Below are 72,089 nucleotides of genomic sequence, written 5' to 3' on the forward strand. Positions count from 1 at the left end.
AGATTCTAGGCATTCGCCTAGAGTCCATCTGGATGTCACCCGCGGGGAGTCCCAAAGATAATAGGGTAGAGCCATTGATGCACGAGACAGTTATTGAGGGGACTACAATGCAAGATCGCATTGTGTCAAACAGCTTCCCTTAGGACCAACCACCGGCTACTGCCGGTGGATGGATTGGTCGGAACGCCCGTGGAAGGGAAGGTCGGCCGATATCGGCCTGAACTACCTCCATATCTTATGGATACTCTAGGAGCGAAGTATGACTTCTGCATCTTAGAGTTTTACCGAGCATGATTAGGGGGGAGTAGGGAGGACTGTTGCCCCCCCCGTGTTGATAACAAAGATCATGCTTAAGTTGAGAGCAGCAGCTCAGCGATCGATCGGACATACATCACTCTCCACCGTAACCCTCGTGATCTATAAGGAGTGTGTCCAACGGGTTTGGAGATTGGCTGAGGATAGAGAAGAAGAAGAAGAGGATGGAGGAGCCGAGAATGCCGAGGAGGTCGGGGACATCGGGATGCCTCCCGGGATGAGGAGGACTTGACCTGTTTTGACGCGGATGCCTTGGAAGGTCTGCCGGATGATCGTAACGCATGGCATGTGATCCATCGAGGCATGCGCATTCGCTTAACACTATCTGTGAAGACCTCCGGACTCGACAGCAACGATGCATCATCACAACTTCGAGCTCCGTACCTAGAGAGAGGGGCGAGAGGTGGGAACAGATGAGCCGAGCTAGAAGCTCGGCGCCGATTCGGACGACGAGTTGTCGACCACGATTCCCACCTCACGGGGACTCTCCTTCGAGGACACACCATCCAGCACGGCGTCGTCGCCCGAAGGGCGATCTAATGGTGCGGCTCTTCAGAGCTTTCGGGAGCGATCTCGGAGCATGTTCCCTCCGCCACCGCCCGAAGTAGCTAGGGATAGTATAGTTTTATGTTTTATGTTTTATTTGTAATTTCTTTATTGTTATTTATTTTAATGCAAGTTTATTTCCGTAATTTGAATTTTTGTAGTGTAATGTACTCGAATGAAAATTTTAATATAAGGGGTTATTTTCAGTATCGTGGTTGTTTCATATTGATTCCACCTTCCCAACTTGTTTGGGGTGGTTTTATCAATTCAAGCATTATTTTTATATAACCCTCAGATTAGAATTTATTATGGAGTCAAGGTGAAAAAAATATGGCCGTTTAGGCATATCTATGATTAAGTATCATTGTAGGATGAAATCTAGATTAAATAGGTACATTCTATCATAAAATCAACCTAAAAGATCTTGGGTTTGAATTAGAATCAAGGATATGAGTTGTTTTCCGTTTTGGGTTTGGAAATTTTAGGATTTTCGAACCGTCGTAATTAGTTTTGGCAACTTCCGATCCATTTTAGCAACTTTAAACCTATATAAAATTGATACAATCTATCCTCACAACTCACACTACACCTAAACTCCATCACTCACCTTTCACTCCCCGCGATTCCCTCGTTTCGCTCATTTTCCGAAGTTTCGCAACTCCGATCCTTTTCGTGCCCTCAGAGAGGGACTTTTCTCGGCCTCAGTATATTTTTTCTGAGTTTTTTTCGGCGCCGGGCCAAGCCAAGCCGAAGCGACGACCGCCAAACACCGGAAATTTCACTTTCTTCAGATATTTCGGCGCTAACTTCCGTAGACCAGAAAATTTCCAGTGTTTTGCGCGTAGTATCCGGATCATTCGCAGCTATTCCAAACCGTAATTTTGAGATGACATCTCCAACATTGATACCATAACAGTCTTTCGAAGATTTGTTCCAAAGCACTACTTATGGTGCTTGGTTTCGCGAGGCGATCACATTCGTTAGCTGGGAGCCGCTTATGGTAAGACCGGATGCACTTTATTCTCCAACACTAGCATCTTATTTTTATGATAACTGCATTTTTCTTTGAAAGACCAGATGGAGAACAAGTGTTCTCCATCAACATTGATAATGAACCAATGGAAATTACCAGGTTCTTGTTAGCATTTGTTCTTGGATGGCTATGCCATTTGAAATACAAGACCCATGGTGCTATTGGGTCGATAATATGTATGTCTACACTTATGAGTTTTTGCATGAGTCGTATATGGGGCATTTTCGTATTGAGGACCAAAGGGGAATATAACGTCGCGCTTTGGTAGCTTTGTCCATGAACATAGGAACTGTTATGTTTTGGATGCATGCTAAACATTTTAGGGGAATGGCGTTTTTCTTACGTGAATGATGCCACTTGCGCGTCTTCCTTGCTTTAGCCGGGGACGTATGTGTCACGACCTTCCCCAAACCTTGATGTCTAGTTTAGCTCGATCCCATAGCATGAGGCATAAGTACCTTCTTATGCCCGTTCTAGTTTCCGTATTATGTTATGTTTCTTTCCTCGTTTTTTTGTACACGCTTCACGGATTGGATTACGATCATTAATCGCACGCGACCCACAAATAGTATTATTCGATCTTTCCCGTAATGACTTAGCAAGGGTGGAGGATACAACCTCATCTGGTTGCACCCTACACCCGTCCGCCAATCAAGTGGCTCTTAATAGGTTAGCAATCATAGATGATAAATGGCGAGAAGCCTGGCAAATTATCATGGCATGGCAGGATGCGAAGGAACCTCACTTCTTTATGGAAGAAGAGGATGAGTAAGATGATGAGTAATGCGGGGGGATAAGGTAAGTTTTCATTCTAGTTAGTGTCTGCTTATGTCCCAAGCAATTTCATTTTTGTTAACCCCATAATGGGTAGAACTCATATAGAGTTGTAATGGGCTTTTATTTCCTATATTAGTACGTTCTAACCTTGTTTTACAGATGTTTCGAATTTCCACGCAGCTTCAATGGTATTTTTCCTACCCTCTTTATTTAAATGCTTTGAGGACAAAGCATGCTTTTGTTCAGGGGGCATAGAAACACGTGTAATTAAGGCATCTGTTAGGATTAGATAGATATAATATGCATTTGTTTTCTAGTTAAAATTTTAAAACAAAATTCAAAAATATAAATAAATAAGTTCATGTTATACACTTAGGAATAGTGGTATTGTTTTCTTTCTCCATGCTCTTAACAATCTAGAAGTCTCAACGTAATTTGTTGCATCGAGAATAATTGTTAGAAACTTAGGTTAATATATAGATAATAATCTTTGCATCTATCTATAAATATATTACATGAGTATCTATGATTGTTAGCAAGATAAGTTTTGAAATCTAGGCAAAAGAGTACTTATTCTACAAATCCTGTAAGAATATAGCCTAAAGCCTTTATATGAAATAAACATTTGAGAAATGACACAAGGGAGAAGTAAAATCCGGATAGAGATATCACACGTCCACTTGCTTGATCACTATGCCATATCCTAAGCGAGAATTTAGGCCCTCTTTGGATCGATATAGCCAGAAATTCAAACCTATGAATTATTTTCCACTAGTCGCCCCTTTGAGCCTTTCTTTAGCCTTCCATAAACCACAAATCCTTTACCCTGTTACAAAAACAAAACAAAATAAAAAAAAATAAAAAATTTCAACCCACCCAATTTAGAATAAGTCTGAGAATAGAATAAGGAAGAAAGAAGAAGAGAAAAACCTGTGTAAACAAAAGTTAGTTAATTTCTTCAGAAAATAAAGAAAAGAAGTTTCCATCCAAGGAAAATAAAAATAAAAATAGAAATAAAATAAAAACTCCAAAAAATAGAATAAAAGGGAGTCAAAAGCCAAAGAAAAAAAAAAAAAAAAAGAAAAAGAAAAAATATGGCTAAGGATGGAAACAAAGTGTAGAAGCAAAAAAAGTAAATAACAAGGTTTTTCTCTAGTTACATAATATGAAGACTCTATTATCTCGGACTTGTCATTTTGAATATCCATTTCCTTCCTTCTTAAACCATCTCCTAATCCCCGTAACACCTAATAAAGACCTCTAGCTCAATTAGGAATAGGTTAGTGTGATAGTAAGTGGCAGATGTGTTTGATCGACTCGGCTTCCTTGTTGTCATTGAGATTGTAAGGTAAAGTGTGCCCATAGCGCAAGACTGCTAGAGTAAATAAACTTGAGTGGAAAAATCAGAGTGTCAGATCTTGACTATTATTGTGAGAACCTACTTAAGGACGCTTATTCGAAGTTTCAGAAATGAAACTGCTAGGCATTTCATAGTATTACTCATTGTATATATGTTTATTGTAGATGATTGATTATTATGCATATATTAGCTTAGGTTTTGACTTGGTTATTCTTGTTCATAGCTAGTGAGATGTATAGATAGTTTGGAGCATGAATAAGGAAACAATAGTTTTATTTCTTAGTCGTTGTAGTATAGATGAAGTTTGTGAGTACCTTCATTGGAAAACTCTCACGAGGCTATAACTTCGTCCACTTGGGAATTCCTAGTGGTTTAAGGCCTTGTTACATATGGTCAATACAATCAATCGACTCTCGGTGAAACGAGAAGTAGATAGAACTCCATTTTGGTCACTTATGTTAATTTCTCATCTTTGCTTGAGGACAAGCAAAATGCTGTTTGGGGTGGTTTGATAAGAGCCCAAAACTGTAGTTTTAACCCTTTAACAGTCATACTTTTAGACCAATTATGTGAGTAATAATTAAGAGTTAACACTGATTACGTGTTTTTATGCAATTCAGGCTTCAAAGTCCATTATATGCAGAAATGTGCCACTTTAGCGAGATAAAGGAGCAAAGGTTGGTTACTAAGGAGTTCCGTGATTAAAGGCCAAGTTTCGAGAAGACAAAGCCTTTCTAAAAGCCCGGTCAAAAGCTGAAAAGTCGACTTGAAAGCCGAAACAAAGACACAAAGTCGTGAGAACTTCGAAGGACATATCTTTGGACTCAGACCTCGGAATGGGGCCTACCTTATGTCAAAATGACCGGCTCGGAAAGAGCTTTCCAATGGTCTAAGCCTTGACCCAATCAGAGGAGCAGAAGTGGACAGAAAAGTCTGTTGAAGCCAACTGCAGCTGAAGAGGCCTTTTTGGACTGAAAGAATTAGGTTTTGGGCCTGATTCTCTGGCCCAAAATATGGCTCCAAGCCCATGCACGATTTTTGAATCTGAATGTATAAAAACAAAAACTTAGCTCTTTGTTAGAGAGGTTGTTAATGGTAGATAGTTAGACCTAGAAATAAATTAGATTAGTAGCCTCCATTAATGAATTCTAGATCTAGTTTTTCATGTAGATTCATTAAGTTTAGTTCCATTTCAATTATTGTATTAGATTAAACCTTTTGAATCTTGTTCTTCATTTTGATTAGATCAATAAAGTAGTATTTTTATCAATTTCGATTTTTGTCATTTCCATTTCTAGATCCAATTTCAATTCCTGTCCTTATTGCATTTTAGTCATTAAATTAGATTTCATTATTGTTTAATTAAGTAAATTTCAATTCTTTATATCATGTTTAGTTTAAATTTAATCGGAAATGATTGCGTAATGATTCTCGACTAAACCTCCATTAGAGGGGGTTGAGAAGCCTTGATGAAAGCTTGATTCCGATTAACGTAGATTCGTCGTAATTTCCTTTCCACTCTAGAAATGTTTAGTTCACCATGAGAATGGGTTTAATCGTTCACATGCTAGTTATTAATTGGTAGAAATGCCATGTGTAATTAGGGATTAGGAAGAACCAATTGTTCTGCAAAGCAGTTCAATTCGGATTACGACGATTTGTAGTTAATAGGATTAAGTCGAGTTAAGGTGGAATCAATTCCCCCTCTAACTCCTTATCATCGAATCAACGTAGCATTCCCTTAGTTATTCCCATCGATCGACTAGTTGCATTTTCGTGGGTAGTTGCATCGTAGTCTAGTTGCCTTTTTAAGTAAATCTCTCATTAGACTTTAAGTTTAGAGTACTTACACTTGAGAACATAGCATGCGGAAGGACTAAGAGTGGAACGAATCACTCTACTCCACTATATCTCATAGACTTGAGAGTAGAATCTTTGATAAACATAGACCCATAAGATTAGTTTAGTTTACTTACGTTTTGAGTTCATCGTTCATTTCGTAGGTAGACTAATTATTTTACTTTTATCATCAAGCATACTGAAGGGTGGTTTGGCCATTTGCAAAAAAATTGAATAATATATTATTATAAAATGGTTTGACCACGGTTAATTGAGATGACTTAAGGTCAATTGAGGGAAGTATGACTAAAACCTAATAATCGATAATTTTAGGACTAAAACCTAAATACCCCATAATTAGTAGGACCAAACCCTAAATAACCCCAAATTCAAATTACTCATTAAAAAGTAATATTATTTAGGTTTTCCCACAATGTTCCAACCTAAAGCTTCAAACTTTATCATCCCTAATAACAACCTACATCTCTGTAGTTATTATTACTAGCATATATGATAATTACAACTAAACATCTCTGTTTTAATCATAATAATCCATGGTTCAATTTAATAAACAATTTATCTCTAAACATAAAAAAAAACTAAACCTATTAAAACATACACAATGAAAGAATAATTATATTTTAACAATATATTCCTCATTAGGTTTTATAATAATCACTCCCTCTAATGGGAGGATTAGCTTAATGTCATTGGAATAATCCCAAAAACATGATTAAAATAAGACATTATGCTATATGGAAAAAGAAATATGGAAGCTTTGTTGATGGTGGAATAATAATTGTGGCTATAAAACCCTAATTTTCTAATCCTAAACACTAAACTAAAGTTGGATAATACAATAAATACTTAGAGATGAAGTTAACCACTACTTTTATATGGAACAAGTAGGGTTTTACATGGCTTGGTTAAAATTCCATCATAGCTTGAGGTCATGGGCTAAAATATTTCACTAGGGTCCAATAATCAAGGTCTAAATCTGCAGCATTTTATTGTTGTGCCCTTTTCGCTGACTTTTACTGTTCCAAATGGGTCGAGGCCTAGACAGTTAGATAGCTATTTTTGAGGTGGCTATTTTGATATAAAACGGGCCTCAATCATAGCTATGACTCCAAAGATATGCCTGTTTGAAGTTATGTTGACTTTACACCAGTTTTCCATCCGGGTTGACTTTCACTTGACTCCTTTGACTTAGTGATAAGAGCCTAAAACTGTAGTTTTAACCCCTTAACAATAATACTTTTAGACCAATTATGCGAGTAATAAATAAGAGTTAATGCCGACACGTGCTTTTATGTATTTCAGACATTGGAATCAATTATGTGCAGAAATGTGTCACTTTTGCAGAGATAAATGAGCAAAAGTTGGTTGCTAAGAAATTCTGTGATTAAAGACCAAGATTCAAGGAGAAAAAGCCTTTTTAATGCCCGGTCAAAGCTGAAAAGTCAAAGTCAACGCGCGTAAATAGCGACAAAAGTCGTGAGAACTTAGAAGATCATATCTTTGGACTCAGACCTCGGAATTGGGCCTACCTTATGTCAAAACCATGGACCAAAATATCGCCGATATATCCGATATATCGTCGATATATATCGGTATTTTGGTACACCGATATCGATATTTTCGACATATATCCACCGAATATAGAACTCTTTTTTTTTCCGATATATATCGGAAATATAAAACTTTATATCGCTGATATAATCGATATATCCGATATTTACGATATATATCGGTTGACTTTTTGACCATTTTTTAATATAAATCCGATATTTTCGATATATTTATGATATTTCCAATATTATATGTTCGATATTTCTGATATTTTAAATAGTTTGGAATAGTCACCAAAAAAATGGATATATCCGATATATATCGGTTTTTGGGTACACCGATATATTGATCGATATCGATATTTTGGGCCTTGGTCAAAACAACCATCTTGAAAAGAGCTTTCCAATGGTCCAAACCTTGACCCAATCAAAGGAGCAAAAGTGGACGAAAAGACCTCTGTAGACTGAAGAAATTGGGTTTTAGGCTCAATTTTCCGACCCAAAATATGACTCAAGGCCCATGCACGAAATTGGGGATCTCCTTCTCTTCTTGAAAGGAGGAAAGGAGGAGACTCATTAGCTAGACCTAGATCAGAAATAAATTAGCTTAGACTCCATTTTTTAATTAGGGATTTACTTGTTTTTATTTTAGTTTATTGAATCATTGATAATTTTTCATTAGATTAATAAAAGTAGTTAGTTATTCATAAATTTAGTTTTGGTTTATTAAATTACTTAGATATAAATTCAGTTATTAGTTGTTAATCATTTCTTAATTGTTAATTCAGTTGTGAATCCTTGATTAGATCAAATTAGTAAATTTATAATCTTTATATCATGTCTTGCTTAAATTCATATAGAAATGATAGTTTAATGATTCAAGACTAAAACCTCCATTAGAGGGGTTTGAGGAATCCTTGATGAAAACTTGATTGTGTTAGCTTAGAAATCGTTGTGATAATCTATTCAATTCTAGAAAGTAATTAGTTCACCATGAGAATGGGTTTGATTGCTTCACATGCTAGTTATTATTTGGTAGAGATTGCTATGAATAATTAGGGATTAGAAATACTAATTTGTTATGCGAAAGCATTGCAATTGGGATTATGATGAATCTTCGCTAGTTAATTAAGTCGAGTTAAGGTTGAATAAAATCCCCCTAATTCCTCCTCATATAGTCAAATTAGCAATTTCGTAGTTTGAATTAACGTATCCTGATTAGTAGTTTCCCAATGTAGTATAATCTTATCGTTACTCTCATTAACTTTGATAGACTGATAATCGTAGTTAACTTAAAATTCTAAAGAACTAGGAGTGGAACAAATTTTCTATTCCAACTATATTGCAATAGCATTGAGAGTAGAAAAGTTTGATAATATATATAATAGGTTTAAGCTTTAGTTTTACTTACTTACTTACCTTGTCGTAATTGTATTAGTAAGTAAAACTATCATTTTTACTGTTTATCACTTAGGCTTTTTCTTCATAAATCTTGACCTTTATCTATGCTTTTCACCTAGTCAATCAATTTAGCTTCTTTTCACACACAATTGACATCATTTCCATACTTATTCAACTCCAAAGATTGAAATACACAAAAACAAGTAAATAGTGATAAACTTACATTATAAATAACATATTGGCCTAAATGAAATGCTAGTAAAGGGTTTAAACTACAGTTTTGAGTGATTATCATCGTGCCTTAATCGTTTTGAGGGCATGATTTTAATACATCCCTTAATTGTTGAGTATTGTTTGCAGTGTGATGCTTTTCGAAGCCATTATGATGGCGTTCATCATATGTCACCAAGAGTTAGGTCATCAGTCTACTTGGATTTGGAGTTTGATCGGTTGAATACATAGATTAAAATCAAGCCCTCAGTGATAAAAAAAATTGTTGGATTGATCTGCAATGTGTCAAGTTATGCCATAAAAAACATTAGTAGCAGTTAGTGAAGGTATAGAAATTTGTGAGTAAAATGTAAACAAAAAAAATATAAATGTTTTAGCTTGGATGTCAACGATGTATCCGTATTCACTATGTCTTAATTTTGTGAGGGCTTGATAAAAATCTACACCTCAGTCATCAAATATCATAGGTGGTGGAATGTTATTTGAGGTCGTTGTGAGGGCGCTTAGCATATATACCAAGAGTTAGGTCGTTGACCTACTTGGATTTTGTAGTCATGTGTTGATGAGGCCGTTGTAAGGGTGCTCGACATGTGTACCAAGAGTTTGGAATACTTAGATTTTGAAATTGATCTTTGGAGGATATAGATTAAAGTCAAGCCCTCAGTTATCGAAACGTCAAGACATTGTGTTATGCTATAATGAGTTCATATTACGGTTCTATAGGGTGACTTAGAAGTATTTAACGTGCTATTTTATTTCAGGTATTGTCAAAGAACGGATAGCATAATAAAGTGCTAAAAATGTAAGCTTTCGACAGGTTGTTGGTATTTGAAGTTGATGTTTAGAGTTGATAATCAGTTGCCTTAATAAATAATGAGCGGGAGAGGGCATACAAATTGTTGTTAGGAAAATATGAGTTGTAGAAGACTCAATAAAAATACAAGCTGGAGAGGACTTGATAGAATACGAGCTGGAGGCGGGCTTATGAATTGCGTTTGTACAGTTTACAAATTGCTTTTAATATGACATGAGGGCTTATAAATGTAGAGGCGACATGTGGTCAATTAAGGATGACACTTGTAGGTGGTTCACCTATGATAGTCATTTTCTACATAATAAAGAGATGGATCTAGATGCCATACTCTTTGTTTGGTGCGAGAGATCAAAATTTTGTGCTTTGGACCCGAGAGAAACCGAGGTGTCGATTTGAGATTTTGCTGAATATGAAAAGAGATAAGACGACTTGAAAAATCATGTGATATGGAGTGGAAGCAAAGTCGATTTGAGTAATGACAACTTGAGAGAAATCAATTTGAGCAATGATGACTTGAGCGAAGTTGAATGCTGCCTTGAACAATCAACTGATTTGAGAGAGAAAAATTCCTTGCGTTAGAACCTAGATAAATCCGGCTAAGCGTCGAGTTGAGAATCCGCATAAGCAGGTGTGAAGAGATTGAGTAATGCCTTGAGCAATCAAGTTCTCGTTATCGTGAAGAAATATAAGGCATCAACCAGTGGAGGAGTCGTGACCAAGTAAGCTTCCAGTAGGTACTTACATAACACCTTAAGGAGGCAGTTGATGAACGTTCTGAATAGTCAAGTGGAGACTGAGTAAGGATTTGAGCAGTCAAATATATGATTCCTTGGGGAAGCAGTTGGTGGACTTCATGATGTATAATTGATTGATTTATGCTCTTGGGAATAGGAGTGACAAACATCTTGTTCATATATCGAAGTGATTATCAAAGTTTTGCTATTGTGAATTTGAAAAGTTGGAATGTAGCTCCCAATGAATGAACTAATTAAAGAAGATTCAAGCAGTCGATTGTCTTGCCGATTGGCTCAGAGGTGCTTTGAATCGACTTGGTATAGTGATCAAGATGGATGTGTGAACTTTTGGCGAAAGGCAGATTGGTCAATGTTATTCATGTTTCTGTTGTGTCAACTCTTCCTTTTGTTTAACAATTGATAATGGAACCACTTCCAGTAGACATATTGTTATCTGTGGAATGCAAGTGAGAGAATTAGCTTGATGATTGAACCATTTCCACTAGACATATTGTTTGCTGTGGAATACAAGTGATGTTGTTGAATCGTTGTTTATTGTTGCTCTGAAATTGAAGCATGAAATTGCTCATTAATTTGTTGGGAGAAGTGTAGACGTAGCTTTCTACTTTGGTGACCGGAGGAATTGAAAAATGATTGTTGGGTAAGGATTTTTGAGAAATCGACCACGGGTGACGACAAATGTAAATGCACGAATTTAGCCTAAATGCATTTGGGCATTACACCATATATGATCTTAGCTTGGCAGAGATTTATTAGGAGAAGTATTTGATTAGTAGAGATTACACATAATAAAGATAAATAGACACAATAATTTAGGTAGTTCGGCATAGTCGTTGCCTACGTCCACAAGGATTGGGTAGTTTATTGATGGAGGTTGCATGTAGTGGTGGTGATTGCAATGATTTGAGTGTGTATGGAATGCGTTTATAAGTACATGTGAAGGCATTGGAAACTATTAAAGAGTGAAGGAAGAGATGGAGGGAGAGCCCCCTTGAGAGTGTGGAGAGGTGTCCTTTATGTAGTTATGATTGAGGGAGTAGGTGACAACATGTGGTGGCACTTTTAGTAGCATATCCAACACTTGTAACAGTAGATAGAGTATAGTATTTTGAGTGCACTAGTGGTTGACAGTGATAAGTCTTGAATTAATACTGGGAGATTAGTCCAATGTGGTACGCCATGTGTCGCTAATAATAGACTGAGCATGTGGTGTTGTCATGTAGTATGAGGATACATGAAGTCGTAGGTCGTATGTCTAGTGTCATTATGAGTTAGTGGAGTCGATATGATCGACCTAGAGTGGTGGAGTCAATATGATCGACTTGGAATAGGATGCTCCTTACATAATTCAAATGCCCCCTCCTTTGAATCCACTAGGCACATAACAATTAATCAGCCCTCTCATCGCATTTCATATGGTTTTTGTTACAATGCCACTGTAAAGGACTATCAAGTTTTCAAAGTTTTGAGTTATTTCACCGTTGGTTGTTGTCGGGGCAAAACGTCAACCCGACACTCCCGATGTAAAGGTGCTTCCGAAAACTCAAGAGAGATGGGATTAGGTATTTTGAAGGGGAGAGACTGCACCAACGTTCTAGTTGCCTACGTACCCAGTAAGGAATCCGGGATCAAGTCTCTTAAGAACGTAGTTCTTGAAGCTGAAGAAGCCCCCGTATATATAGCAATCTCCTGCCTTGGCGGCCCAGAAAGTGATTCTTGGAGATTGCCTTCCTTGATAAATCCTACTATGATCCTACTTCTCAGATAGGATCATTCCCCAAAATTTCATTCTATCCTTGTGCAAGATTTTATCGGATTGCATTAGGATCTCTTGCTTCCGCAGATCGTATTACTAGATCCGAATGATCAGGACAAATTGAGTCCATGAACTTGGGCAGTCCAGATGGGCCCTGGATCTGTTGTAAACTTTGTCGGATTAAAGAACCGGATGATCTACAACGTTTTTAATAATTATCAGGCTGGTTCGCTGTTGGGCCCATACCTGGTCCATAGCCCGAATAGACTTTGGACTAGAAATATAATGTAGGGTACACACATTGCCCCCTCTTCAACAGAGGAGCAAACGAAGATGAAGCTGGTATGTTGAAGAAGAAAAATGATGGAAAAAACCAAATGGGCATAATAAGGAAAGTGGAACGTGTAATGGAGACGGGCGGAAAATAGTCGAAAAACACAAAAGTGAAAAAATTGAAGGGTATAAACGGAAATGATTTTCGTAGGTAAATAGTGAAAAAATGTTACCATGAGAAGTAAACTAAAAATAGAAAGGTGGGTGTAAAGCAATAAATGATGAGAATCATAAGAGGGGCTAAAATTAAAAGGTGGGAAAAGTAAAAGGGGTTGGCAGGGTAAAAAAAAAATGTTCGTAATAAATGAATAGGTAGATAATTTAAAAGAATGAGATAACAACTGTGTGGGTGAGGAGTAAAAGAAAGAGATAAGAAGATAAAGAAGAATAAGGAGATAAATGAAGAACTAAGCCTTACCATGTAAGCATGCTTCAATTTTCCACTTAATTCCTTTGTGTAGTTGTCACTAAATGTTAAATAGGTAAAACTTTGCATGTCTAGCTTATGAGCTTTAAAGAATCATATAAAACCCATAGCTTGAATACTTTAGTGAATAAATTGAGTGACCAAATTAGTGATATGGGTATGGGAGATGCTAAATTGGCCTAAAAATGAACAAAATGAGTTGAAATAGAGCTGACCCGGCAAAAAAACATACTAACCTGGCCTGAAAACTAGTGACCCGGTAAGGAAACAGTCTGACCCAGTATGAAAATAGATAAAATTCGCCAGATCCATATATAAGTAGGCCTAAACCGGCCTGTATACCGACGAATCCAGTAGGAAAGCGCTTGAACCAGGTGGGAAAAGCCAAAGGCGGCAAGAAAAACGCCTGAACCAGTGGTAAAAATGATAAAACCGGTTGGAAAATTGTTGAACCGGTGGGAATAACGCCTTAACCGGCTAGAATATGCCTGAACCGGATGGGGAACTGCTGAACCGGTGGTGAAATGCCTGAATCGGCCGGTGCCGGATGCCGATCGCCGGTGGTATTGGATCAGCCCAAAAAGTTTGTGGATTTTGGGTTTCTGGAAACTTGGGTTTTGGGCTTGTGGATTATGGGTTGTTGAATAATGGGTGTTTTGGATATTGTGGATTTTGAGCTTTTTGCAATTGAGCTTGGGGAAATAATTTATATGGGGCTTTGAAATGAAATCCGACCTGACTAAGGAGACTAAGGGGTTGGGTCAAGACCACCTAGCCCATACTTTGAGGTCAGGACTCCTGTTATACCTCGACCACACTAGCCCATACCTCGACCAAACTAAGAAAACGAGGGCGACTTCAAAAGTGCGCCTATCACTTGGTTCACTTCTCTGAGGTACTTCAAGAGTACGACTTCGGTCTAATAGCCTGGTAGAGACTTCTCCATCCAAACTAAAGATAACTAAGGACGAGTCAGAAGTTCCAACTACTATACTTAACATTCATAGCATGTCCATATTCATTATAGCTTGTCTACTTAACTGGCCGTGTGAATGCAGGACGACACATGCGCCACCAATTCAACAATGGGTGCCAGGAGATAACTTGATAATGGATCGTACAGTGACGAAATTAACAGCTGAAGACGTCCGAACGAGATTCAACATACCGGATTACATGGATTCGAAAACTGCAGATGAGGGGAACATCGTTAACGGATGCAATAAGACCGGGTGAAGTTATTGTGAGCTACTATCAACTTCTTTTTGGTCTACGGTTTCCATTAAACGAGCTATTGGTCTACTTGCTATCCATGTGGGAGGCTTTGCCAGGTCAAATGTACGTAACATTTTACATGATCATCTCCTGGTTGGAAGCGATTTGCCAAGCGTACAACTTGCATCTGAACTGGGAATCCATCTACTACCTCTTAGTTCTGGAACCTGTTCTTTCCATAGCCGATTTGCCGCCGGGTGACATCACAGTGGGGGGTTCGAGTTTTTGGATTTATTCGTAGCCATAAAGGATGGGACACACCGTGTTACATACTCAGTAACTAGAGGCAGCCAGAATACAAAGAATTTATCCCGTGTACATTTAAAGGTAAATTGACCCTCTAAATGAGTTCAAATTAATCATTCATGTTTGACAACGTACTAACCGAATTTATCATTCTGGATCAGGTGTAGATGAGATTCATGCGCCCGAAGGGGAATTGACTGAGGAAATGTGGAGTAATCTGAACGTACTATGTAAGAGTACCCTTAGATATAGTGCCTATCAGTAGCATGATACCGACCTTTGCAGCAGATAGGTCGCGTGGATCTGATGGGCGTTCGGCGTCACATAGAGAGCGAACCCCTAATGTATCTGATACAGGAACAAAAGTACTTAATTCCGCGTCATCTAGATCTCGTGGCCGCCGACCTACCTATAGGCAATGTCCAAATCCTAATCATGCTCCCCGAGAGTCGTCGCCGGTGCTGCCATCGGAAGATATTATGGAAGCGATTGACGCGTTACAATGGGATTTAGACAAGGTCAACAACAACACTTGAACTTGTAACTTTATTAGTAAAGAAGCAAATTAACACGTTAATATTTATATGGACTGCAGATACAGGTGTTAGCCACACGACGCTATGAGAGCCATCAGGAGGAGAATGCTCGCTTAGCCAGAGAAATTGCCGCGCGAGACGCGAAGCTTGATGCGCTAAAGGAGGAGTTATCCCGATATCATAACAGTGCTTGAACTGTTCCTATCATAGTTTAGATTTGGTGTACATGTATGTTTGCATGAAGTAGCTTGTTTTAACTCGACAGAGATAAAAACTCAGGCAATAAGTTGGATATGTTGAATGTGTAACCATCCTTATAAAAGATTAGACGGTGGTCTACCATTGTCGCGACTATATCAATGCAACTAAGGCACTTGATGAACAAGCGTAGTTACATTGCAAAGATTCTCTAGTAGATGATCTTTGTGGAGACCAAAGGACAACCAGAAGTGCCTTATTAGTTTGATTAATCTGAGTGTAGCTTAGATTGCGCCACCAAGGGTAGACGCTTGATGTAACCTAAGCAATTGCACCCAGACCAAAAACGATACATTATTATTCTTGGGTTTGCGTTGTCGAACGATGATACTAGGTGTAGGCCCCCTGCACCACGCAAGCCGAAGCTAAAGTGCAAGATGGCCTTCGCCACCCGGGTTTAGTAAGTGTAAGAATATAAATTGTTGCACGTTGGAGGAAATTGTCACCGGCGAGTAGAGACATCAAGGAATCTGTCAGCAAATATAAACTATATTTCATCAAAATATGCCCCCAAGTAGGCTTTGACACGTTAGAAAACTTATGGACTAAACACTTCGAACCGTATGGTGTGGCAGGCATGAAGAAGAAAAATAAGTGAGTGGCATGAATGTCGATGATCAAATAAGACTTATTATGTAATGGGTATGTGAAAGTGTTGGCGTAATAATATAGTCTAAGACTTATGTTGTAGTAAATTGTGAGAAAATCCTTAACAAATAAAAGTATGATACTTATCTGAATGTCTAGAGGTAAGATTTGATTAGAGTTGGTTGTAGCTTTCCCATGACACAATATTATAGAAGTTTGACATTTTGAACCAACTCCATAAGTTGTGAGTTGAGCATTAGATCTTCCTTAGATGACAACAGAAACGTTCCCCATCAGTCTTATAAAACTTCTGACGCTGCTGTTTTTGTTTTAATTTCATAAGCATTGTCGCGCATCTCACTCTCGTGATTGTAATTGAACTTGGTACTGGATTTCTTTGGTATGATTCTGAACATCCAATCGGCCATACTGGAAGTTGGAACCAAATTGGCCTGGTATGATACTTTGGTATGTTCCCTACAAAGTAACGTAACGTAAATGGAAATGAAATTTATTGATAAAAAATGGAAGGAAAGTCCAATGTATGTGAACTTTATTGGTGAAACTAATGATAACTAATATAAGTGACATATCTGTCTTGTACATAAGACTGATAAGTGCTCAAAAAGTGCTATTTAACCCTCGATTATGCCTCTTGTTTAGCCATCTTAGTGGACTAATAGTGTTTATAAGTTGTGTTTTAAGATTCTACAGGTGAAAAAGAGAGTTTTGTAGAATATTAGAGAAAATGGGGTAAAACGAAGCAATTTGGAGCATTAATGATCACATGAGAGGTCCGTGGACAATCATAGAGAAGGCCAAGGAATTGGAGCTATTAAATATGCGACTTGGACCTATTTTAAAGTCTATTTGGAAGCCCAAGGCCAAAGGATTCGTTGCTTGGACCAAAGCCCGCAAAAGAGGATAGAAGGATAGAGCGTAAGAGAAAAATCGGGCTTATGCGTGCGGGGGACGATGGATCGGCGCCCGAGACGCATTGATTAAGTCGGGGACGATGGATCGAAAGCGCCCCGGACGCATTGATTAAGTCTGGGACGATGGATAATGCGTATGAATCGACATTAATTGTAGCCAATTCCTTCTCGGTTTTGAAAGACTAAGTCGGACTCGAAAAGAAACCTATTTGTATTAGGAAACAAATGACGGTTTGGAATGCTTATAGAACTCATTGTAACCCCTATAAATAGAGGACCTAAGTGCCTCATGTAATTTGCCAATTCACTTATATTTTGTCTCCTTAACTTGAGGCGAGAGAGATTAATAATAAAAGATCGGTTTTAACTAGCTGAGTCTTAATAAATTAGTCTTTCTAGTCTTATATTCTTCAACTCTTCTTCTTCTCGTTCTTCGTGTTCTTCCTTCTATATGGAAGGCTAATCTTCTCCTTCAAGGGAGGAGATGAAGCCAGTGCTTAAGGTTTAATGATTCTTCCGGTTCATGGTGTTCTTCAATCAGGTTAGTTCTTTATGTTTGTAGTTATTAGTTCCATTGTCCACACCAGGGGATGGAAGTATAGAATAGGGTTTATGTTTTGTAATATTAATATCATGCTAGTGTTCTTTACTTTTCTTCTAGTAGTATAGTTATTTAGAGTTAGGGAAGTATTCTTTGTGTTGCCTTAGAAGGGGTAGCTCAGGGAGAGCCGCCTAGGGGAAGTATTCTTTGTGTTTGCCTTAAGTGGTGATTCATTGAATGGCTGCCCTATTAGGAAGTACTCCTTGATGTTGCTCTTGGTAATACATTGAATGGCTGCCCGAGCTTACATAAAAGGAAAGAAGATATTAATAGCATAAACATAAGAACAACCTTAAGTAGAGTTAATTGTTAACGATGTTTCATCCAAAAGGGCATCGGACTCATTTCGATTGCCTAATTGTAGTCTACTTGTAAGAACAACCATGAAAGCGGAAGGTCATAGATTAAAAGTATTGGTGGATTCTAATCTCTTGAATTCTCTCTCTTATAAATTCTCAATAGTTTAGTTAGTTTAGCTTAGTTTAGCATTAGAATCTACAATCTCTACAACATTAGTTTTAATCCTCAAACCCCTTTCGGTCTCGTTCTTCACATAACATACACTTAAAAGCGGAACGATACCCTACTCATCCTTTACTTAGTGAGGGATAATTAGGTTTTGATACGCTTCTCTTTTGTTCAACAATCATCATCTATCTACATCATCCATACACCATCTAAACACACAAAAAGAGGTTGGTCAAAGACCCAATCGCTTGGCTTGCAATCTTGCACGCAACTTCTTGTCCTAACTGCACTCCATAGAGTCCTGGTAAGTGATGAGATTCTGCAGGGCTTCATCATTGAGCTCCTCCACCATGGCTTCGTCACGAGCCAAGATGTCGATATTCATCTCTGTAGAGGTATCTGGTTATACCTAGAGGAAGCTTCCATGAACGACAGACGCTCAAATCCCGAGGTTACACTGACTAGATCTGAGATGCGAGATAATGGGTATGGATGCACTGGGCAAACTTTGTTTAGGTTGTGGAAGTCAATGCCACCCCTGAGCTTCTCAGCAGGACCATCCCCGATGTGTATTCTGGTAGCTCTTGCGCTCCGCACAGCGTTGTGGCGAGGGACATGGGAATTAGATCCCCGAGTCCCTAGTGGTTCCAGAGTGTGTGGAACAGCTTCAGACCATCCGTTTCCTCCGCTTTAAGAAAAGGATCTACGACGACTCGATTGCCCCACCTCTGTAGTGGTGACTAGAACATTCTCCATGTTTTGTCGAGTCGCTACATGCCGATTGGCAACTTTTGCATCATTCATCGCAGGTTGTTCATCCATGGTAACAAGGACGATCAAAAAATAAGATCGAGGATATCACGCTCCGACGGAAGACCAAGTGTTTGTGGGTTCGATATTCCCCACAGACAGCGCCAAAGAATGTTGGGGCAAAACGTCAACCCGACACTCCCGATGTAAATGTGCTTCCGAAAACTCGAGAGAGATGGGATTAGGTATTTTGAAGGGGAGAGACTGCACCAACGTTCTGGTTTCCTACGTACCCAGTAAGGAATCCGGGATCAAGTCTCTTAAAAATATAGTTCTGGAGGCTGAAGAAGCCCCCGTATATATAGCAATTTCCTGCCTTGGCGGCCCAGAAAGTGATTCTCGGAGATTGCCTTCCTTGATGAATCCTAGTATGATCCTACTTCTCAGATAGGATCATTTCCCAAGATTTCATTCTATCCTTATGCAAGATTTTATCGGATTGCATTAGGATCTCTTGCTTCCGCGGATCGTATTACTGGATCCGAATGATCAGGACAGATTGAGTCCATGAACTTGGGCAGTCCAGATGGGCCCTGGATCTATTGTAAACTTTGACGGATTAAAGAATCGGATGATCCACAACGTTTTTAATAACTATCAGGCTGGTCCGATGCTGGGCCCATACCTAGTCCATGGTCCGAATATACTTTGGACTGGAAATATAATGTAGGGTACACACAGTTGTTACTCCAAAGTCAAGGTTTTCTCTTTCGAAGATATTTTCTGGACAGGGATCCAAGAAGTCCCTTATAGACTTAGCATTATGAATGGGAAATTCATTAATAACGTTCTTTATTGGGTAGGGATGCATTCCACAAAGTATCCATCTAGTCTATACATAGTCATTGCTTACGACATGCAGCGTCGGAGTTTTAGACAAGTCCTTATACCTGATTATGAGAATGAAGAAATTGTTATTTATCTTGAAATGCTGCTCGGCTACCTTTGTGTCGATTTTTGGAACAAAAGCTTTGTGGAGATGTAGGTAGTGAAAAACTATGGCATTAAGGACTCATGGACAAAGCTCTGCAGGATTAACTGTGCTGATGAAACACTTCCCCAAACTATATAGCTAGATCTAGCTGGATTCCATTATGCTTCATCAATAAAGGTGTAGAAATACTTCCAGTTAATGCAGGTTGTTTTTATTTGTGTGACACAAGTAATAATTCTCTAAGGGCGATCTTGATCCAAAATACTCCCACACTAGACTTTGATGACATATCCACCTATATGGAGAGCAATATTCCACTCTGTTGATTGGGGAGCCTTAGGTTGTTGGAAACAACTCGTATATGGAAGATAAAAAAAGTAGAGGATTGTTGCTATTTGTGTAAGGTTTGAGTTCGGTTTGCACTTTCATTTTGGATATGTGTTTAGTATTATCGTGGTAAAAAGTGTTGTTATTATTTCACGGAGTGATTTGATATATTTTAGCAAGATGCATTTTGGATATGTTTTTAGTATTATCGTGGTAAAAAGTGTTGCTATTATTTCACGGAGTGATTTTATATATTTCAGCAGGATGCATTTTGGATATGTTTTTAGTATTATAGTGGTAAAAAGTGTTGTTATTATTTCATGGAGTGATTTGATATATTTCAACAAGATGCATTTAGGTATCTTTTGTTTTTTTTTTATCAACATTTCGATTGTCTTTAATTTTAATCCGCTTGGTGTGAGATCAAAATTTTAGTTTCTGGTCAGGCTTTGATCTGCCTCGTGTGGAAATATATATGATTTTGATTTTGATCCGCCTTGTTTCTTTAATTTTGTCGGAAGTGTTTCCTCAGTGTTTCATTGATTTTAGGTTTCAGTTTGGATGAGATCAAAATGTTGTTGTATCATTATTTTCAGCGCAAAGTAATTTGTTGTTCGATCCATTCACATGGACTATTTGTTTTTGCCTCTTATAAAACAAACCTCTAGTGGGATAGCCTTTTATAAGAGGTAGACTTGAAGATGATACAATAAAAGGGAATTATTTGTTAACAGTTTAGTTATTTGTTTTAATAACTAAACATGTGTGTATGATGTGTCTTAGAGTCTGTTTAACAAGTCAACAGAAGTTCCCACGTAGTGGAGTTGTGTTTATCTATAGGGAGTTAGTTAGTCTCGGCTAATAGGCTTTACATATAGCGATTATGCTGGTGATCCAGATGATAGACAAAGCACTTTGGGTCATGTATTTATGTTGGGATCAGGAGCTATCTCATGGTCATCGAAGAAGAAACAACTGGTTACATAGTCAACTACCGAAGTTGAATACATCGCTGTTGCGTCTTATGTTTGTCAAGCCATCCGGTTAAGAAGGCTACTTGAGCAACTCGAGTGTCCTCAACAAGGTGCTACTACAGTTTTCTGCAACAACAATTCATCAATCAAGTTGTCCAGAAATCATGTTTTACATGGGAAAGGTAAAGACATAGATGTGCGCTGCCATTTTGTACATGATCCAGGGGTGGGCGAATTTATGAGTTGGTTGTCAGGCCTATAGCCCCCAACTTTGCCCCCAAAAATAATATATAGTGATCACTTTTCATAAATTATACCCCCCAAAAAGTCAAAAACTAAATAGTGGTGGCAATTAAGGCTAGTATCCCCCCCTTGTGGAGAATCTTGCATCCGCCCTTGACGTGATCTCACAAAGGATGGAACTATCGATCTAGTCTACTGCAGAAGCGAGGATCAAGTTGCGGATATTTTCATTATGCCCCTAAAATTCCCCGTGTTTGTGAACCTGCGGAATCTACTAGGTCAGTGTTCGTTCAGTGAAGAATCCAACTTGAGGGAGGGTGTTGCAAGATTTCTCATTAAGTATGAGTTGAGATGGTTATATGTCGTTGTAGGTGCAATAAACTTTCTAAACTGACTTTCTGAAGAACACTTAGTTTAAGGGAGAGTGTTAACAATTTAGTTTTAATAACTAAACATGTGTGTATGATGTGTCCTAGAGTTTGTTTCACAAGTCTGCAGAAACCTCCACATCGTGGATGTGTGTTTATCTATAAGGAGTCAGTTATTTAGTTACTAAGTTAGTTTCTTCTCTGTGTGCTTGTATTTTCTAGGGTACGTTTGGGAATGGGAATTAGAATTCTAGTGAGAATTGAATTCTAAATGATAATGTGAGAAATAGGGTGGTTTGGTTGTCCATGAGAATTCTCTTAGTCCATTAAAAAAAGGTTTTTTAGACATTGGTCCTAGTCTTACTATGGTAATTAGACTTTGGTCTAGAAATGCTGAAATATTAAGTTTTAGTCCTACTTCTGCTACTTGGCCGTTAGTCAACTTAGTTGACTACGGTCATGCTGCTTGGTTTTTTGATATGTCCATAATACCCCTACGCGTGACTCTCACACGTTTACTAGATAATACAGGGTGTTCATTTGGACCCGAAACCGACCCAAAACCCAACTTGAAAAACAGACCAAAAATTGACTTGTACCCCCCAAAATCCGACCCAAACATATTTTTCAAGCATATTTTTTCACACTATACCAAATGTTTGGTTTCAGGTATTGTTGTGTCAATTGTGGTCTCTGGGTTTACAATTTACAAGTGTGACCATTCCTCAAACACTTGAAGGCCACAATTAAGAATGCCCAATCATCCTCATCCTTGTTTCCCACCACCACCACCTTCGACACCCCACCAACATTAGACCATGCTCCTCGAATGCATAGCGTCAAAACCTCAAAATCAATATATCAAACCCAAAAAATCATACCCCATTAACTGAAAACTCAAGAAATACAACCACATCGACACGAACACGAACCCAGAAGGAGGTATCAGTAACAACAACTACGATATGGGAGTTCATTTTTTTTTATATGGGAGAGTTGAAATTCTTTTCGTTTTGAGAATGGGTTTGGTGGTTTCTTGTTTGTTTTTAGTTGGAGAATTGGAAGAGTGTACTTTGGTCTTTTTCGGTGTTTGATTGCCTTGATTTACAATTGTAATTGTGATGAAACGGGTTGAAGAGAAGACATAAAGTAAAATGGGTTTGTTTAAGTTATTCGGCTTTTTATCTGTTATTGGGCCGAAATTGAGTTGTTGTTAGATCACATTGATCTAATTACAGACCAACACGTGGCAAATCAACATTTCACATGAATACATTGGTCCTACGCATACAATGGTAATTAGACTAGTAAGCGCGTGAGGCGCATGCTCAGGGGCATTCTTGCCATTTCAAAAGAACAAGTAGCTTGACCACAGTTAATTGAGTTGACTGACGGTCAAGTAGCAGAAGTAGGACTAAAACCTAATATTTGAGCATTTTGGACTAACGTCTAATTACCATAGTAAGACTATGACCAATGTCTAAAAAAACCCATTAAAAAACATGTACAGGTGTCATTTTATTAAATAAGGGTTCTTTAAAACTCTTCCATATTTTAGGACCACTATATCACAAACCCCTTTTTTCTAAAGGTGCACTTCTTTGTTAACTGTTTAAGAAATTAACTACCCTTAACTACCATGAGAATTACACAAGAACTTCTAGCTCAATTGGTTGCAGGAGTGGAACCAGGATCTTGTATAAGGAGGGACTACTTTGAAGTTAAACTTCAAGGATTTTTTTTTTCTCTTAAGGGAACCAAGCAATATTGCACACAAACAAACAAGATGTTTTTTTTTAAGGTTTTAATTTTTTTAATTTCCATTTTTGATATTTGAGAATGAACTTGGAGAATAAGAGAGTAAAAGAGATACTGGACTGTTAAATATATATATTTACCGTGTGAGAATGCTATTCTTCTTTTTCCACTCTTGGAAGAAGTCAGGTTAAGAAAGAGGAGACATACTAGCATATAAAGGTTTTTTTTTTTCACTAGAAAACTGCCCATGTTCTTTATTAGTGCATACTACATAGGATATAGTATATAGAGTTGGTATATTTTGTAATTTTCGACAGTTTTGTTAGTATAGATATAGTATATATTTTTTCTGAGAAAGTTAGGTGGGGCTATAGCCCCTGTTAGCCCTCCTTTGGGTCCGCCCCTGATTGGTTGTGTACCCCTCTCCTCATGGGAGAGGTTGCAAGTTCAAATCCCACCAAGTGTTGGTTGGAATTTCTTTCTTGTATAATTATGTGATGGGCCTTCGGGCCAGTGACAAGGGTGCTACTATGATAGGTGGACCAATGAGCGAAAGCAAAGTCTTCATAGACAAGATGGAGGTGGTTGGGTAATTGGCAAGAACCTTTAGGCCAGGTTCCCTTTGGAGTTGATGAGCCTTCGGGCAATGTATGTAAGCCTTCAGGCTAGTGTCCCTTCAGAGTTGATGAGCCTTCAGGCAATGTAAGCCGTCAGGCTAGTGTCCCTTTGGAGTTGATGAGCCTTCGGGGTCTTCGATGTAACCCGTGAGGGTCTGCCTTAACCCTCTAAATATTTCAAAAATAAACTACCTTGAGAATCCCAGAATCCCAATTAACGTACTCCTATTTATGATGAAGAATATTGTACTGAATGAAGTAGATCTCTTTTATCCATTCTCTATTGTATAGACATTATTAAGGTGTTGAAAAAGACATCTAAATTAAAACTTGGGTTTAATCCAGTTTTGACTCAGGTACCCAGTTTTCACTCAGGTTTGTGTGGGTCGTGTATCACCTTGTTCTGATGAAAACTGGGCTGAAAACTGGTATTGGCTTTGTTCTAAATGAAGTGGCAAAATAATTCACGCAGGAAGCAAAGCAATCAAGTGCCTTTGATGAGCTCCAAGCACTACGTTGGGGATTGCTGGAAGCAATTGGAAATAGGAACTGAGAACTTGGTTGTATGCTCTGACAGTAGGAATAATGTGGTGATCATGTTATTTGGTCATGGTCTAATAGAGTCTTGGGAAATCTTTTTCCTCAAACAATCCTTCACTTTTGTTAAGTTCCGCTGCCCATGATTTAGCTAAGATGGAAAGTTCGATACCAATATGGTATATAAAGGCAAGGTGCCTACGTGGGTCTATCCAAATTAAGTATGAATGTATGATCGAGTCTGTTAGTCTGTACTGAACTCAATGATTTTTTTGTGCTAAGTTAATGGACTGGAGTTGAAAAAAAAAGGCCTTAAAACGTCCCTGAGAGATGATGAAGTTGGATAGATGCTAATCAAAAGGAAAATGTAAGATTAATGCCAATTATTATTGACTGTATCTACTTCAATAATGTACTCAGACGATTAAAATGACTGTAGGTATAGTATTTGCTTACATAATCGCCGCCGAAAACTTCAAATGGTTTCAAATGGTTTTTGAATTTGATAAATTTGTGAATTGCGGTCTAATGATTTAGAGGACCATTTAAAAACATGCCCTTCATCAATTCCATGCATGACACAAGCTTTGGCTAGATAAGCATGAATTTCTTTAAAGTGGCTCTTTGTGAAACAACACTCTTTATGGTGGCTCTTGGTGGGCATGATAAGCTTTGAAATTTGGGTTTTGGTATAAGGACAAAATGGGTCTTTTGGAAAACCTTTTTTTTCCAAATCTGGCATTTTTTGAAAGCTTCAAAGATGAAAATTGTTGGAGAAAAAAATTCTGTGAAAACCCATTGAAAATTATGAAAAATGAGAAAACTTGGAACTCTTGTTCCACGTATATGCTCTTCATATATGGCTCAAAGCAAATGCGCCCTCCCTTGTAAAGCAATCCTTGTCTTTGTTTTAAGTCAGAGCTGTATCAATATCGCCGCTGAAAACTTCAAATGGTTTCAAATGGTTTTCGAATTTGATAAATTTGTGAATTGCGGTCTAATGATTTTGCTTCATCCTCGGCCTAAATACGAGAATCAGAGCACAATATATAATGTTGCTACCTCGGCCTAAATACGAGAATGGAGAACAGGCTCTACTAAGAAACATAGAAGGAAAGAGGGACATTTTCTTATCTTGATTTTAGTTTACGTATAAAATAAATTTTAATTAAGTAGTAGTAAGCTAAGAATAGACTGTGTAACTGCTGCTAACTATCAAAACTGCAATTGCAAGCTACGTCAAGTGAAATACTATTTGCATGATGTCCCACCAAAAACTCTCGACGGTTAAGAAAATCTCTGGAGTAAAATGTTTATGAAAGCACCCTTTCATCTTTCTCCTGCAGACAAGCTGATCTTCTTGATTTAAATGGTCAAACAACACCAACAACAATATTTTATAAGCTTAGCTTTGATTCTAAGTCTTCTTCTTACCAAAACCAAACAGTCCTATGTTGTATTAATGTTTTTGTCTTGATGCTGGTCTTGTTTCAAGCCCAGGTTTAATTCATTCACTCCAATGGCTACTCAAGTAGATTTGTCCGTCCATGTTCCCACTGCAAGACCAGTAAGTATTCACACTAACATAGCCTAGATTGTAGTAGTGCAGGTCGCATGCTTGAGTTTGAGTACTACTTTTAGTATAATCATTATGTATACTATGTTAGGGATTAATTTGACTTGTAATCTCATTCTGCATTTTGTAGAGAACAAAGAGACCTGATGGGCCGCAGAGAAAGGAGGATCTCGAGAGAGAGGTAAGATAGTTACTAAGATTATCTTCTATTATATTCCTTTGTGATGCCCTTTAATTATTTTATTTTTATTCTTTTGGGGGTGGGGGTTCTTTCTATCGCAATCAACATTTTGTCTTGGTCCATCTAAAATAGTTTCCAGCCTTCCAGGTTACATGACTGCTTAGGGAACATATATATAAGACTATGATTTGCATTTTTGCCGTTTTTTCATCTTTATCCCATCTTTTGTCCATGTATAGTATAATGGAACTTCCAGCTATAAAAAGTCACAGAACTCGTTGTTTTCCTCCATTTATCTATTTTGATAAAGGATGTAATAAACTGATTGTAAGGCCGGTATGTGCTTCTAAATGGTGATATATATGCATATGGTGTTTTTTATTAGACTAGAAGACTGCTCATTTCAACTTCAATTCATCAGATGACACAATTGTTATCCAGTGATGGATTTAGGGGGCGCAAATTAGTTCTCAAGAAAGCGTATGTAAAGAGATTCAAGATTTCTTCCGAGTCTCCCCAGTATATTGGTTTTAGGAATTGGGCGGGAGTAGTCTCTGAACGATTTCAAGTAACCGGGCAAAGTGTGTGGTGCATTTTGCTTGCTTCCTCAAAGAAGAGCCTACAGGATTTACTAATTTACCAGTTGACTCTCACAGTTATGTCCAGTCCCATTATTTTGCAACATGAGATGAACCCGTACAGGCATGTGGTCCTGCTGAGTGTTTGAAGGTTGAGACAAGTGGTAGATTGTTGCAGTTAAAACTGTGAAAGACTAATTAATTTGCAACACTTTACTCTCTGAACATCGATATATTTTTATATGATTGGAGCCTCATGGTGCAGGTTGCTATGCTTCATAAAATGCTTGATCATGAAGAGAAGGTGAACAAAATTTTGGAACACACAATTCGTCGCCCTGATGGTTCCGCCATTCACATCCCAAGTTTTCTTCCCCCTAAGGTAACCACAGCACGAGTTTCCAATCTTAAAGGATTCCACAAACAGATAGAGACACCAACACCCACGCACACACGGACACACACATTAAACCAAAGGGTCAGAAGTACGTATAACATATATGTTTTGAACTCTCTCTCTCTCTCTCTCTATATATATATATATAGGTGAAAGAGCTCTTGGCAGAGCTAGCAATGGTTGAGGATGAGATATCTCGACTCGAAAAAGAAATTAGCCATCTTCAAAAAGATTTCAGTCAGGAACAACAATTCTCTCAAGAATTAAAAATCAAGCAATGGCAAAATGAAAGGCTAAGCAACTCCAAAGATCAATTGTCACTACCAGAAAATCCAAAGCCCACATTCCAAGGGGTACAAGAAAGGGTGCCATTTGAAACGAAGGCGTTGTATTACATAAGCAAAGCTATAAAAGGTGACTACACAATGAATGCCTTGACAAGCAATGAAAAGAAGGGTAATCCAGGTGATCCAACTAAACGTAAAGAAACTTATGGCCTTGAGGAGGTTATATTTCAAGAGAAGGCCTCAAAGAAAAGTGGAACACGAAAGCCACCCTCACCGACCTTACCTCCAAGGAATTCAGCATCCAAGGTAGGTCTCCTTCTTGGGCCTTTTGATGTTTCGGTCATATTATTTCCGTGCAAGTTGTATGCGTTAAATATAAAAACACACAGTACAGCGTAAAATGTTAAAAAAGTAATTCTGAATTATTACTCTGTTGTTTGTCCATTTTGATTAACAAAATCTGATCATATGCTGAGCATTAAACACTACATATATATTTTTAAGCGCCTACGTAATTCCAGCACTGAATCACTTACCTCTTTGTTCGATGTATTTATAACATATTCATATACCTCTCTTATTTACTAAATGTCACATGACCATTCAAATTGCATATATGCAAATGCAAGTATGTAACTAAATTCCCATAATGTTGTTTTGGTAACTAAACTCCCATATTCTTATTCTGTTTTCTATCCATTTTTTTCCTGATTTCCAGGCAATTGAGCACGGATTGGAGTTCTCGTTAGACTTTCCTTCAAAATCTGTGTCAAATGACAATTCCCTAGAGGAGAAGAGCAACAAATTGCAGCCAAACAAACTATCTGAGAGTATCATGAAGTGTTTGATTTTCATTTTCGTGAGACTTTTGAGAACTTCAAGAGCAATTGAGATAGAAAAATCGGGTACTATCTCTCGATCTACCCATGCAACTTTAAGTTCAAGAAGCTTCAGAGCGGAGACTGGCCTAAACCCGAAGACGAGCCTTGCATTACAGAAGGAATCAAAGCAGCAAGATCCATATGGTATTTTTGATATCGAAGATTCTATTCCAAGGGATATCGGTCCTTACAAAAATCTAGTACGGTTCACATCAAGTTCATTAGACCCGAAAAGGGTTTCTAGTTCCAGTTCTAGTCCCTTGCTACAAAAGCTAAGGTATTATACATTACAATTTACAAATGCAATTTATTCTTTTATAAGTTCAATACTTGCATTTGTCTATGATGCCGGCCTTGACCTGTACGTTTGATTTTCACTGTGATCCAGGGTGTTGATAAACAATCTGCAGAATGTGGAGTTGCGATTCTTGACTCACCAGCAGAAGTTAGCCTTCTGGATCAACATGTACAATGCTTGTATCATGCATGTATAGTATTATATGGTCTAGGCCATTTCTATTACTATTATTCTGAATAATGTCCGTTCTTGTTAAACAATCCTGTTATAGTAACATTTTGTCTACTTGCATTATCTTTTCAGGGTTTTCTCCAATATGGAGTGCCATCTAACCAAGAAAGTCTGCTTGCTTTAATGAAGAAGGTATGGTGGTTAGTACTTGGGAGTAATACTTTCTTCACAACTAGACACTAGTTTAGTTTTTTACCCTGTACAAAAGAGTTGGCTGGGCAGTTGATGAAGACCCGACATTTACCGCCCAGAAACACGCTAAAGCAGATAATATTTTCATCTAAAAAATGTTTAATAGTTATAGTTATTGTAAGGTTGGATTTGGCATGAGTTTGATTTTAGCTGCTTCTTCATCTTAGTTTCATACTATATCGCGGATAAAACCTCCAACTAATTAACTTAGTTACGTATATTTTCTCAAAACATGTACATTTGCCCATTCCATTCCACGAAGATGTGGTTGATTTGGTCCAGATTAGATCTTATGTTGCATCTTACCATAACATTATTTATTTGTTTCAAGTAACCCGAGTAAATATCTTATACACGAATCATATATTTTATTGTTGATCGAATGTTATGGTTTTGATTCAGGCGACACTTAAAATAGGAGGCAGCAAAATAAGTGCCATGGCGATAGAGAATTTCATCTTAAGGGCGCAATCATCATCTAATTTGAAAGATGTGAGTAGAATATATAATTCCTTACGATGGGCTCTAAAATAATCGGTTGTACGTATATGATCTCACTCTTTCCTCGGACCTCTGATATCAACTCTTTTACAGGTATATTGGAAAGATGAGGAGTATGAAAAGGAATCCGCTATACGGACTCTTTACAGACTTGAGTCTCTGGAGCCTAATATCACATTCGCCTTGTGCTGTGGGACTCGCTCTTCGCCTGCTGTAAGTAGAAGCCTAGAAAACTACATCTATGTTGATCATCCATTAGCTTGATGCCCCCCTGCTCAACTAGCTTGGAAATATAAGCAAACTTGTAGTTTAGGTTGTATCATAAGTTCCCTGTCATTTCAAAACTACTAGAGGTTTAACTTTACAGTATTTTGATGTTTTATGATTTTCTAAGTAAGAAGTGACTTTGTATGCTTAGGTAAGGATATATACAGCTAATGGCGTGACAACTGAGTTAGAGAAGTCGAAGTTAGATTACCTGCAATCTTCAATTGTGGTAACCAATAAAAAAAAATTAGTAATTCCAGAGCTTCTGGTCCGAAACATGGTTGATTTTTCACGCAATCTGGACTTGTTAGTTGAGTGGATTTGCCAGCAACTACCAACTTCTTGGTCCCTAAAGAAATCGATTGTGGAGTGCTACAAAGGCCTCGGCAGTGGGAAGATATCAGACATTGTTGAGAAGATCCCTTACGAGTTTGAATTTCAGTATCTCTTATCTGTATAGAAATTGTAAATCATGTATTCCTATAAAATGGTAAAAGATTGTATCAAATTTTGCTGAATATATATTCTGGTATGTTCTCATGTGACTTATTCCCACGTGTCAAAATATACTACGGCTACCTATAAAAAAAACCCAAGCGCCGCATTTCCACGTGGACACAACAAACAAAGTAGAGTCCAGTACTTCCACGTGTCCGGTTCGAAGCAAAAGGTAAAGTTATTAAACTATTATATTATTATATTATAGAATAAAAAAAAAAAAAAAAAACACAGACAAAGGAGTTGCTATCTACTACACAAAACACTTTACCAATATTGACTTTCCCTCTCATTTTTCCTTTGGCGGTTCTTTTACCCTTTTTCGAACATTCCATTATTCAAGATCTAATCAATAGAGGTACCATTCCATTCATTCGTTTGTTTGATTCAACTTTAAATCTTAGATCGGTCGTTACATGAACTATTTTTTTTTTTTTATTCTATTATTTTAAGGTTTTTATTTTCAGTTAGTTTAGCTCATTTTAGTGTTGACTATTATTAAAGTTGATTTCTGATTTTTTTTTTCTTTTGATTGGTAGTTGATTTCTGATTAGATCTTTGATGTGTTTTGAATCAAGTTTGACTTTTGAGGTTACAGTTTTTTAAGGTTCTGTTTCAGATCATTAGAAAGGTTGAGGTTCACTTGTTTTACCTTTTTTTTTTTTTTTTTTTTTTTTTTGGTCTTTTTCTAGGGTTTTTCATGGTTAGGGATCTTGGTATTATATATTTGGAATGATAGTAGCTTATAGTATTATACGTGTGAGTATGAGAAGACTTTTAAAAATTATCGATTTACAAGATATATGGAAAATGACGTGGATTATATGTAGAAATGAAAGTTATAGACTTATAATTGAATGTTGAAATAAAGAATAAATGTTTTGAAGTAGTATCCATGTAATGAATGGGATCAAGTTATTTATGAGAAAACTCTGAAGAGAATGCGTCCTTGTCTAGTGAGGGTGGCTTTCTTCATAAAAGGATTTCTTATTTCAAATCATGCACATCTTGGTAAGTGGTGGGATAGCTTTTGAATTGGATTATAGAGTCAAGTTTTGGTTATAGGAGTTCAGGTTGAAAGACCATTAGGGTCAATATTCTTTGTACGTGTTGCTTGTGGAAAGCTATATAAGATGGTTACTGGATATGTATCTTGTTGGACACTCATGTCAGACCTTAGCAACCAAAGCATACTGCGAGAGTGAGTTTGAAAGCCGGAGCACGAGTATTACAGTGTCGAACTTCAAAATTCACAATATCCAAGTTGCCTTTTGAGGATGTTGTACATATTTGTTTATTTTATATTCTTTACCAAATAATGTGTGTGATTATTTTTAATTAATTAACTTTAATATTTTTACTGTTTCTCTGGACAAAGTGATAAACATTGTGATTTTAAAAATATAAATGAAAAAAAGGACTTAATGAGGTTAGTCCACAATTGACACGAGGTCTTTTACCACATGGAGGAAGAAAGGGTCTTTATAGTTTAGAATTTAAAAACTAAGTTGGTTACTTGCTGACTTGTTACCTTTTTCTTTTGGGTACAGACCTGGGCACGTGTAAGGAATAGGTTGTTAGCATAAAGGAAAGTCAGGAAAGTAAGTTTGGTCTAACAAATCATGCTTTGTCAGGCTCAAGTCAAAGCCTTTGAGCATTTACTGATTTCCAGATAGGTGTATTTTTGTTTATAGCAACTTGAGAATTTAAAAAGCACATTTTTGGACATTGCAGAGCATGCAATCCGTGCATTGATTCAAATTTTGTCTTAAAGTGCAAAAGCAAGGATTGAGAGCGCAAACGTGACCCATACCATACCCCATACCATACGCTTTAGGTTTATAAGTGTCAGGCACACAGATGGTGATGCATATGATTTTGGTTTGGGCTTCTGTTTAGCCCTAATACACGAAAAAATAAAAGTATTATCGTAGTGCCAACTCCATGATATGCTACTAGAGTAGTGACTTATATATAAGGGGTGTATTGTCCCTCAAATAAATAGCTATTATGTATATGTCTCTGTGTGTGTACTTGTACCCACTGCCCAGGAATCAAGCATTTAAGTGCTTTGAAGATTTAGTGTTGGACAAAACATACCTTTGTCGGACACTGCACACCATTGTTGGATACTGACACATGTCTCGTGGAAATGAATGTTTTTCCCAAAAGAGGAGGGTCTTTGAGTATCATTTTCTTTGATGGTTAGAGGAAAATTGAATGCCAAGCCGTGGTGATTCTACCCTCAGGGAGGAATGGTGTCCATGTAATTTTGCAGTCAGTCTAATTGTCTGAATGCTGCACCGAGAAGATAAGCCATATAAAAGATCAAGGTTACAAGGATTATAAATTGTGTAATTAACAGTTTCGTTGTCTATTAATTTTGGGACTTCATCCCGATAACGGTGAAGGGGTTTTGATTTATCGCGCTGTTCTTAAATATTTAGTGTAGCATGAACAAAGCCAAATGGCTAGTGGATCATCTACCAAATGTCATTGTATTGACACTATGGAAAGAAACGAACACGAGGATGTTTAAACACAAGGAAAGGGAGTTGCAGAAATTGGTATGGGAAATCAAGGAATTCCTATTTGATTGGGGACGTGCTATTCCATTGTTTATGGGTGTAACATTTGTTGATTTCATGTGTAATTGGGATGGGCTAGTGAGATGAGCGAGCTTTGTAATTGCCTAATTGGGGTTTCGGGGAGGTGGATTGTGGTCGAGTAGCTCCTTGCTACTGAGACCCTTGAACATTGTAACATTATTATCTTTCTATGAGTACAAAGTGAATTTTACCGATAAAAAAAAGTGTAATATTTACCTATGAGATTGGGAATGGTGAAAATATTAGTTTTTTCTTAGAGGGCGTCCTGTTGGGGAGTGCCTTGTGCTTGGTGTCATTTCTTTGCAATTTGTTTAGAAGGCAGCACCGCTGTGTCAGTGTGCTTTTAAAGCGGTTTAACACTTTAACTTGATTATTAGGATTTGCATGAGGTGAACATGTTGGTTTGGGAGGCGGGTCCATGCCTTTTGTTTTGATTATTGCTCAAGTTATTAATTTTCCAGACACATTTGAAGACTAAAAGTGCAAAATATTAGTGAGAAACTTTATCTAATTATTAGATTATCATAGATTTGTTTCGATTCTTGCTCTTGACTGACAGGTTATGCCCCCTACATTCTGTGGTTGAACTTTTGGGCAGGGGGAAGTTTCACCAAAGTGCCCTCTCACCCAATTCACTTGCCATGCTACCATATTGCCTTAAACATGATCTTGGCCATTAATGACCTCAGACGGCAAAAAAAATGTATTGTGACATATTGGTGTTGTCTCAAATGAAGTCTAAATTAAGTTGCTTTGTTTAAATTTTGCCTTTTGCTAGTTTGGAACTCGTTATTGTGGTTTTTTATCCTGCCGGCCTTTCTTATAGAATAGTCCTGTCCAGGGAAAGAAACCTTGGACGTGTGTATTTGTGTGGAATTTTATGGGGCTTGTGCAATTGGAGCACAGTATGGGACATGGTTGGAGAGTTGTTTAAGGGTAATAGGTTTACCCTCTATGTCGTTCAATTAGGCTTTAATGATGTATTAGAAAGTCATTGTGTTCTCTTGTTGGTTGGGTGATGTGTGTCTTTATGTTTTCACTTTCTCATTTGCTCCGTTTGTCAGCAGATTGGCTGAGCTAGCCTTTTATTATTTCCTTGTTTGGAAAATGCAATCTATGTATTTCTGACTTATGCAGAAGAAAACGGAAAGCTCTCATAACATAGTTATGGTTTGAGCGGAAGAAAAAGGAAAAAGAGTTTTTTTGGTTCATGGGCTACTGCACCTTTCTCTTCTTCTGGAAACCGTCTATGGAGTCTTTCTACCTTTCGCGATTTTCTGGGGTATATGGCTTGACGTTTGAGTGGAATAGGAGACATTTTGAAGGACCCGTAATTACTATTTGGAGACCATTATGTCTATCAAAGCCCTCTTATTCCGGTCTTCTAAGGTGCTTCTAAATTGTCTTTTGAGCATTTTGTGTTTAGATGGGACCAACTGCTAGGTTCGGATATGGTATGACAGGTCTTTAGCCGTTTGGTTGTAATGCTTTTCTATTGTTTCGTAGGCTTTCTTGGCCTATTTTGTTTATTAATGATAAGTAATTTTTACCAAGCAAAAAATAAATTAAATAATGGCTTCACCTGTTGTCATTTAAATGGTGCCTATTCTTCTTGATTTTCATGTATTTATATATTTGTTTATGTTTTGAATCCTTCTTGGATGGCGTGCAACATGAGTTATGTTAGACCCCAGATGATGCGTTCACAAATTGCAAACACCAAGCTACATCCCTCTCTATTTACTCCCATGTCTATTGAAATGATGGAAACTCATCAAAGAAGTTGTTGGCATGTCCCTTTCTGTTGCTGTGATGAACATAGTTTTTCTATTTGTCAGTAACTTCCTTTTTTCCTGAATTTTCTGTTTTGTTATTGAGCAATAGTTAAACTTGCATCGGGTTCCTTGTGGCAATCATTTCCAGACCTTTTAGCTCTCTAGTTTTATTTTAGCAATTCTCTTAGTTGGTGAATCATTTCTTTCAATGTGGTTTGTTTTCTTTATCACTGATATGCCTTGTACACAGAGCAAATGTTGGAATGTGGGAGAGAAGAATGCAACTCTGTGCCCCAAAAAGATGCATCAGATCACACTACCAGGCTTTGTAGTGACCAGGCAAACAGAGTGGTGTATAAGCTTGTTCGGGTATGTGAGCAATAAGAACAACAGGATTTTTTTTTTTTTTTTTTTAATTTCCTGCTATAACTGGTGATCCTGCAATCCAAGTGCATTCATATTCTATAAGAGATTACTGTCTCGCTTGTCTCTCTCACATGCACTTGATAGACTGTTATTTGAGTATTTAATGCATTTTTTAGATAATGGAGAATTCATAAAGACAAGTTGTAATTTTTCAACCTTTATGAATTCCTAAATTGATTTGTTCTTATTTGTTCATGAAAAGAGCAAAGTTGTTTCCATTTGGGGCTTTTACCTTACTCTTTCATTGTCTCTTAGGTCTGGTCAGTTAAATTGCAGGCTGGGATCTAAAGTTCTAAACCCGGATACATCCATTGACCAATCAAACAAGACCTTTTTTTATCTCAAGGAGTGTTATATGAAATTCCCTGGACTTAAACTTTAAAGATCCTCCAAATTGCGTGCCTTTGATAAATCTCACAAAATACCCATTGTTAGCTTTTCCCCAAGCCAATTGTGCCTTCATATCATATGGAGAGGTGATGATGTACCTTCCCAATGGCTCCTTCTATTGAGAATGTTAGAAAGAGTCGACTTAATCAAAGTCAATTTCTGTTATGGGCAGAAAGGTGTATAGGTTGTTAGCACGAGTCAATGGTCTCTTAACTGATATAATGGGTGGTCATAGTATTAGGCATTTTCTTAGGAAGATGTACTGTACATGGGTTTAGTGGTAGGCAGTTATGATACCTGGGTATGATATTGGTGTGTGTAGTTTGTATGAATTGCCATATACGCAATGACGTAATGAATGAAAACTAGGCTGAATTGAATTGTTTTTGCACCAACGTGTGTGACAGGAGGTATTGGTTCCCTCAGTTGAACCATATTGTTTTTGTTGTTTGATTCCGTTTCAGTAAATGAGAATATTCTCTTATTCTTTATTCTCTTATCGAGGAAGTGGAACGGGAAAGCCATATATGGATGAATCATATTGCATAACATGCTGGGAACTTTATCTGCACTATCACTTTTGACGTTGAGATTTGTAGCAACTAGTTAAGCTTTGCTTTATTTGTTGAAGTTGTAAAGACAAGGAATAAATGGAAATATAAAGGGGGTCCCAACCTCGAAGACAAGGTTGTTTTCAAGGAGGGTGGATTTGTTACGTACATGATGATGGCTATGGGTATGTGATATGAGTTGATTAGTTCCGATTATCTGGAGATTATATTTAACTCATTAATGTTAGTGGGCTACTTAGGAGTCTTTAGTATTAGTAGTTAGTTCAATTGCAGCTATGGTATGGGCGCATGGTAGTGGGTAGTTCTTGCTACTATCTAGCAAGTGGAATAGTGGCATATGGGTGTAACTTAAATGAACTTGTATTTAAGCTTGTGAGTGAATAAAGAATGTAGGCTACAAATTATTAGGTTGTTCGCACCAACAATGTGAACGGAGGCGGTACCCTAATAGAACCAATTGCAGTTTTCAGGATTTCCTCGAATTAATCACTTTCTATCTATCATCACTTCTTTTTTGATTTTGTTGAGATGTTTGTTATAGTCCACATGGGACGTATGAATCCTTGTAGTATAGTATATATCTTCTTGAGCCTCTCCACTTATTAGGGGTCTCGGTCTCGGCTTGGGCTTGGCTCGTTTAAGCTCGGCTCAAGCTCGTTCATTTAACTAAATGAGCCAAGCTTGAGCCTATATTATAGCTCGCTTAATAAATGAGCAGAATGAAGTTCGGCTCGATAAGCTCAAATATTATCATCACAGTGTAAAACGAGCAGAATGTAGCTCGGCTCGGGTTCGTTCATATAATATATGAGCCAAGCTTGAGCCTATATTAAAGCTTGTTTAAATAAACGAGTTGAGCCGAGCATAGTGAAGCTCGGCTCGATTAGCTCGAATTCCACCCCTACCACTTATCACCAATTGGTTTTAAATTGGATGCTCGTAATATTCAAGAGATTTTATTTCGTGATTCATTCTGTTCCCGATACATTTCATCTACATCTATCTAGATTGTATCAAGTGGTATTAGAGCCGTTTGATTATTGGAGTGTAGGTACATCATTTTATCATTAACAAAGATATTAAATGCAATTCAGTAAAAAAGATTTCACCAAAATTTAAGCAATTTTGGCAAGCCTGAAGAAAATCATCGAAGGTCATTTTGCTGCATTGATGAAGACAATGAATGAATTTTTTTTGTTGGTAAAGCAATGAATGAATTTCTTAAGCAACAAATTTAATACTTAACAGATAACATCAGTGTCTTTGAAGAGAAGCCGGTGGTAAAACTCGTACCAAAACTAAGTTCTACAACATATAGTCTTGGCAATTTTTCTTCAATTTTCAAGGGGCCGATTGCATATGCAGTGGGAGCTTGGTTCCAATTCAAAATCAGCTTCAAATCTTATTCTTTGTTACTGAAATATGATGGGAGCCTCAGTTATGACTCACTAATCACAGCTAACTTTCCTTATGTTGATCCAGTCTAGGCGGACTTTGATGAGCATTATGAACGATGGCGTTGTTGGCTGTTAGACAAACGGCTGAAATGCTTGACATCGGGATATAATAACTGTTCTAATTGGGTGGGTGGTGTGGAAGTGTCGGACTATGCAACGGGGGAAAATTTATCGATTTTCAGCAATGGTTCACGATGTGTCAAGATGCTTTGCAAAGTTTAATATTTCAGAATTGCTTGTTTGCAGTGTAGGTTGCTTTTATGATTTTGAGGGCAAGGTCATTGTTAAGGAGGATGGGATGTTATGGGCACAAAGGTGTTTAGCTTGTTAGCACGAGTTAATGGTCTTTTAACTGATATAATGGGTGGTTATAGTATTATGCATTAGTGGTACTGTACATGGGTTTAGTGGTAGGTAGTTATGATACGCGGGAATGATATTGGTGTATGTAGTTTGTATCAATTGTTGTATAAGCAATGAGATAATGAATAAAAACTAGGCTGAATATTGGATTGTCTTTGCACCAACATGTGTAACAGAAGGTGTTGGTTCTCTCTAAATGAACCACATCGGAGTTTGTCAAAACAACTTCATTATTCTCATTTTATTCTTGTTTTTGTTTTTGTTTTTGTTTTTGTTAGTTTTATCAATATCAAGATTGTATCAATTTCGCCCTTATTCTAGAAAGACACTTAGCTTTCCATCCTGCCAACTGAGATGTCACTTTCTCCATCTCCTTGTTCCAAATACACATCGATTTGCTTTTGGCACCCAATGGTAAGCCCACGTATGTGGTTTGGAAAATATTCAACACCGCATACCAATACACTGGTAATTTCATCTGTGTTCTCCACATCACTCACCCCATTAATCTTAGACTTGGAGCAACAAATTTTGAGCCTGAATGTCATCTCATACCAATCAAGAAGATTTCATAAGACATGTGCATGCTCCATTGTGGCGCTGTGAAGAACATATAGTAATATTGCATAGGCAGATACTTAGCAAATGCAAAAATACTGAGTTCCAGTGGCATACTCGTGATATGTAGTTGAGAAACATAACCAATAGAAAGATGGAAACAAGTTCTCTGCAGGCAACTACAATTGAAGAGTAAAAGTTATTTGGAGCCTTCTTATTTTTCCTTCTTCAAGTGTGTTTCACCTTTGTTTAGGTCCATTACTTAATTCATTTTTTTCTTTGGCTTTGGATTCTGGTCTCTCGAGGATCGTTATGGATTTTTAGAAAAGGCACCTTATGCTCACTTGTACCTGAATCATAAAAATGTGAAAAGGTTTAGTTCTAGCGTAGGAACTGTATTTTTGATTGTCCCATTACTTAGTGACTGAAAGTTGTAATTAGTTACTTTCTGGTCGGTAAGTATTCTCACGTGGTATAATAAGCCCAATAAGGTTTATGATACGGGGTACTCTTTCTGTGAGGGTGCAAAGAAGACTGCTAGTTTCAGGGATTCAAACTTGAGCGGATACAATATGTATATATACAATTTTTTTTGTTTTTTTGACAAGCATACAAGAAAACTCATGTATACCATATGTGAAAGCGTGCCAGTTTATGTTCCTCAAATGCAATAGATTTATTTGACATGTGATTCCATTACTGTTTAATTCTACCAGTAATATTATTTTCTCCTATTTTTTGAATTTATAAATTTATTATTTTTTCATGTAGCTTTTCTTTTGTCTAGGTTGAGGGAGATGGATCTTATATTCCAGCTTCTGACGATGAATTGGCGAAGGTTGAACATTTGTTAGCAGAACCAAGAAACGAGGACTTCGTTGATGGTGTTCTAAATTTCGAGGCAGGTGATGCAGAGAAGTGCTTAGCCTATGAAGGGTTTTCATTTACTGTTAACTCCCACCAACTAAAAAGTGGCCATGGTAATTTATGTTTTGTAATATAGTTTTTATTTTAATTTATTGTGTTTAGGAGTATTTATTCATTGAAGGATGTGTTGTTATGACTATGAGTTCTTTCCTTCTTTTTTTGTGGCATGATTTGCATTCACGACTTCTGAAGTGCCTTGGATGCTCAATTTTTTGCTTTGGGTTTAGCAACCATGCCTCGCCTATTATATATTTCAAATGATGCATGTTTGTAACAAATTCACTTCAATTAATGTATTTTGTTGTGTTTTATCATCTGATATGATCACAATCATGTTGTCAGATAGGCACACCCTTCTTTGTCCGACCATTACAGAGATGTGTTTATCACACCTTTGTATGAACTTTTTGAGCAGGAAGAACTAGACATAAATCGCGAAACTGATACGAGTATGGCAAAGAGATGACAATAAATTAGTATCAACTTCTCCTATTGGTAGTATTTATAAATTTAAAATTTATATGTTGATCAAGTTATCTTATTAAATACAATAGTGAATTATTAAAATGATAAAATCACATCTAATTGAACAGGTCCCCAAGCAGTGTATCCATTTAGTCTTGTTTCATCAGGATAAAAAGTGTATAGCTCATAAGAAAAATATCTAAACAATCAGAGTGGTCTATGTCATATAAATCATAACAAAAGACCTATGTTTACATGGACACGCCATATTTTAACAATAATCTGTGTTGGATACGTATCCACGTGTCCGTGTCGGACACAACATGTACACATATTGCATGTAATATACCTCGATTTTTGATATTTCACCATGTCCGACACTTTGTATCCGTGTCAATGTAACTTAGCAAAAGACCTAAAGAAAGTACCTCTTTTCCATGCTATATGTCCACCACTTTGTTCTTTATCTGTTGTTTTCGCTTTCTCTCTTTATTGTTTTTCCTTTATCTGTGCAATTTTCAGTTGAGAATGTTGAGTTGAAGACCTTAGTAAGTCATAAAAGGGATATGGTGACAAGTGACATCTTCCACACATGTAGATTTCTTTATTTATGTATGTTTTAAAATTTAAGATCGAAGAAGTCCTTTGACCATGACTGACCTTGTCCTGTAAGTGCCAAAAACACTTATTTGGCGTGTCCGAGTGCCAAAAACTCTTATTCACATTATTTCTTTTTGGAGTGTGTGTTTCCATCTACATTGTGATTACATTTCTCTTATGTATTTTTGGATTGGATCTATTTGGAACCTGTATACCTAAACTACATACTTTTAGCATATCAAGAACATGGGAGAATGCCCTTAGTGTTTGACTTGGTTGTACCCATAGGCCATAGGACAAGGCACCTTTTGTTTGTAAAAGAAATTGTTGACATTATTGTAGGGATGGGGAAAGCACCCATGGGTCGTCCGACCCTAATGGAGCGGGTATAAGGCATGCTAAACGGGTATGGGGATGGGCTTCTCTACTTGATCTTATCATAAGCCATGTATAGTAATTTATTATAACTTCTGGTTTTTAGCTGCAAACCGCTGGGGCTATTCATACGTTTAGAACTAGCATCTTGTATAGTACAATAGGTAAAAAAGAAAAAAGAAACTTCTTTAGAGTTTGATCATGAGTGGTGTGCAGGTGGGGCGGGTATGGGGAATCCCTGAATCCTTCGAAGAGGGGGTAAGAGCAGAAATGTGATTCAAATAGAAGTCGGTTATGGGGATGGGGAAGGCAAACCTGCATCTGACCCGCCCTATTTACATCCTACATTTTTTGTGATGATGCTGCATGCCTTCATCCTTGAACGGGTGGAGGTATGAAAATGAAGTTCTTTGACCACTTTGGGGAGTTTGGGAGGGTTGGAGGTGTTTTGGTCATTTTACTGTTCATTATGCAATATTATATAGTGTGCTGTCACATGGCCGTGTGCCCGTGTCTTTCTCCTGGCAAGACCTTCAGTAATTCTGCTGGAGCTAATTGAACTCAGCATCGCCGTATTTTGGATGCTAGATGAACACATTGCAAAATTCTCATGGTTTTCCCAATGCTATATGAACTTGGCATTGAAAACTTGAAAGCTCTCATTTCAATACCAAATGCAGCTGCGAAATCATTGATTAAAATTCACTTATCTTTATTGCAATAGGAATTGTGCATTTTTCAAATGATCAATTATTAAATAACTTTGGAGTGTTAGACTCTTTTAGGATTGAAACGAGGTAAATAATGTTTTAGTGCACCTGATGCTAAATAATAAAATAAACCTAGCCTTCTGAAAATTACACAAAAATGATGACCAGAGCAGGGAGCCCCAGTTGAATGACGTTTGCCAGGTGTTAGTGTGTCACCTCCACCATTTGGTGAATCATAGGGATGTTCTTTGTAAAGAAAAAAACCTTTATGTGCTTGAATGCCCATGTGAGGTGTTTGGCCCAATCTCCCTTGGGAAAATTTGTGTTAGGATAGGCTTTCTTCAGGTGAGTTTTCAAAAACTGATGAACTTGCAAGGAGTCGAAGGTGTAAGTACTTCTTTGAAGAAAAGAGAAGCTATTACAGCTAATGAAAGATGTAAAAGTTTTAAATTAGCAGTTATAATAGTATGAAATTGAGAGTAATTTCATTGATAGAGCTGGATTTTCGAGCAATGAGTGTGCATCTTGTTGGAACATTATTATTATGAAGCCTCATCTCCAATGTGTTCTCTATGCACCATGTGTGGTTCCTGAAATTAAGGATCATTTTTATGCTAAGTAACATGGACACTTCATATTCTTAAAACATTTGTTGGACACAAGCACACGGACAGACGGCGCGTTTTGTCGTACGATTTCAAACTATGGTTACTTCTTTACCCCAAAAAAGTATAATCTATTAATATAGTTACAATTACATTTCTTTGTAAGGAGACACTTTGTAAGGTCTTGTGTCTAAGAATTAGTTCTGTAACGAAAAAATTATATTATTATTTTGTTAATTAGCTGTGTCCCCGTGTCCTACTTCAAATAAGACCCGTGTCGGACACTGACACTTGTTCATGTCAATGAGACTTAGTTTTAATGCCATATTAAGTGATGCTATCGGCCTAGTTGTGTTTTCCCCACTTTTCCCTAGTACATTGTACTAGTGGCCCAGTGTGTGCATGAGGCCTAAGTGCCCGAAGCCTTTGTTATTGGAGCTTCCAAGGTCTACGTGCTTGGAGCCATTGTTGTTGTTCTTTTGTTTTTTGCTCGGTAAAGTGGAATTTCATTAATAATGGAAAAGTAGGTTGGGAAAGCCTACATTAAAAGAGAAAAACGAAACGAAAATATTTACAAGATATGAAACAATCAGAAGAAAAAAAAACCCAAGACATGCACCATCACCCCTCTAAGAACATAAGGCGATCCCATCTAGCTACAAAGGACTCAAAGAAACATCCTCTAAATAATAATATAATTATATTATTACCATAAGGCCATTGTTGTTGCTCTTACCAGGTACCCGTTCATAGATGTGCTTACGGTTGGAGCTTGGAGATTGAGAAGTTATCTATTTATTGCCTTTGTATTTGCTTAAGGGGGAGTCTTATTTAACGTACTTTGTTGGGGTTAGCATTGTAATTGCAAGCCTGAAATATGCAGAGTCTTTATATTTCAGCTTGAGGAGTAATGTTGAGAAATATGAGTTATAGTTGGTTTAGTTCCTCATTGAGTTCATAGGAGAGTCAGAATGTGTCTTCTATCCGTCTCTAAGAAGAGTGAGTCCACATGTAATCATCCACTTTTAGTATTATCGATATATTCAGGTTTTCTACTCATCTTTAGATGATAAGCTATTTTTTCAGCAGCAGGGTTACACAAAAACTCTTGATGTTTTTCTTACACTGAAGAAAGTTATGCGAATTGGGTCTATGCATTACTTTGAAGCTCTTGAGATGTAGCAACATTTAACTTCGACAATTTACCCTGCTTTCCTTTATCAAAAAACTTTTGACTTTGGAGGATACAGTCATTACAGGGGAAAGAAAAACTATAAACCTTACCAATTACATAGTTGGATAGTCCTGATTCTAATTATATCTTGCAACTCCACTGCTACCTTATTAACAGTCTACGTGTGAGAATTGTTCTGTTCTTACTGATTAAACAACAAGGCAGAGGAAATGTTCTATTCTTTTCCATTAGTTATCTCGTTCATGTCTGCCTTTGCTAAGTTTGGTTTTATCTATTTTTTTTTTCTCTTTGGCCATTCTAATGCATGCTAATTTCTTTTTGTGTTTTATGTGTAGACACTCTGGGTTCCTGTACTATTCGAGAGGAGAAGGAGGACCCTGAATGCGAAGTACGTCTTAATTTTTTGGGTATTTATTACTTACTTTATGAGCTAGTAATCTATTGGGTTGAAATTTAAGAGTTTGGATACATAGTTACCTAGAGTATCAAAGAGAAGGTCTTCCCCCGAAAGTTGAACTAAAAGAGCTCAGAGTGCCTGATAATTGGTAGTTATACAATTTGTTCTGTTTCATTTTTGTTTTTTGTCTTAAGTTATATCATGAGCTCCACTTTGGCTTTTCTTATGACTCTAAATCAACCTACAATATCGATTTTGTGGAGGAACATTAGATATTTGCTGCACAACTTTGTCAAGAGTCCATTTAGATTAGACTGCTTGTTTCTTGTTCAGAAATATAGTTAGATTCAATGATTTGTGAAATTGTGTCATAGACGATGCTTGGAAAGGAATAAATTGGTTATTGATTGTTGCTTATGTGAATTTACTTTGGGACCCTTGTAAACTTTATACGTGTACACGAATTTATCAGTTTACTTTTGTACCTTTCAAACATTATTAGAGTAAAGAAATTTCGGGCACCCAGTATAACTTAATTACTCTGAACATTGTCCTAACTCCTAACATATAAAGATGCATTTGTATCCAGAGTCTTGAATATTGCCGATACATTTTGGTTTAGATCCCAATATACCGTGATATATGGTGAGATATCTCATCACCTTTTAAATCGAAATAGTGCCAACATTATCACTGCATTGCCAACTTTCTATCGTTTTTTTGGAACCTTGTGTTCCACGATATGGAATGTGGATATTCCATGCCCTTGTTTCATTCTCTTTTTCGTTTCTGTTTCTGTTAATCTATTGTCAATATATTGGCATCATGGGCATAGTAGACTTTTCTTGTCATTAGAATACTTTGATCTCACGATTCTAGGATGTCATTCTTGACTGTGAATATATGTTACTTCAGACTCTCAGTGACTTTTTTTTTTTACTTATATTGAAATTAAACTTCTATACCAGAGGTCTGGGGCTCGAACCCTGCCTGCACCAATGAGTTACTGCTCTCATTTAAAACAGGCTTGGCAATCCAAATATATATATAGTAGAAGCATTATGACATCAGTTAAACTTATCCTTGCAAATAGGTGCTGTTGCTCATTTGTCTATAAACGTCCAAAGTCAACCGATAGAGAAGTATTTTTAAACAATTTTATTCTTCAGATCCCCCTTTTGGAAAACATCCTTCTCTGTAATCATGTTACTTGAATATGAATTTCTGTGATTGTAGTTTATGGATGGAATGTTGCAAGGGGTTGATGAGGAGCACCTTTATATAGCAGATGGGCTGCCTAATGCATGCAAAGAAAAACTTTTGGGTAAGGCACCCTGGTCGCCCCATATTTGTTCCTGAACATATTTGTATTTGTATTTTATTTTGCTTTATGTTAGTTTTACCTCAAAGTGATACCGCATATCCAATCATTTTGTTTTTGACAGATGCTGAGTTTTCTGAAAAGGTTCCTGATTTAGTTTTTCCCCCACATGAGAATCCTACTCTGGGAAACCTGAGTTTAGATCACCACTCTGAAATCTCAAATAAAAGGGGGAGATGTGCTGCTGAGGTCTCAAAATCGGTGACCCCTACCGTTTCAGTGCCCAAACCTGCATCTCATCAGAATGCACTTGAGAAGATGACTATGCGTGAACTACAGGAGGCCTTTAGATGCACATTAGGACGTGATACGTCTTGTAAGGACAAGCCATGGCTGAAGCGACATATTTTATTGCATTTACAGAACGTTATTAATTTGGAGCAAAGTGGCATAACTTTTGATAAGATTAAAGGAAATTTAACGAATAAATCAACTGATAATTCTCCCGGAACAGTGTGCCGTTCTTTAGCAAGTGGGATTGGTAAGAAGACTAAACGATATTGCCAAGGTCGTTTCAGTAGGGAGTTTGTGATAGCCAATTCTCGTAGATCTACCAATGCTGGACATGGTTCAGGATATGTAGAAGATATCTCTCAAATGGAAAAGAGATTGCGCAAACCTCCTCAAAGATTTATTGATGAATCATCAGATCGGAAGTCGAGATCTTGTAATCAAAGGTTAGGATTTCCAATTATGAAATCACGGGATAAGCTTGTGCAAACTAAAACTGGCAATCGGCATCATATGAAGGGACTTGGAGCAACCCCACTTGTTTATAGGCATGATGCACCCAAGAGATCTAGTAGTCAGGTGCCAGCTTTTCATGTTGGGAAGGGTCCCCCGAGAAAGAAATCTTCCATCTTGGTAAGCAATTTATCCCATGTGTCAGTGTGTCAGAGTTTTGTCAGTTTATCATCTGATTTTCTGTGAGTTTCCATTGAATATGTACATAGTTATATGAGAGTATTGTTTATATGAGGGTTATCGCTCCTCTTTGGTGTGTTGTCCACTAAAATAAAGTAGCCTACTGTATAAAGCCAATGTTGGCTGTTAGCCTTTAAGTAATATAAGAGACGTGTGAAGAATAGATAGGCGAAGAGGCTTGAGTGAGTATTGGAAACGAACTCCTATCCATGAATGTACAATAATTCTTTTTTTACCACCCCTCTTTCCTAAATAAGTAGACATGGTGTAACTTGGACTTGAAACAAATGTTAGTTTTGGACTTTGGTGGAAGGGATATGCTAAGTTGCTAATTGGTCTTTATCTTCCTATGCGAGTTGATTTTTTCCCGCATGAAACTTGTTTTGATATAATGATATCACTGTTATCATCCTTATCTATATTCTTTGTTTGTACATTACACATTATTTACAAAAGTTATTTGTGATCACCTAGGGTTGTACAATATTTGGTTATCGAAATAAGCATTAGGACGCCTACAGAGATTGAGCTTTGTTCTTATTGGGGTTTGATATGTTCTTTGATTTTAGGCCGCAACAACTGTGGCTATTGTGTGAATGGACACGAGAAAGTTTTTTCCCGCAAATATTACCCTTAGTGGAAGAACAAAAGAGAGGAGATGGAGGATGTGAGAATGGAATGTGGGTCTGAATGTGTGGGGGCATATTGGGTACTTTAACAGTTTAACTTTGTTACCAGAGTTTAAAGATGAATCAGGGAAAATATTAGCACCACCTCCCATTAATTGGTGTTCTGTTGATTGTTGCTTCCTCCAATCAAATTACACCGAGATTATTTGATAGCGAGTCTTGTGCATGTGATCCCATCTGATCTTCTCAAAGTTAAATATAGTCACACATTTTGTTAGTCTATTTTTGAGGTCGATGAACAACAGTTTACCCTTCATCTGTGTTTGCCTCGGCCCTCGAGGAAGCAGGATTCCCTGGAAAACCATATATAGATAGACAGGATTCAATTTGTATAGACTGGAAGTTGCTTTCCGTAGATTTCTTATCTAAGAAAGTATTTTTCCAAACTTGTTTCTGTAATTTACAGAATGCATCCTGTACAATTAAGTTTTCCACGGCAGTCAGATTTAGTGAGTCGAACACAGCCTTCATGTCTGTCAAAGTTTCTGACCATAATCAGAAATATGGACTACAGGACTAGAGAAAATGGATTAATTATCATATTTGCCACATTTCTTGTTTCTTTGTTGACCTACATGTTGAAAATTTTAAAGCCTACGAAAAAATTATCAAGTAGGAAACAAATGGTTCCTTTTTCGCTAAGTATGAACTGCTCTTTTTTAGATCTTTTGAAGGTTGCGGTTGACTATGCGGTGCTAGTCACACTTTTAAGCCCTTTTAATGAGCACAAAGTCCCTCCTTTTGTCCATCAACTCTTCAAATTGATGGTACACAATGCGAATCAGTTACAATACCATTTGTTTGATCGTTTCCTTGTCAATAGGTGGTAGGACCCAACTTTCAATTCATGACGACTGGATGGAATAGAATGTAATCATCTATAGTACTCTAAAAATTCTTGTTTATGAAAAGAAAAAGAACAATTCAAAGTCCAATTTTATTGCTATCTTTTATAATATCTTTATTCTCCGTCCATCTAATTCTGAGCAGGGGTATGACTTTGAGGATAACAAGGATAAATTTGGACCATCTCTGGTGGAGTCAGAAGATGATACATTAGATGACAGTGACACAAGCGCTGGATCCGAGGGTGACGGGTCTCGAAGGAATGATAAGCTTTGGTCGCTTTCTGAGGTGCGGAAAATTGGTTGATGGCGTTTCTCAGTATGGGGTCGGGCGGTGGACTGAAATAAAGAGGCTTTTGTTTTCAACATTAGATCATCGCACGTCGGTTGATCTCAAGGTATATTATACTTTTGGTAGATTATGTTAAGTCCTGGATTTTAATGTTTTGTTTGGTGTATGGGTATTCTGCAGGATGAATGGGGAAATCTGCTGAGGGCTAGCGGTGGACAATTATGTCGTAAGAGAAAGGTGCTTCTTTTTTGTTCTATTTATTTATTATTATTATTTTTTTTAATCTTTATGTGCTTTTTGTTGTAATTATTTTTGCGTTAGGTCTTCAACTTGTGCTTTCAAATTTAGATGGAGCACTGGACTATTATTACAGTCCCACTCTTAGAAGTGCATACTTAAGTTTTGGGTTGTTTGAGATTTTAATTCATTAAGTTTTGGGTTGTTTGAGATTCAGTATACATTGCTATCTTCTGTAAGCCAAGACCATGACAACTTGGCTATTCCCTTTCCACTCTACAGTGCTATGGGGCCCAAGAATGTCAAACACTTGAGTTCTGTGCAAATGAGAATTTTATTGAAAAACAATATGCAGCTTAATTTGTAATTTGCGTTTGAACCACCATGCGGAGATTTCAGAGTCACGTGGTTGGCTGGAGAAAAGGAAGCTATACCGAAGAGTGACTATGATGACGTCCAAACCCTCATTTTTACCTTGTTACAATCTAAAATTGTACTGCCTCCCAAAATAAAGCTAAGTTACACTGACACGGATATGTGTGTCGACACAGCGAAATATAAAAAATTGAGGTATATAACATACAATGCGTGCAATGTGTCCAACACGGACATGTGGATATGTATCCGTACAAATTATTTTTAAGAATTGGTGTGTCCATGTAACCTAGTAATAAAGTTAACTAGAATATTCTTTAGACTTACTTGAACAATGATCATAATTATGTCTGTATGTAAGATTGTTATTGGTTTTGTATGAGTAGCCATAATGTAGATTGATAACCATGTACGAGTCACCTCATTGAACTTGTCAACAGAGACGCTTTTTTTTCGGGGTTATGTTTTGGATGTCTTACTGTTGTCGCTATGTTAGTTACTGGGCGTGGTCTTAAGTTTGATGATTAGCATATTAGCAAGAGTTCCTGTTCCTGTAACCAGTATATTTTGTTGTCCTTGTAGATGCAGGTTGTACAAGGACGAAAGGATGCAACACGACCCATACCACAATCTGTTCTACGACGTGTGAGTGAACTGGCCACCATCTACCCATATCCAAGGGAGCGGGGTTTCAATCTTGCATGCCTTACCCCTGTTTCTGGTCACACAACTTCCACTAGTAGTGACTCCTCTGTAAGACGTAGTGGGAGGATCATGCATGGAAAGAGGGTAAATTGAGTCCTTTTGGATAGGAATGTCTGTCCTTGCTTCTGAGGAAGGGTCGTAGAGATCAAGCTTTCAGTTGAGAAAGTTTTCGATCATCAAAAGCTGGTTTTTCCTTTTAAATGTACAGATCTCTTCATAGCCTAGTCTTCTTCAAAAGTGTGCTAGCAGATGTAGATTATTGTAATGCAGATATATAGAGCCTGTTTACCCCTTATCCCCCTTGGAACGCAGGGGATAAGTACATTTTCCGTTGAGGCGCGGATACCATTCATGACAAGAGGTTTTAAATCAGAATATTATTCTCTTTGTTTTGTAAACCTAATCGTGCATGTAACCCGACGAAAAGATTTTGGCAGAATATAATTGCATCAGTGTCAGCACAGGCAGTATGATCATAGCTGTAATTGGACTGTGGCTGCTATGGTCATTACGATTTGACTTAGGTACTTAGGACTGAGAAATAGTTCTGTGATATTTTTCTGCTTTCAATTAGACCGACACATGATCTATTTTTGAAATTGGGTTTTGTACTTTTAAGAGGCGACGGATCATTGGTTTATCCAATTATGCTAAGTGGACAACGGGGAACAAAATGTGTAGGCTGAGAAAGAAGCAGGTCTCAGGAGTCAGGACATCGGTGGAAAGAGTCGTGAAGTCATAGTTCAGTTCTGGATTGTATTAATTTTCTAATTAGATACAATGAGAATCTCCAGGAAAACTGGTTAATCACCTGTAGGTGCAATTACAAACAATTAGTATCTTAAGGAATATAATTGTTGAAGTCGCTGTGAGGCATTGTATTAGCTCAGTCTTTTAACCAAGTCATTGACTCATTGTAGTCTGTAGGTCTTAACAACTTGAATGGGCTGAAACGCACGTAGGGCGCAGTAGTTCATGTTCAAAATGTCTGATTTTTGTTTCAGAGCTATGACAGAATGCGCTAAAAGGGTTAAGCTCAAGTGCTCAGTAATTCAGTATACATTTTCCCTCCCCGTACACTCGCTTCTTATATTCCTATTCAAGTAAAAGTTTTGCTATGATCATTTACATAAAAATGGATCATTTCACATCTCTCAATTATAAAACAGTCGAGCACATTAACAGAATTAGTGAACAACTCAAACTGTTGCGAGCTGAGACAACATACGAAACTATTAGCTCAAAGTCTCAAACAACATTACAACTTAAACAAACACACTAAACATCAGATATATTTTTCTTTCCAGCTAAATCTTCGAGAGTGAGATTCAAAGTATCAGGATCACCTTTAATAAACTCTTCACCACGAGCAGCTAGAAAATCCTCCACACTTCCAGGTTCACCAAACATACCAAGTCTATCAGCAATTAAATGCTTATTATTACACCCACCACATGTCACCACCACCACTCCATTCTCATACGAATCTCTACTCATTGTCTTCACCGACCTCGTTTCGCATACTTTACAAGTGAACATCATAGCTAAATCGTGTCTCGGCGACGTCTTTAAACATTTTTTATCATCATTTTCGGCCTCGTTTTTATTTGACGGTTCCACTTGTGTTTGAATTGTACTGAAATAATTATGTGTGCTTAATAATGAAGATTGTGTGACAGCATTTTTGCCAAAAGAAGATGCATTATCTGGTAAAAACAAAAAAAATATAAAATATAAAAAAAATCGTACAATCCAAATTTCTAAGGGTAAATAAGAGAATATACCTTTGAAGAGGAGAGAAGCAGGAGATTGGTGCCCGAATAAAGCGGAGGAAATTCTTCTTTGCAAAAGCCGGGCCGCCATCAGATAATTTGAGGAGGGAGGTGGGATTTTGTTGGTTCTCCTTGGAGGGTTTTTAGGTTGCGTTGCCAAGAAGTTACTTGTCGTAGGGGAAGAAGAAGCCCATAGTAACTGCAATGGACTTCTCAATAAGTTTGTTGGGCCTGGCCCATTGAGAATATGCAAACCCAAGAAGACTAGTTCTCTTAAAATGTCAAAATACACTACAAAATTAAGCCTAAACTAATATACTGCTATGGGGTAGTGGGGCGTGAGTGGAGAGAGAGAGATTGAGAGGGTGTGGAGAGAGAGAGGGGGAGAGAGACGAAGAGAAGAGATGAGGAATAGGGAGAGATTGAGAGGGCGTGGAGAGAGAGAGAGAGGGAGAGGGACGAAGAGAAGAGATGAGGAATGAGGACAGACAGACAGTCAGAAACCAACCAAATGACCTTTTGTCTATATATCGCCTCGGCCAGAATGTTCGCTCCGCTCATTTGACTAAACACACAAAATACAATACAAAATTAGTACTAAAAACTGTCGTGTTGGATGTGGTGAGATTCTCACTATATCTGTTCCTGTACTTAAGCATTTCGAATTGTTGAATCCCAGTATCAACACGTTACACGAGTGCTGATTTTATACTGAAAATTTGTAATCCGAATATTAAAATGTTTTAGTGTTCAAGATCCATACGTATGGATTCTTCTTTCGTGAATCTTCCATCTCTAGTTAGTGCACATTAAATTCTATATGTAAATGAGCGTTTTGGTCCTACAGAAAGACACATATACCACGGTATGTATGAATTTATATACCACTGTTTTTGTAATAATAGTGGCTAATATTTGTATACCACGGTAGAAATTGATCCGATTTTTGGGATCTTAGTTTATACCACTAATTTACAAAAATCGTGGCATCTTGATAGTTTATACCACGACACATTCATTTTCCACTAATCAGTTAAGGAGTATCCCACGGTTTTCTGGCGAACAGTGGTTTATATTTCGGCAAATTATAATTACGTGGGGATAGAAGTTATATCAAACCAAAAAAAAAAAAAAAAAAGTTCCACTTGCTCTAAACCGTCGGTGCTCAAGCTGCAATTCTCTTCCTGCGATTTACTTCTATAGCTTTCGTTAACTCTAGGGCATAATTCTCAAACCCGAACTTCACAAGATCGTGCTGCTTCTGCTTTTTTTTTTAAAAAAATTTCTTCATTCTCATTTGGTAAGAATTTCTCGATTAGACTTCAAAATTGAAAGTGTGTTTCCTTTAATTACGTATGTAAAATCTATTAGTTAGAATTTATAATTTCCACTTTAAAATTTCTAGTATTTAAGCTCTGTTTGTCGTCAATTTAATCAGTTTCTTCAAACTTTTCCAGTAATGGATATTTGACAATGGTGTTTTATTTTTTTGATGGGAAGTTTGGTGTTTTATTTTGATTTTGAAATGGAAGTTTGGTTTTCTTTATATTCTACAATGTGTGAAATGGATATTTTTTGACAATGCTTCATATCCAGCATGGGAGGACAATTTGAATCGAATTGGAGATGGGAACCCATGACTATATTCAAGAGTTATTAGTTACATTTGTTTAGCGGGAAGCATGGGAGGAAAAAATTGCTTTCTCTCGCTTTTTTGCTTGTGTTCTTGGCCGCATGTAATATTGCCTACCCGGATACCTAATAGGTGCTATAAAATGAGATTGAAGTTCAGTATTTCTTGTGTCATTTAGGTGGAATGCAACTGAGATGTTAGGAGAAATTGAGAGGCAAAGAGTCTTATGTTTGTGGGGATTCACTTAACAGAGGTTAGTGGATATCAATGGTCTGTTTGTTACAGCCAGTAATTCCGACTGACTAGATATCCATGTCGCCTAATTACCCACTAACCATTTTCAAGGAAGAGGTAAGCCAAACTTTTTCTTTTTAAGTTTTGTGGTAAATTTCCCCATGTAATTTGGAGCACGATACTAACAATTAGTAGTCTTACTTGGCATTAAAAAACTTTTACGAATTAAATTCAAGAGGGGGGTTTTTTTAGAGGGTTGGATATTTGACAATTTAGGTTCTCTTTGTGTTGTTTCTTTGTGATGATTCACTGTAGTTGGTTGGTTGTTCTCTAAATAGCCGCTTGTCTTGCTCTTAATGCATTCGATAGAATGAATGTATGGGTTGGCTGGTGTGGTCTTGAAGCAGGAAACAATGACCAAGTAGCACCCTCTATATTTAGGACTTGGAGGTTCTTGGATACAGACATCTCTACGTCGTTCTTGGAAGTATCAAGAAGAACTACGTCTGAAGAAGTGGTTGGTGATACTGGATCTAATCTGGTCACTGGAAGAGAACCATTCTTCTTCCCGGAAGCGTCAGGAAGCTTTCTAGTCTCTCTCATTAACCATTTACCACCGGACGTGGCTTGGTTTAACTTAAGTACAACACAAATGCCTCTTACTGGAATTTTGTCGGGCTTCAAGCTCCTGTATTTGGAATAGAATGGTGGCAGTGAGACAGTGTGAATTGGTTTCACTTATGCTGGAATGGATCCAGGCCATTTGTCTCTCTTGCATGTTGTCCCTCTGTCCCTCCCTTTCTGAGAGGAGTTCACCGCCCGCCCTGAACAAATAGGGACCTGGGAGGATAACCGTCAAGCCGAACCGGAGACGCGCCTCAAATGAAATGAAACGAGGGACACCGGCGGCAGGACCTTCTCCCCACAAGTACGAGTTTCCTTCCTTTCTCAAATTCCACTAGCGTGAATTCAAAGCAATCTTTCACTTTTGAGTGATAGAATGAACTCTCCTTTCAAGCATTAGCTCTCCAAAAGAAAGAAACTAAAGTCGGTCGATAATAGATATCATTGAGCTCCTTAATTGTCTCACTAAGTAAATTGAATCTTGAATAGTCAGGCCAAAGCTAATCTTGTTTCTCTGGGTCATTCCTGTCAGTGGTTTTTATTGATCTCTTGCCGCTGCTAGAACAACTGGGCTCTTCTAATGTTTTGGTTTCTTCTTAGAAAGGGTCAATTTGCAGTTAAAGTCTGACTTGGTTATAGCATTTCTTGCTCCCGTCTTTCCTGTCCATCCAAAAGTGAAAAAACCTCCTGTTCCCGACTTCGCCTCCTCCTTCGATGCCGGTAGATCAATAGATTCTTCAACTGACATCGATCAAATCTTGGATTTTGTTCATTTTTTTACCCCCATTTTAAACGGTGGTGCTACTGAAACCACCGGCCGATCATGAGCCCTTTAATATAATAAAGGGTTCTTCAACAGCAGGAAAGAATAGGCCAACTCGTTTGTACTTATTTATAAAATGCTTACATCGATAGAGTGTTTTACAACAACTCACACTAATGTGGAACAAACTAATGGTTTTCTTATCCATTTTTGTTATGTCCCCTCTTTGATGTAGCATTTTAAGTTGTCTTTCTTTCTTTTTCTTTTTTTTCTTTTAGTTTTCCTTTAGCTTATGGTTTTGCCTTTGTAAGCATTGAAATTAGCACTTTTTCTGTTTTAGGGTAATAGAACCGGGCAAAAGGGAGTGAGCAATGCAAAACACAATTCTTGAGAAGGTTGAAGGTATGTAAGTCTCTCGGGATCCGATAAACTGGAACAATGTGAGTGTCATATTGAGGCTGACTTATTATCCGTAAGAAAAAAACAACACTTTACTCCACGGATCTGTCAAATAATATGTTGGTGACACTCTCGCATATTAGATTTCAGTGTTGTGATCTATGTCACCTTATAGAAAATGTTTACTTTAATTTTGAATTTAATATGCTTTTCTTTTAAAATGTGAATTTGTATGTGAAGAATCGATTTCTTTTTGCCGTGCCATGTCCCTACATCTCTTATAGACGCCACCTTCTCCCATATATTTATTTGATAGTATCTACATTTTTGCAAAACTTTGAGAACACCATTCCCCCGACAAAGATAGTTTTAATCGAGTTCTTATTGATCCGGATTTTGCGAGGGGAATAGCTTGCAAAAGAGATTGTTGAGAAGGTCTATGCTCCACATCTTAACACTCTTTCCATTGATGATCTCAATTACTTAATAGATGTAATAATTTCGAGAAGAAATGGGTAGAAGAAAACATCTCGAGAACTTTCTCTTTTGCACTAATTCATCCTTTGTCTACATCAACCTCTGCATCTAAGCCTCACATTTCAAATGGATTGAGTTCTTTGTTTTCATCAGATTTGTCAAACTCTAACTTGCGAGAGATCGAGTTAATCATGGGAGTGGAAATGGAAACAAAAGCGGCAGTTGGATCAGAGCGGGTTCTAATGAAAGGAACAAAGTTGCTTGTGGGAAGTCCAAAAGTGAGATATTAGCAGATTGTCGTAAAACTTGTCTTTGGAAACTTTAAAGAACCAACCGGCGAGGGTTCGAGCATGAGCCGCCTTCAAAACTATGTTTCTTGAAAAATATGGGGTGCGCTTTGGATTATTAGAAGCTTGGTTACCCCAAACTGTCGAGTGCCTATTGGAAACAATCCGGGATAGCCGTAGAGTTCAATTTTGTTTTATCTTCAAACAAAATCATCAAAAGCCGTTATCCCCAAGAGTGTATGGGAGAATGATGATGGTGCCAAAAAGGCAAGTGACTCGGATTCGATAGTGCGTGGAAGGACAATGATCCTGTTAGTGCGTGGAAGGAACTTGGGCCTATCTCTAAGCCCAAGAACCGCATGAGGTCGAGAGAATAATGCGTAAAACAAAGGAAGGAAAGGAAAATTTAGATTTTGATGACAATTCTTATTTGTCAGATGAGTTTTCAGATTCCGATGGAGAGTCTCCCATCAGAAATGGATTGGATGGAAAAAGGGTGACCAGGAAGAGTGAGGAAGACATCTCGCTCATACAGCTTCTTGATTCATGGCACAAGGATGACAATGGAAAAAAGAGTAGGTTAGATGACAGTGATGATCTTGTGGATTCTTGTAGGAACAAGTCTAAGCTTTTGTCTGAGGTTTGGGTGGATAAAACCCGAGAGATTCTCATTGGAGGACGGGAAGAAGCCTTCTAAGACCTTCTCCTTCATTCGGATGAAGTCGGACCAGTTGTGGATGATAAGGGAAGCTTATAAATAACATCTTTGGGAAGTTTGAACAATTCATCGACTTCGAAAATCCGGACTTGAAGATCGTTGAAAGCCCTCTTAGGTTGAGTTTAATATGAACATCATGAAGAAAGATTCAGACACATCATGATTAGGATTATTTGCTTTATGTACTTCATAGGGCCCTTTTGATACTTTGAGTTGAAGATTACCACTGGAAGGTGAGTCTCGATTTGCTTCCATTGTCTCATTAACTGGATTGGATTGTATTTTTAACTTTGAGGCTCCTTCCTCCTCTTCTTCTTTTGAAATTGTTGGCATTGATATTCCTGCAAGCTATGAACTTTTGGATGACTTCTGGATAATTAAAACACTAATGGTGCAGACCTATTATCTTAACAATAAGATATTGTAGTTTTTTGCATTGTTCAATAGAGATTGTAAGTGATAGAGAGATGGAACAAGAGTTTCGGTTGCTTATTAAAAAGTGCTAAAATTGAATCTATTATTTGTTGTTTCTCGTTATATTCTTTTGTTTTAGGTTAAAAGGCCAATCAAGGGATCCTCAATCAGGTTTGTTTCATTTTATATTTCTACAATCTTTTGTATACTTAGTTAATTTCTATCTGAGAACATAAATTTTCAGTAGCACTCAAATCTAAAACACCTATGATGAGATCTTTGAAGGTAATTGGTGAAGAGTGTTAATTGTGTTGAAGATAATTAGTAAAGAGTGTTAATTGTGAGCCACATACACGCGAAAGAAAATGTTCATATACACTTGAATTGTGCGCTCTAGGATTCAGAAAAGGATTAATTTCTTGAAATTTGCATTTTGGCATCGTCTTGCCCAAGGTGATGTAAATAGTTCCAATCCATCAAAAGATTTGTTTGAGGCAGTAGAGAGGCTCTTTAATGCACTTTTTATAACATACATGGCATTTTTTTATGGATGGGTTGGCCTAGCTTGTTTATGCATGTACCTAAGTTTTGGTTCTTTGTATGTCATCTAAGCACCATCCTTGGAGCATGTGACTGTTTCATGTAGGTTTGGAGTTTATCCTCGTGCTAACATTGATACCATATATGTGAATTAAATGTTTTGCATTTATCTTATTGTGAAGTGCGGTCCTCACATTGCAAAGGGTTGATGAGAAACAAGTTCCGCTGAAGTGGGACAAGATCAAGGTAAACAAATCCTACACATTATTGTCTTTTTCTTTGAAAAGTATATGTTTACATATGTTGTGAGTCTATATGTTAGGGCCCATATCAACCAGGTGGCACAGAGTGTGGGTATTATACAATGAAGTTTATGAGAGAAATAGTTTCAACTAGATCATTTGAAAATAAGGTATTCGAAAGTTTTGACAAACACTTTATTTGGCTCAACGACTTCGCCTTATTCTTATATAGTAACTCCACATGTTGTGCTTTGACTCATCCAGATAACAAATTTAGAACTGAAGGAGACATACACGCAAAATGAAATTGACGGTGTTCGACTTGATATTATTCAGTTCATCCAGGAAAATGGGGTGTTTTAGTCGGAAGGGAATGAGGATGAGTTTTAGTTATGTTCGGACCCCTCCAGTTTAATTTATGAGTCTTACCTTTTTAATTTATGAAAAAGAATTTGAAGTTTGTTTTCTTAGTGCACTCAAAAAATTAATGGAAGTTTTTATTTTTTTATTTATTATTATTATCTTTTTTTGCAATGTTTGATAGTTTATTGTACATTTTGGAATTTGTTGGGAAGATGGAAATGTTGTATGTAGGCATGTGTGTAAATTTTGTTATCCAGGTTCGGTTTTTAAGTGGAAGATCACATTAGCATTATTATATATATATATATATATATATATATATATATATATATATTATTATATATAATATATATATATATATATACACCACGGTTTGGCATAAACCGTAGTGTTTAGTATAACTATATACCACGGTATTATAACACATACACTAATATAAACCACGGTTTCAATAGCTTATATGCCACGGTTCTGTTGACAACCGTGGTATATAATGGGCATACAAACCACGGTTCTTTGAAAAACCGTGGTATCCGTTAAACATATATACCACAGTTTTGCTATTATTATATACCACACCACCTATTGTCACGGTTGTATCACAGTGCTAAATATATTTATACCACACTTAAAAACAGTGGTATAAGTGTCATTCTATAGTAGTGAAATTTACATACAAGGTTAAGAGGAGAAGGGGATTGGATATTGAAAAGACCGAGTTCATTGATGAGCGAACTGCCTACATATCTGTCTCTCGATTCTGAAGGGAGAGAAGAATTAGGTCTGGCGTAGTTCATATGGGAAGTAATTATAGATGGAGAGTGTAGATCTTTATCTAACACGTGTACTGTCAAATACAAATGTATGGTCAAGATTGAGAAGGAGTATGGGAATGGTGTTGGTAGGAATTCTGTAATGATGGGGATTAGTTACAGTGGTTAGTAACTTGCGGTAGTGGATTGTGCAAGTGCAGCTTTGGTAATGATTGCTTCTAGAAGATAGGTTGAGTCATGATATAGAACGATCTGCGTGGTGATGTGCGAGTCGATCTGTTCTAGAGTGATCTCGTAGCCCATGGACGTGAGCTAATAATGTATGTTGTTCTGAAAGTAGTTCGGAGAACTAGGTCAGAGGTCGGTGTGGTATTTCCACTATGCTGAGCACGTGCTTGATATTCCTGAATGAGAATATCACTCCCTCACACAACCCCCTCTTAGTAGGTCGTGGCGATTACATTGGCGACACGGCCGAGAGAATACTGATAGCGTCTTTGAGCATAAATGAAGAGACGAACTGATGTAAATGGAAATACCTAACGAACTATAGAGGTCGATTCGTGCTGTTTGACGAACTGGTGTGCGGTGATAGTTAGCATGTGGATGGCACGTGAGCAAATCTGAGCAGTTGTTGAGGAAACGTGTCGCCGTGTTTTCCAGACTCTTGAAAAGATAGGTCCTTGATACACGTGTGCGGGCTAGGGCATAGGTTGTAATCATAATGCATTGGGAACTGAATGAGCGGTTATTCAAAATCAAATTTTGGAGAGCTGAAAAGTCATTTTCTGTTTTCTTCTTCAACAAAAACGCAAGCTAGGGTTTCTCAGGTTAGTGCTTTTGCTGCTGCTGCTTTTCCGTTTTTCCTTTTCTTTCTTCTTGTTTAGGCGTTGTGTGTCTAGTAGCTAGATCGGTGTTAGCTTTTGTTGCTTAGTTTTGGATATTTGATAAGAAAAACCACGAGATGTCTGACTCTGACGATACTTGATCGGAAGAGGTTTAGGAATTATCTTTAAGCTGTGGTGAATATGAGGAAGATAAAGAGGAGTCGGTGGGTTTTGAGAGTGGCCATGAGGATGATGAGGCTGTGGTTAGGGATGAGGAGGATAGGGACGATCTAGTTATGTGGGTGCTATAGCTAGCACTTCAGGTCGTGATGAGGGGTCGTCCTCTAGTGGGTTGCCCCCTAGGATGGTAGATCGAATTGTGACGAGGGCGTTCCCCAAACTGAGGGCAACTTATGGGATAGAAGCAAACGACCTGGAAATACACGACCCTGGCCAGAACGTAAAGGTGTGGAGTGAGGAGTATAACCCTCCGAACTGCGGGATAATAATCTGTGAGGGGCAGCTGAGGGCTGGTATGAGGATACCGTTCTCGAAGCTGGTGTGCGACTTTTTAAATTTCTGTTGGAAATCCCCCTGTCAGTTTGTTGGTAACACTTGGCGACCGTTCAAGGTGTTCGATTTACGAAATGCGAGTGGTGAGTACCGCATAGGGGTATCTGATATTATTGAGCATTACACGGTAAAGCGATCTCATAATCTCAACTTTAGCTTGCAAACTTTGACGGGGAAGTCTAGTGTGTTGGATGGTGTAAGCAATGAGGCTTGGAAGAAGAGGCCATTGCTGTTAGTTGGGAACTACTATGCTAGAGGATTTAGTTTGCAAACTAGGGTTTGCAATATTGCTGGTGGGTAGGAGTGTATTGCTCTGTTGTTTTGATGGTTGGATTATTGTTATTTTAACTGACTTGGGTCTTTGTTGTGTTTGTAGAGCTCGCTATAAAGAAGCGAACTAGGCGGCAGGAAATAGAGAAGTTTGCGAAGTTGACTTGGGATCAGAAACGAGTGAAACTGCCTGAAGTCGCGCATTTCTTTGTGGAAAGAGGAGGTCACGTGATTAGGGAGAAAAAGAGGGTTCAAAAGAAAAGGGCTCGGGGTCAAACTAGTGAAACAGCGATGGAGAAGCGTAAGAGTGATCTGGTGGCAAGGGAGGATAGGAACCGAGGTCGTACTGGTCCTAAGCGACCCACTGGAGGCGTTGGTGGGTCAGGTGGGCGACCTGAAAGGGGGTCTAGTGGTGTGCCTTTAGAGATAGATGAGATAATCTTCCAACCTCGTGATCGGAGCAGCTCATTGAAGAGAAAGGCTGATGTGCCAGAGTAGGACGCTGCAAAGGTTGTGAAAGCTGCAAGGCATGTGCTTAGGGAGAGCTCCAGTACTGGGGGCGTGTCAGGTGGTAAGGCCACTCGCAATACTAGGTCGAGGCCGGCACCAGTCATGGATCTGGAGACCTTTGGGGTCAGGCAGAGTTTGCCCCCAGTGTCTCTAGAGCCCACCTCGTTGGTGAAGGCAAAGGCCCTGAGTAAGGTGAGTGGGAAGTCTGTTATGGCTGTTGAGGATTTAAAGCCCCAAACGGTGTACTTAGATGACCAGGGGGTGCAACGGACTGTGAGGCGAACTGATGTCAACTTCAAGTCAAGTAAGATTTCATCGTGCCTGCTTGATCACATAGCTCTGGACGGCAACCGCAAGGAACTGGACGCCAAGGGGCTGGCTGATAACCTGAGGCGAATGGATGTGGCACACTGTTTGGTAAGTGGAATTCTATAGATTTGGTTTGCTTGTTCTTTTATGAGAACGTTGCAAACTGACTTGTATTGTATGTGTGCTGATACAACTTGTGAGTGGGTACTAGAAGCTGAAGGAGATCGCCCAGTTCACTGAATCAGATAGAGAGACCGTGGTGAAGCTGAAAGACGAGCTGAAGGATGTTCAGGACGCGTATAACATAGATCGCAAGGAGCTTGATGAGGTGAAGAAAGAGCAGCAGGCTCTTAAGTTGGCGAAGCTTTTGAAAGATACCGAGGTGGAAGACGCCAAGATGAAATTACAGGCCACTGAGGAGAACCTTAAGGCTGCGATGACAAAGATTGGTAGGTTGACTGACTATGCCCAACACTGCAAGGATGTTGCTCAAAAAGCTACCAAAGTGTATGACGATCTGGACGCTGACTTCCTCGACCTGGAGGCCAAATACAAAGCCTTGAAAGAGGAGCATGAATGCGGGGCTCCCAGTACATCAATGGTACCTGTACTGAGATATGCATGTGATGCTCCTACTTCTGCGGTATCTGCTCAAAAGGTTGTTGAATCTGAACTGAAGATGTTCACGCCAGATGTGTTTGTGAACTTGGGTGCGGATGGTCTTTCGATTGTGGTTGAGGGGGGTGATGCAGAGGTTGAAGTAGACCCCCTACCTACTGAAAATTTACTTGTTCTTCCTGGAATTTGTGAGTTGTGAGAGTATTTTATTGGTTATGATGTTTGTAAGTTGTGCTATATTAGAGTTGGTTTCCCAGGGTAACTTGGGCAGTTCGACTTTCATTTTTATGGTTGTCAAAACACTGGGCGAATTGGCTCCCCGTATTGTTATGGGGAGCTCGTTTTATGATGAATGGTGATTAGCCAAGTTGGATTTCCTGAGTAGACTCAGCAGCTCGGCTAGTAGACGAATTGGGGGCATGTATTTGGTCGAGCGGTTCATCCTTTTGCTTTTATGAAATGCTGGTTTTTGCTTGTCCGTTTTGTTTAGCTTTTGATGAATGTGTGATTCTTGATATTGTTATAATGGTCTGGCTGTGTGGGCGACCCTTGGTAAGAGTGGGTGAGGCTAAGTAACTTGTGACCCTAAGTGAGTGTCATGATCTTTATTCGTCCTTAGCGTTGTAAGTCGCGACTAGTGAGAATTAGTGAGTTTGTACGAACTACAGAGATTGTAGTATGTATGCATCATCCTCCATTTTTCAGAGCTGAAGTTATCTCCGCACGTGCGTGACACATGTAGGAATATGAACGGTTAGAGATATGTAATGATGGTTGCCAGGTGGCCTAACGTTTAGCGTCTCGATGTCATTATGATGCGCCTAGGGAAGGTGCGTTTCTTAAAAATAAGAGAACTGTTGTTAGAATTTGAAGGGCATTTGCTCGTCTTCTTCTTCAAGTTTCTCAGTTCTCCTCCAAAATTCGTGCACCATCTTCTTTGCTGCTCAGCTCAGGTACGTGTTCTTTGGTGTTTGGTTCTTCCTTTGAACGGGACAACTTTGTTCTTTTGCTAGTTCACTGAACGTTGGCTTGTTTGTAGAGTGTACCATGGACAGGAGACGTGTAGATGTTTGTGGCGATAGACAGGCGAGGGGAACCTCTCCCCTTGTGATGGAGGAGATGGAGTTTAGACCCCATCCTCATGGGAATCGTGGCAAGCATAAGGCTGTTGCCTCTGGTTCAAAGAATGGCAAACGTGCTAAGGTGGAGGGTCGCGAATGACCTGGAGGTATCGTGTTCAGGTCTCCCAGTCGTGGAGGGGGTAACAACCTGAATCGGGAGGAACATGGCGACCTGGGTCGAGGTCACCATGCTACTGTGGGCAGTTCATCCCAGCGTTCTGGTGATGTGGGGAGCGACTTCTTCTACGTTGGGAAGACGGGGAAGAAGCATATGGTTAAGCGTTCTGACTGCAGCTTCCATTCGACCTCTATAGGGACCTGCCTCCTGGAAGGAATGGTGCTAGATGGTGATAAAGCTGAGCTTGAAGATGAAACTCTGGAGACGACGCTGAAGACCACTGACTTGGCATGTTGTCTGGTGAGCTTTTTACTTGTATTGATTTCTTGTTGTTTGAATGGCAAATATTAATATTGGCGTTTTCTTTGTAGTTCCTAGCTGGGTACGATAAGCTGAAGCGCACGGTTCAATGTACTGATATTGTTGATAGTGACGCGGTTGAGTTGCTTAGGGTGCGTACTGCGTGAGAAGCTGACAAGAAGAAGATGAATGCCTTGAGGAAAAAGCATCAGGATGTGCTGGAGGAGAAAACAATGTTGGTTAGTTCGATGATGAACCTGCGTGAAAAGCTGGCCTCCGTGACTGAGTACGCGAAGCAATGTCAAGGTGTAGCACGAAAAATGCAGAGGGAATATGATCGAGTTTGTGAAGACCATGCTGTGTTGGCGGAGATGTATGTTGAATTATTGGAGAAGCAAGATCGTGAGGCTGAGGGTACTGCTGCACTTGTTCTACCAGCGCCGCTCTTACGGATAAACACGTTGTTGCTGACACTTGACTGTGATGCTGGACTTGTCTGTGTAAGCTAAAAAAAAAATTTTGTTTGAATGTTTTGTCTGTTCACCTCTCTGTAAGAGAGTCAAACATTAGAGTTGGTTTCTTAGGCTCGCCTAGGCAGTTCGCCTTTTTGATACAAATACCGAATGAACTGATTTCCATAAAAGTGGCAGTTCGATATTTGTGAAAGTTGTAAGAATGCCGATCTGGATTTTCTGGGTAGTCCCAGCAGATCGGTGGACTCGCGAACTGGTGTCCTGAGTTTATTTAGGCAGTTCCATTGATGAATGTTTATGGAATGCATGTCTTTTGCTTATGCATCATTGCTTGTAGCTATTGCTTAGTTCATAATGAATATGACATATAGTGGCTACGAAGCCTGAGAATTAGTTTAGGGAAGCATTTGGCCAGTAGATAACGTTTGCATTTATGGGTTGCCCACTAGTTAAAATTGTATAGGCTGTGGAGCCTGGTAGCTCGAGTGAGTGTGCTAGCCTAATATAGCGTAAGGCTCGCTGAGAATGTTCTCACTGAGCTGATCCTATAATTATAGGTAATCAACTAATGAGAATTGGATAGGCTATGAAACCTATGAGTTCAAGGGAGCGTGCTGCTCACAGAGAGCGTGTTGCTCGTGGAGATTGTGCTAGCTTAAGAAAACGTATTGCCTCCAGAGAGCGTTCTCACTGAGTTGATCCTAAAGTTATAGGTCCTTGACTAGTGAGAATTGGAGAGGCTCTGGAGCCTATAAGCTCAAGAGAGCGTGCGGCTCGCGGAGAGTGTGTTGCTTGTGGAGATTGTGCTAGCTTAAGAAAACGTATTGCCTCCGAAGAGCGTTCTCACTGATTTGATCCTAAAGTTATAGGTCCTTGACTTAGTGGGAATTGGAGAGGCTCTGGAGCCTATAAGCTCAAGAGAGTGTGCGGCTCGCGGAGAGAGTGTTAGCTTATGAAAGCGTATTGCTCATTGAGAGCGTTCTCACTGAGTTGATCCTAGAGTTATTGGTCCTCAACTAGTGAGAATTGGAGAGGCTATGGAGCCTGTAAGCTTAAGAGAGTGTGCGGCTCGCGAAGAGCGTGTTAGTTTATGAAAGCGTATTGCTCACTGAGAGCGTTCTCACTGAGTTGATCCTAGAGTTATAGGTCCTCAACTAGTGAGAATTGGAGAGGCTATAGAGCCTGTAAGCTCAAGAGAGCTTGTTAGCTTATGAAAGCGTATTGCTCACTGAGTTGATCCTAGAGTTATAGGTCCTCAACTAGTGAGAATTGGAGAGGCTATGGAGCCTGTAAGCTCAAGAGAGCATGCGGCTCGCGGAGAGCATGTTAGCTTATGAAAGCGTATTGCTCACTGAGAGCATTGAAACTCATGAGAGTGCTGAAAGTTTGCGTATACTGGTGGTGCTTACAGTATGAGTGCCATGTCTTGTTGATGAATTTGAACGGAGGAGGTTGTAATTGTAAACATAAGTAAACTATACCTGAATTTGCAGTAAATAAAAACGTGGAATGTACAACAATACCTTTTTACTGATAAAATCTCTTTAACAAATAAGTGTTCCAAAGGCGTGGCAATGGTTTCCTCTCTCCAGTACGCTCCATTGCCAACGACTCGTTCCACTATGTACGGTCCCTCCCATGTTGGTGCTAGCTTGGAGTCTTCTTGAGTCTTTTTCAGAACTAGATCACCAGGTTGAAAAGATTGAGGATTGACTCGCTTGTTGTAGGACTTCTTTAATGTCTGATGGTAAGATGCCACTTTGATGGCTGCCAGGTCGCGGCGTTCTTCCAGTAAGTCGACCTCGCGAGCTAGGATGGAGTCATTGCGGTCCCGGACTTCGACGAAGTTTTGGATGAGTCGAAGTGGATCGATTCGCCCGGTGGGAATAACGACCTCTGTGCCATAGCATAAGGAGAATGGCGACTCGCCTGTGCTAGAGCAAGCTGTAGTATGGTGAGCCCACAAAATGTTCTCTAACTGATTTGGCCACTGGCTCTTGTTCTTTTCAATCTTTTTCTTCAAATTTTTCAAGATTGCTTTGTTGCTAGCTTTGGCTTGGCCATTGCTTTGAGCGTACTGGGGAGTGGAAAATGCATGAACGATCTTCCACTTGGCCAGAAACTCCTTGACTATTTTCCCCTTGAATTGGGAGCCATTGTCCATCACCAGTGTGTGTGGCAAGCCAAATCTGGTGATGATGTGAGTCTAGATGAAGTTTCTGACGTGTGATTCCTTGATATGTGCTAAAGGAATTGCTTCGACCCACTTGGTGAAGTAATCAGTTGTAGATAAGACGAACCGAAAACTAGAACTCTTTTGTGGGATGAATGGTCCCATGATGTCCACGCCCCACATGTGAAATGGCCAAGGGCTGGCAATGTTGATTAACTCGCGAGCTGGCTGGATGATATTGTGTCTAAATAAGGTCTGGCATTTGATGCACTTGAGGACATACTTTTTGGTATCGACTTGCATTTGAGGCCAAAAGTATCTCTAGGAGATCGCTTTGTGGGCCAAAGAGCGACGTCCAGCATGGTTCCCGCATTCACCCTCATGAATTTCAGCAAAAATCAACTGACCTTGTTTTGGGCTTATGCACCTCAAGTGAGGTCCGCCAGCAGATTTGTGGAATAATTTGTTATTGACCAAGCAGTAATGACTTGCCTGATATGGAATTTGTTTGGCTTTGGCACGCTCTTCTGGGAGTGTACCGTGCTGGATGTACTCTATGATGGGCTGTATCCATGTTTGACTCATCTGATCCTTAGAGAGTGGGCACATGTCACTGATTTCTAGGATGTGTTCAGCTTGGTAAGTAGGTCGGTGAACTACTTCAATGAGTAACTGCCTAGGGGTACAGTTCGGTGTTTGAGTAGCCAGGTAAGCTAAACTGTCCACGTGACAATTTTCATCATGCAAAAAATGGTGTATTGTGGCTTTCTTGAAAGAAGGAAGTAATTGACAAACAACTTGAAGGTATTTAGAAAGGTTACCTTCGTGGGTAGTGTACTCTTTAACAATCTGGCGAACAACTAGTTGCGAGTCACTAAAGATTTGAAGTTCTTGTACACCGAGCTGTAGTGCCATTCTAAGCCCCATGATTAATGCCTCATACTCCGCCTCGTTGTTGGAGGTTGCAAAATCGATACGAACTAATTTCTCCATTATAGCTCCATCTGGGGACACTAAGACGACTCCAATTCCATTTCCTCCAGGGTTGCTAGAACCATTCACAAAGAGAGACCAGATGGACTTGTCTTGCTTCTTGGTGGACGAGATATCTATTTCTGGTTCCCAATTTAGGTCATCGACAGGAAAATCTGCTAGGAAATCTGCGACGACCTGCCCTTTCTGAGAGGTGCGTGGGACGAACTCGATGTGATGTTCCCCGAGTTCTTTTGCCCATACTGCCATGTGAGTTGTCTTATTCTCCTTGAGAAGGATTTTTCTTCAATGGGAGGTCGGTGAGTACCTTGATTGGATGTGCTTGAAAGTAAGGCCTGAACTTCCTTGCGGAATATAACAATACGAGTACTGCTCTTTCAATATAAGAGTAGTTCTTTTCTGCTGGAGTTAGCGTCTTACTTGTAAAGTATATCGGTTTCTCTGAGTTGTTGTCTTCCTTGAAGAGAACCGAACTGATAGCAAAGTATGATACTGCTAGATAAAGCCCCAGCGTTTCCCCATCTGTTGGCTTTGCTAGGACGGGAGGTGTTGTCAAATATTCTTTGAGGGTGGAGAACGCTTGGTGGCACTGGTCGTTCCACGATAACTGCTCACCTTTTTTAAGAAGTTACAAGAATGGTCAGCACTTGTCTGACGCCCTTGATATGAATTGGTTGAGTGTTGCAACCATTCCTGATAGTTTCTGTATTTGCTTCTTTGTCTGTGGATCGCGCATGTCCAAGAATGCTCGGATTTGGTTTGGGTTAGCCTCGATCCCGCGCTATGATACCTAGTACCCCAGAAACTTTTCGGAGGACGCTCTAAAAAGACACTTTTCTAGATTCAGCTTCATCCGAGTTCGTCATAATCTGGAGAACGCCTGCTCAAGGTGAGTGAGGTGGTCACCTGCTTTCTTGCTCTTGACGACCATGTCTTCGATATAGACTTCCATGGTATCCCCTAACATGTCCTGGAACATGTCAGTGACCAGTCGTTGATAAGTTGCTCCGGCGTTCTTGAGGCCGAATGGGAGGACGTTGTGGCAGTAAATTCCCTGTTCTGTGATGAATGACATTTTATCTTGGTCTTCTTCGGCGAGTGGGATCTGGTTATATCCACTATACGGATCCATAAATGACAGGAGTCTGGTCCACAAGTAGGTCGATTCTAGGTAAAGGGAAGCTATCTTTAGGTGTTTCTTGGTTGACATTGGTGAAGTCAACGCAGAGGCGAACTGTGCCATTCTTCTTCGGAACTGCTACTATGTTAGTGATCCAGTCAAGATAATCGACCTTCTTGATGAAACCGACTTGCTTGAGTTTGTCAACCTCATCGTTGATTGCTTTTTGAAATCTCAGGGATAATCTTTGAGGTTGTTGTCAAACTGGCCTAGCATTAGGGTTTATATTTAGTCTATGACATGCAACATTATGATCTATACCCGGTACATCGATATACGACCAAGCGAAATCATCTTTATTCATTGCTAAAAATTTTACAAGCTGGGCCTTGAGTGTAGGGTCAAGGTTAGCCCCTACATAGACGAACTTCGGATTGTCTTCTGTTCCTAAGTTCACTCGCTCCTTTTCTGCAGGCTGAACTGTTGCTTTTGGCAATGATGCCGGTTCAGGGGGATTAATCTCTGATGGTACTTTGTCGATCTGAGGAGTAGCAGGAGGGCCTTGAGCAACCTCTGTGGTTATGACAACAGGGGTTGGAGTGATCTCGGGAATCAGTATCGGTTGAGTAACAAATGATGGAGCGACCTCTGGGGTTCCGACTGGTGGAGTAACAACTGCTGAAGCGACCTCTGGGGTCTTGATTGTTGGAGTAACAACTGCTGAAACGACCTCTGGGGTCCTGACTGGTGGAGTAGCAATTGCTGAAGCGACCTCTGGGTCTTGACAGACAAATAGATTTTTTTGCTAGAGCCCCCAGCGTTCTGCTTTGGTGTTTTGGTCCTGACCTCAGCGACCAAATCTTTGGCCATTGTGTAGCTGGTGGGCTCATTCTTAGTACTCATAGGTGGGTTAGTGGTCTTGTTCGCTGATAGAATCTGGTTACAATGATAAGCCTCGAGCTGATTGCTTCGAAGCTCCATCGTACCCCTAGGGCCAAGAAAGCGGAGTACTTGGTACAATTTTGAGGGTATAGCTTGCATTTGGTGAATCTAACGTCGTCCTAAGATGGCGTTATAGGACGATTTGATGTCTAGAACGCTAAAACGCGTATTGAAGCTGACTTTGTCCTCCCTAGATCTCACAGAGACTGGGAGTATGATGTCACCAATTGGGTCGGCTCTGGAGCCATTAAACCCGTAGAGAGGAGCGATTGGGTCTATGAAGACCGACTTGGGCAAGTTCATTTCTTGAATGGTATGGTAGAACAAAATGTCACATGAACTACTGGGATCTATCAGAACACGCTTGACTGTCCAGTCGCGCTGATTTTGACATGGACTGCTAATGCATCATTGTGCGGGAGGCAAACCTTGTTGAGATCGGCCTCCATGAAAGTTATATCACCTGAACTATGACCTGAACTGCGTGGGTCAGGTGCGGCCTATGAAGAAAAGTGGTAGACTTCTTGAAGGGTACCTACGCGCCTTCTTTTTTCTCTGGAAGATGTAACGGAATCATCTTGAAAAGTGATCCTATGGATGGTTCTGTCATTATCTCGATCTGACGAGTACTGACAATGCTCGTGGCAGGAACGGTCTCTGGGACGCCCTCTGCTACGGGAGCGAGCTTGGACATTGTGGCGATCATGGCGAGGTGGAGATCTACTGCGCACCCTGCGAGCCATAAGTTTATGGTGCAGATTGCCATCGGCGATGTTGGTGTATTGCTTGATATGTCCTGATTCAATGAGGTCCTGGAGGTAATGCTTTAGCCCCCAGCATGCATCGGTCTTGTGACATTTTGCTCGGTGGAAAGCGCAGTAAGGCTTGTCAGGCCAATCTGCTGGTTGCCGCACGTCAAGTCGGTAATACGCAACTTATTTGATCTTGTCCAATATGTAACTGGGAGATCGTGTAAGAACAGCGAACTCGCGATTGTTGTTCGTTATGTTCCCAGACTTCTGTTCCTGCGGTCTGGGCCACTTTTTTGCTAGTGGGGCGTTGTCAGAGATCGCTGCCACTTCCTGTTGTTTTGTTAGGCCTTGACATTTCAGGCCTTCTTGCAACTTAATGTACTTGTCTACTCAAGCGTATAGCTCAGACAGCATTTCTAGACGTTCTTTCATCAGTGACCTGGAGAGGTCTATGTTGCGCACTCGACAGGCATTGGAGAATGCCAGTGTGACAAAAGATTCTTTGAGACCGCTCTCCATGCATAGTAGTTCGGCCTTGAATCGACCTAGGAATTGGCGAATGGTTTCATCCTCGCCAAATGAGAGCTAGAAGTGCGAGTTAAGATCGACTTTTTTACGTCTATTGTGGACGTACTGACTAGCAAACAGATCGGTGAGTTGCGCGAAGTTCTTTATTGAGTCTGGCTCGAGTGAAAAGAACCAATCTAGCGCGCCATCTTTGAGACTGGCAGGAAACAAACGACAATGGAGATGATCGAACTCCGGTGCACTATAGAGTGCAAGGCTTTGAATGTAGCGAGCTACGTGCTGACCAGGACACGTGCTGCCATCACATATTAGAAACGTGGCTGGATGAAATATGGAGGAGAAGCTTTGTTTAGTACGTTAGCAGCGAACGGGGACGTGCGGTATGTCTTCAACATCTTTTGAACAATCTGACTGGCGTCTTTCTTGATTGCACTTTGGTCGATCCTTTGTGACAATTCATTAATCTGTTGATTAACCTCATTGATGCCATCCTCTGCTAAGGCACCATGTGGATTCTGTGTGTCCACTTACGTACGTAGCGTGACATTCTCCTGCCTGAGCAGGGTAATTTGCTCGTTCATTGTACCTAACTGACTTGCCAAACTCTGGATTTGAGCTTCGAGGCTTGCCATGCTTCGTGGGCTTGAGGATTTTTCTTTTTGGTTTTAGGATTTGTGAAGTGGTTTCTTAAGAAATCGAGACCACAAACGGCACCAATGTAAATGAACATTTTGGTCCTCCTTTACATACAAGGTTAAGAGGAGAAGGGGATTGGATATTGAAAAGACCGAGTTCGTTGATGAGCGAACTGCCTACGTATCTGTCTCTCGATTATGAGGGGAGAGAAGAATCAGGTTTGGCGTAGTTCATATAGGAAGTATTTATAGATGGAGAGTGTAGATCTTTATCTAACACTTGTACTGTCAAATACAAATGTATAGTCACGGTTGAGAAGGAGTATGGGAATGGTATTGGTAGGAATTATGTAATGATGGGGATTAGTTACAGTGGTTAGTAACTTGCGGTAGTAGATTGTGCAAGTGCAACTTTGGTAATGATTGCTTCTAGAAGATAAGCTAAGTTATGATATAGAACGATCTCCGTGGTGATGTGTGAGTCAATCTGTTTTAGAGCTATCTCGTAGCCCATAGACATGAGCTAATAATGTAGGTTGTTCTGAAGGTAGTTCGGAGAACTAGGTCAGAGGTCGGTATGGTATTTCCACTATGCTGAGCACGTGCTTGATATTCCTGAATGAGATCACTCCCTCACACTATAGAAATGGGTTTGGCCACATGGGGTTAAATGAGTGTGCCTCCGTTTGATTTAGCTTTTGAGTAGGATATGTAATGTGCGTTTTCTAACTCTATGTATTCAGGCATGAGCCTGTTATATGAACTCCACCTTATGTAAATTCCAAATGAATTCCATCACCAAAAGTGGATTTACAAGATGAATTGAGGACTGATTTTTTGTGAAGATAGTCTTCTCATAATAGAGAAACTCTCTACAAAAAATCAGCCCAACCGAAAATGTTTAACATTGTCAAAAATTGTTTTGAAATTCGAAAAATCTGGACGATTGGATAATTTTATAACATTGTAAACAAAATTTGATATGTCTAGACATCTTCAAATGTGCTGATTTTTTCTAAGGATGATCTATATTGTTGAGAGAATATCGCCACTAAAAATCAGCTTCTAATTCATTGTTTTTCTTGGTGAGTTTTTTTGGAGTTCGTATAAGTGGAGTTCATATAATGGGCAGGATTTAGGTATGTTTTCTTTCTCCTAGTTCCTTGGAATAAATGTGTCTTCTAACTTTTTCTAAT

General features: G+C 38.8%; 3 protein-coding genes across 4 annotated transcripts; 2 read left to right on the forward strand and 1 right to left on the reverse strand.

Annotated features, from left to right (window-relative positions):
* Window positions 1-25,977: 25,977 nt before the first annotated feature.
* Window positions 25,978-30,564, forward strand: LOC147487587 (electron transporter, putative (Protein of unknown function, DUF547)). 2 transcript variants are annotated; one of them, XM_086571107.1, is made up of 10 exons: window positions 25,978-26,200; window positions 26,340-26,390; window positions 27,234-27,350; window positions 27,515-27,958; window positions 28,371-28,810; window positions 28,922-29,021; window positions 29,135-29,194; window positions 29,657-29,746; window positions 29,849-29,968; window positions 30,174-30,564. In XM_086571107.1, the coding sequence occupies exons 1-10, from the start codon at window positions 26,153-26,155 to the stop codon at window positions 30,480-30,482; spliced, it is 1,779 nt and encodes a 592-aa protein (XP_086427233.1). In that variant the 5' UTR covers window positions 25,978-26,152; the 3' UTR covers window positions 30,483-30,564. The 2 variants fall into 2 exon arrangements, with proteins under 2 accessions (XP_086427233.1, XP_086427234.1); XM_086571108.1 differs by lacking the exons at window positions 25,978-26,200; window positions 26,340-26,390 and adding an exon at window positions 26,956-27,119.
* A 1,534-nt stretch (window positions 30,565-32,098) lies between these two features.
* LOC147487588 (uncharacterized) lies at window positions 32,099-49,853 on the forward strand. The gene is given in 10 exon segments (XM_086570168.1): window positions 32,099-32,121; window positions 35,155-35,273; window positions 39,458-39,650; window positions 43,883-43,935; window positions 45,181-45,268; window positions 45,390-46,189; window positions 47,929-48,078; window positions 48,080-48,181; window positions 48,256-48,312; window positions 49,276-49,853. Coding segments are annotated over 9 exon segments (1,767 nt in total). The 5' UTR covers window positions 32,099-32,121; window positions 35,155-35,159; the 3' UTR covers window positions 49,486-49,853.
* A 663-nt stretch (window positions 49,854-50,516) lies between these two features.
* Window positions 50,517-51,337, reverse strand: ZR3 (Zim17-type zinc finger protein). The gene is made up of 2 exons (XM_086570169.1): window positions 51,177-51,337; window positions 50,517-51,098 (listed from the first exon to the last, which is right to left on the reverse strand). Exons 1-2 carry the CDS (start codon window positions 51,253-51,255, stop codon window positions 50,671-50,673), a joined length of 507 nt encoding a protein of 168 aa, XP_086426295.1. The 5' UTR covers window positions 51,256-51,337; the 3' UTR covers window positions 50,517-50,670.
* Window positions 51,338-72,089: the final 20,752 nt, after the last annotated feature.

This window comes from Coptis chinensis, chromosome 7, assembly GCF_015680905.1.
Source record: "Coptis chinensis isolate HL-2020 chromosome 7, ASM1568090v1, whole genome shotgun sequence".
Taxonomy (NCBI): domain Eukaryota; kingdom Viridiplantae; phylum Streptophyta; class Magnoliopsida; order Ranunculales; family Ranunculaceae; genus Coptis; species Coptis chinensis.

Coding starts and splice junctions, on each gene's coding strand:
- LOC147487587 (XM_086571107.1), top strand. CDS start 26,153: ATGGCTACTCAAGTAGATTTGTCCGTCCATGTTCCCACTGCAAGACCA. Junction 29,022..29,134: donor ACAATGCTTGTATCATGCAT/GTATAGTATTAT, acceptor TTATCTTTTCAG/GGTTTTCTCCAATATGGAGT. Junction 29,747..29,848: donor CATCATCTAATTTGAAAGAT/GTGAGTAGAATA, acceptor ACTCTTTTACAG/GTATATTGGAAAGATGAGGA.
- ZR3 (XM_086570169.1), bottom strand. CDS start 51,255: ATGGCGGCCCGGCTTTTGCAAAGAAGAATTTCCTCCGCTTTATTCGGG. Junction 51,099..51,176: donor TGCTTCTCTCCTCTTCAAAG/GTATATTCTCTT, acceptor TGTTTTTACCAG/ATAATGCATCTTCTTTTGGC.